We start from the raw sequence: 69,129 nt of genomic DNA on the forward strand, positions 1-69,129 counted from the left end.
ATAGTAAGCTTAGCTAGCAAAAGCAGTCGGGGGTGAACATTCTAGAGAAGAGGTGGAGATGGGAGGAAGTTAAAACGCAACCCGTCGCGCGATAAGGCCAGCACTTGACCCTGCCGCTACCAGGGTCATGGTGCCCCGGTCCCGATGTAGCTACATCCTTCGTCTTGCCTCCGTTTCTCCGGTCCCCGTCACTTGGCCTACCTGCTTGCTCAGTTTTTTTTTTCTTGATCCTATTCGCTGAAATTTATCTTATGTTAAAATATTGTAAAAGATATATATTTATCTACTGAAAAATACTGCTGAAATAGTGTAACAAAACGTGACCGGCCGCATGGACGGGAAAGGAGAGGGCACGGGGGTCGTGCCGTCACGCTACAGCGTGACAGACGCAGAGAGTTTGCGATGGAGATGCTGTGACGCCTTCGAGGGCAGAAATGCGGGCGTTGGCAGTCGCTAGCTGCGCGCGGTCGTCAACGGTCAGAAGTGGCGTGCGATGTGTTGCCTGCGGCCTGTGATTGCCGTTGTCAGTCGCTGCACAAAGCCGATAGTAAGTTTTTCGCTCTCTCTTCATCACATTAAATCTTTGATGCATGTATGGAGTATTAAATATAGATAAAAAAATAACTAATTATACAGTTTGATTGTAAATTACGAGACGAATCTTTTGAGCCTAGTTAGGCCATGATTAGACAATAATTGTCAAATACAAACGAAAGTGCTACAGTGCCAAATACTGATTCCTAACCTCAATCTAAACGAGGCCTTAGATTGATGAAAAATTTGGATGGTTTGGAGGAATTCTGGAAAAATTTATGAGAAAAAACACTATTCTGGATAAAAAAAAAACGGATAAGTCGGATTTAAGGACAAGCCGTAATTTTGATGGATGGGCAAATGTTTGGGAAAATGCGGAAGCACATGTTTGGGAAAATGCGGAAGCACCTTTGACTCTTTGTTGTTGCACACTTGAAGTCGTCAGCGCTCACCAGTGTCTATTGAAAGCATGACAAGTACTCCGTACAGAAGTAGGAGTACGCCTATATGCCATGGTGAATTGCCGGTAGGCGGCAGCTGAGTTCGCGAGCGCGTGGAGCGGCCGGCGGCCGGCGACCAGACCACGTCAGCCCAGTAGGCTGTGACCGGCTGGGGATATCCGTCATATTCGCTTGGCTGATAAGTCATGGTTGAAAGTATTGTTGGCTGATTTATTATGAAAAAAAATATTATTCATTAGTTAAAAAAGTATGGCTTATAAGCTAAGCGAACGGAACACCGGTTGACGATCGATTAGTAGGTGTACCTATCAGGATATCGCCGTGTGTATATAAATGTATGCATTGTCTTTGTACGCCGTTCGAAGAAGATAGCTCGGGTATTGGTCTCCGGATGCATCGACATCGTGTTAATATACTCTACTCTATGGACGCATCGACATCGTGTAAATATACTCTACTCTATGTCACCTTAGTTCCAAATTATATTTATATATTTATAGATAATTAATTTTTATTACATATAGATATATAGACATAGCATATTTCTACATGTATAACTAATGATATATATTTGTATATACACTTTGAAAAGTCAAAATAAATTATAATTTAGGGTCATTTTACGGTGCCAGCTGTTTGCTCCTAGCCGGAGTTGCCTGCCCTAAACAGGACTCCCACATGTTCGATTTTAGATGTCTGAGGCCAGGATTAGATCGCTGACATGCATCTACCTGACATGGTGTGAGATCCAGCGGAACGAGGCCTAATGCTGTAGCACCGCAGGCTGCGGGCTGGACCGAGTTTGTGTAGCGATCGAACTTTAGCACCAAGTTAAAAGCATAGACTTAGGGAGGCCGTTAACTCCGAATCGAACCTTTTACGCGAAGCGATGATGAAAACATAAGAGAGTTAATTAACAAATGTGGTTCATTCAACATATAAAATGGGCCTTGGTCATCTTCTCGGATCAGAACGTTGCACATAGCACTCGTTTTGGAACCGGTGACATGCCGATTGCCGACACCATGCTTTCGTTAGGTACAGGATCACCATGGTCCGTGAGCATAGTAGTACTGCTGTGAAGAACGTGAGTTAGCACTGGGTGTCGGTTTACCCCTGCCTACCGCTCGCCTGCAGCTCCGTCAGTCAGTAGTGGAGATCGACTCTGGTGCCAAGAAAACAAGCAGAGTCAGTGTCGGTACGATTACGGAGAGTCGAAGACGCGTGCCAGGCTGCCGGCGTGCATGACTGGCCATTTTCGTATCCTATTTCATTTTTCAGATGTGCAAAAAAAAAAGACACTCCCAGTACTAGAAACCATATATGGTTTTTATACAAGTAGAAATACATATAACAACTACGTTCTCAATAGATAGAATCTACGGAATAATATTTTGCCCAATCACACATCTTCTGTCTCTCTCATCTACCTATCATCACTCTGTTCGTTGATATTGAAATTTAGCTTATACTGATGTTTATGCTGAAATGTTGTGAGAGAAAAACATAGTTTCATGCCTGAAAATAGTTCTGAATAAGCTCAAGCGAACACGGGGCATATCTCTTCGTCCATGTTTGGATCCCATGACAAAACTTTAGCCCTGCACTTTTAGCCTTTTTTTACCATGAGGATCTAAATAGGGAGGCTAAAAGTGAGCAAATGACTAAAAACTGAGCTAAAATCTTTTGCTGCCAAAGATACCCTAAACTGAGCTAAACTCCCTCGGGGCGGACGTTGGACGTCTCATACCCCTTGCCGCTCGCATGCATGACTATGCATGAATAATTAAATGAGGGTAAATCAGTTATTATAGATTAGAGAACTAAAGTTTAGCCCATGGATTCAAACAGCCTAGCAGGACTAAAGGTTAGGGGCTAAACTTTAGTCCTTGGACTAGTGATCCAAACACTATCTTTGTCTTTTGGTTTTCGTGTAGACATGATTTCTTATTAAGAAGTTATTTCTTTCTCTCTCCTCAATAAATTGCTTGTCATATTAGCAAAATACTTAGGTAAGTTAGGACAATTAATGCAAGTGGAAAATACGATAGTTTTTACCCTAAGGGCCCTTTTGATTGTAGGATAGGGAAAGGAAAATCTCAGGAATTGAGATGACATACTTCTCTAATCTATGGGAATTGAAAGTAGATGAGATGGCGAGCTTAGGTGAAACAAAGGAATAGGCTGCTGCTCCCATTTTTTTCAAATCTGAACTGCACGGCACTGAAAGCGAAACCTGGCCGTCGTTGTTCTCACCGGCCATGCCGAGCGGGTTCATCATCGCGTCCTTCGCTCCCAGGGCTGTGTTGACAACCATGTGCTTGGCCCCCGAATGCACTGAGATCGAACCCCCTTCTGGCAAGTACTGGTAAAGATGGAGAAGTTAATAATTACTAGTATCACGTGCATCTCACCTGCTGCAGGAGGGCGCCGGTCAGCCTGTTCTGTTGGCTATAAGATAGAATAGTATTTTTCTCTCATACTAAACTAGTCAGCAGTAAATAATCCACAATCGTTTACGACGAAACGAACAGGCTGTCCTTGCAAGCCACCACGGTGTCCTTGGCATACTGCGCGGCGCCGGCCGCCTAGTGCCTGGCGACCTCAACCCGGTCTGCTGCGCGCCGTCGCGGGCGCGGTCTCTGGCGGCGCCGGACGCATCGGATGCGCTGCCCCTGGCCTCGTAGGCCTTCTCCCTGGTAACCTCCATGTTGTCGTGGCCCTTGTCCATGGCGCGGCCAGCGGTGTCGGAGGCTATCGCTCAGTCAACGAACAATATTTTTCTCCCACACCAAATTAACCAATAGTACTTTTAGTCATGGCTTATCAGCCAAATAAGCCCAAACGAATAGGGCGTATGTCCTTGGCTCGGTACACCCTGTCCCTGGTCGCCTCCTTGGACCAGGCCGTGGGAGAAGATCTACAGGAACAAGCCTGCGCATTACCGGAATAAACGTGCTTTATCGCCGAGCAGAAAAAGAACGTGCCAAACATGTCGCGCGCGCGATTTCTTCGCTCAAGAAAAGTTTCAATCAAGTCTAAGCTCATGCCGGAAAGTCGGCTTATTCGGCTTCTTTTTTCAATCGGAACAGTATTTTTCTCTCACAATAATTCAGCTAGAACAATGTTTTCAGCCAAATTCAGCCAAGCGAACGGGGTCAGAAATCACCTATAGGACTCCAATCCTATGGAAGTGTTCCATAGCTTTTCTTATGAACCAAAGGCTAGGAAATGAAAAAAAAATTAGGGCATGTTTCGACGGGAGAAATGTAAAACATAGGAATGGAGAAAAACATAGAAATAGTAAAGGAATAGAGTTGTAAGACAGAGGATTGAAAAATATAGGATTTTTATAGGAATTGGTGTTTAAAACACAGAAATACTGATCACATGGGAATCTATTGGTTTGTACTAACCATGGTTGTTTAGAGCAAGTAAGAGCTAACTACTTTAAAAAGTGACATATATGAGTTGACGTATTACCCTATTCGCTTGATCATTTCTATGGTTTATAATTTGGTTGATGTTGTTTTACTATGAGAGAAAAATATTGTATCACGATGGATACAATCAAGAGAACATGGTGTTGATCAGTGAGTGAGAGGACACGCGAGAGCCACTGGAAAGATTTGCATGAGGTAGGAGCTAATTTTTTCATTCCTTTGAAAGTACAGGTGTAGTCGCCTTCGCTCCGGAATAGTTTCTGCCATTTCATTTGGGCTACGTTTAGTTCGCCCGAATCAGCGCTGTCAAATACATTGTAGCTATATAGGTACAGTAACGTTTTGTTTTTAGTTGATAATAATTGTCCTAATTAGACTGAAAACGTTCGTCTCACAAAGTACAACCAAACTGTACAATTAGTTTTTGATTTCGTCAACATTTAGTACTCCATGTATGTACCGCAAGTTTGATATGACGAGGAATTTTCTTTTTGCATAGTGTCAAAGTTGGAAATTTGGTGGACTAAACCTGGCCTTGATCCAAACGCTGCCACAGTAGAAAATACTATAGAAACTTGCACTGTTTTTCCTCGCACCGGAATGGACCGGTCGATCCCACCAACAGTAGAGCTGTGGAGGCGATCTGGCGCGGCCCCGCCGCTTCCCCCACCCCATGTGCGGCTTCTCGTCCGGTCTGCATCCCGCGGCACCCAGCCCCACCGACCGCACTGATTGACCGCCAGTCCGATACACTCCACGCTCTCCTCTCCACACCAGGCCAGGCCGCCAGGGCCCAGGGCCAGCCAAGCCACCACGTACGCATCCATCCATCTCGTCACTCGTGTCGCCGCCCCTCCACAGGGCGGGCGGCGAAAACCATGGCAACCCATTGTGCTCGTGTCGTGTTCTCGCGTGCACCAAGCAGAGGTGAGACTGAGAGGTTGGGCTTTGGAGGCAGCAGGCCTGCCGGGCGTGTGCCTTGCTGTACTAGCGATGCTGCTGCTGATCACGTCTTCGTCACGGCAGCACTGCTCTACTACTACGCCCCTGTTTAATGGGTGGAAAGTTAGAAATTTAGCTACCGTAGCACTTTTGTTTTTATTTAATAATTAGTGTTTAATCATGGACTAATTAGACTCAAAACATTCGTCTCGTAATTTTCAATCAAACTGTGCAATTAGTTTTTTCGTCTATATTTAATGCTCCATACACATATCGCAAGATTCGATGTGATGAGTACTATAGCACTTTTTAGAAAAACTTTCGCGAACTAAGCTAGGGTGCCTGTGGAGTTGTGGTTGATTGTAGCAGAGCGTAACGTCAGCAGGATGGCAACGCCATGATCAGAGACTAAATAATTAATTATTACACGCGGTGCACACTGGAAAGAAATAATGATGCAAACCGGCCTGACGTGGTATAGAGATTCTAGATTAGTACTCCTCGCAAAGCAACACTGTTAAATCTTTTGGATCGACTAGGAGTAGATCAGTGAGTATTTAGTCCATTCGGTATGAAAGAACTAGAACACATGGATCCAGAGAGAATGAGAGAGGAGAAAAAGAGAGGTACAGATCGTCGGGCTTGGTGGACGAGCTCGAGGAGTCCATGGCATCGGTGTCAGTGGCGGTGTGGCAGTGACGGTGTAGAGGTGGCGAAGTCCTGGCGGGGTGGAGCTACGGCGGTCCGGTGGTGCTTCCCGCTGCTGGCAGTGCCACCCTCTGGATCGGATTAGGGTTAGGACCGTGGGGCTGTGGCGGCGGTGAACCTCGTACTGAGAGCCGTTTGCCCCACCTCCTCTTTATAGGCACTGTACGACGAGGGCCCACCAGTCACTAGATGGCTGGACGTCCCCGATCAGGACGCGGTCAAGGGATCCGTCTCGACCATTGGGTCAAGACGGATGAGATCAATTCTAACATTCTTTCCCTTGATCTCAACTCATACTTTAACTTTAAACTTTGACTTTAATCCCTTTCACTTTTATTTGTTCCATCACGGATTAGTGCATAGAGCATGCTTCATCGTCACGGTCAATCGCCGATAGACTTAACAGCTACAATACATGTCTCTGTTCTGAAACAGATTCTTTAACTTTTAGGCTCTTTATTGTCCGGAAATCATAGGCTATACCATAAACCCATGTCGACTGTGTGTTCTCCAAACACACTGGATGGTAAGCCTTTTGTACGCGGATCCGCAAGCACTTGCTTGTTACTTATATGTTCAATACTTTTAGTATGATTCCGGACTTTCTCCTTCACAACGTACAACTTTAACGTCAATGTGTTTGGCAGCACACTTGACCTGTTGTTATAGGAGCGAACTACTTAAATGGTTATTGCTGTTGTATACCATTATCAATTCCGGGTGTAAGTTCTTTTAATCACTTCGCCTGTCCTTAAGCCTCATAACAAGCTATATTGTGTGTATGCATCTTTGATGACACCATAACTGTTTCTTTGGAGCTTTTCCACAATAAAACTCCAACTGTGAGTGTTAGCTACTATGTGAGTTTCACTAAACATTTCGCCAAAATTTAACATTTATACCCACAACTATTTGAGAGTACTTATTCTTTCTTACTCACCATGAGGCTTATAAATTTTTGTACAATTACAAAACATTCTCAACTCTATTTCAGTGATCTATATCTGGACTGGACTTCTACCAAAAACATCCCGGATACATAAACTGTGTCGGGGTAAGTTCTTGCTTATAAGCATTCAGTAAGCTTCCAAGAGCTGAAGCATATAGGACGTCCATTTGATCGATCTCATATTTATTCTTGGAACACTGAAAATTCCAAAAACTATTACCCTTGACTATAGGAATAGGCGCAGGTTTATTCACATATATACTTTATTTCTTTAGAATCTTCTCTAAGTATACACTTGAGATAGTTCTAATACCCCTTTTCCTTTTACCTCGGTAAGTTCCAATTCATGGAACAAATGATGCTTTACTAAGATCATTCTCATTGAAACTTGAGGACAAGAACTGCTTCTTCTCCAACAGTAGATTAACACCACTACTAGCGAGTAAGGTGCTACCCACATGCAGGATTAGGAAAATAAATTTCCCATGTTTAAACTTTGCATAAATACAATTGTCCTCTACATTCTCTTTAAAACCCAAACTTTCTTATTGTACTGTCAAACTTCAAGAACCACTGTCTTGAAGCTTACTTTAATCTATAAATGGATTTCTTTAGGCAACATCCCTTTACGTTCTTTTCCTTCCATGACAAAATCTTTTTGAGTTATGACATGTAAACTTTTTCATACAAATCCCCATTGAGGAATGTGTCTTTACATCTTTCTGATGCAACTATAAATCGTAATGTGCCACTAATACCATTATGATTCTAAAAGAATCCTTACATGCTCATTATAATCTATTCCTTCTCTTTATGTAAATCATTTCACCACAAGTGGCGCTTTAAAGCTTTCCATATTCCCTTTGGATATCTTTCTATATTCCCTTTAGAGTCACATTTATCTTGTAGACCCATTATAGCCTACTATTTTGGCTTCATTAGAAATTTCTTCTAAGTCCCAAACATCATTGGTATTTATCGATTTCATTTCATCTTCCTTTGCTTCTTGCCATTTAGACGAGTGAGCGCCTCTCATGGCTTTTCAAATGAGGTGGAATTATCCTCTATTTGAATTTCTTTCTTAACATTGACTTCTTAGTCACCAGAAATATCTGATTTTCTTATTCTTTGAGACCTTCTGGGGCCTCGTGGCACTTCTTTCATATGGGGCTATTGTTACTCTTCATTGCCAAAAGGCAATTATTCTATAGCCTCCTATATTATAAGATTCTTATTTACTTATTCATCTTCTTTAAGAGCTAACATCAGGTGTTATATATCCATACAACATCAACATGTATTAAGCAATTTGTTGCTCTAAACACTGTAGTGGATATGTAATCCCACTTCTATTCAAGCTTTAGGTATCTACATACCATGCTCCCCCAGATTACTCCATCTTCTGTAAAGATGGTGTATTTTCAAATTTCTTATTTTGGGTTTAATCTGCTAAAAACTCATATGGCGTCATCCAGTATAAATACTAGCTGGCTATGCTATCTTCCTATCGAAACTGTAAAAAGGTCCAGGAATTTAGCTATTTCTTTACTTTAGGGGTATCATTATTATGACCGTCTTACTCCCTCAACGATCACATTCATCTTTTATAGATCACTTTTATCTTCAATGCATAGTATGCATTGCATTATTTGAAGTATGGGGAAAGTATCTTTCTTAATTGTCTTTCTTAATTAATCTTACATTTCTCTCCCTCAAAATGTGGTATGAACTTTTCTACCACAATTTTGAAACATTCAGAACTCTTATGAATGAGGAAACTTTGATTACTTACTTCATCCACATGATTACATCATGCAAACAAAATTCGTATAGAAGTACATTTTCCTCATTACACTTCAAAACTCAACATAGTCTATTATTATCAATACTTCTGCAAGTCACACTTGCATATCATTCTTATCTTTTGGTTCACATGCAACTTTCTTTTGTTCTCAAACTCATTGAGTACTTATGACCATGACACAATCAGAGTGTACGGTAAATACTAGAATAGCATAAGAGCTATCCTAAACTTCTCTCCATTTGCGGGATATTTCTTTAGAGCACATGAATCATCACATCCTTCTCCCACCATGCGGGATAAGTACTATGCCAAACTCTCCCGCCATGCAGGATTGGTTAACATATGTACTATGCCAACTTTACCCTGCCATGCGGGTATTTTCTTAAACTTTTCCCGCCATGTGGGTACTATCACAAACCTTTTCCTGCCATACGAGATAATTCCCTTGAACAGACATAATTGCCAGGATTGGCTCATGGTCAATCATCAAATTCAGAAATAAATCCGAATATTCTTTAACACACATGTGTAATCCAATGTTAGTCAAATTAAACATGTATATGACTTTTACAACTCTCATAAGTGAAACTGAAAATAAATTCTTCTTCACAGAGAGTACATAAAAGACATTTCTCAATGAATACTCTCATTAATCTATGTCTTTTCTTGGATCAATATTCTAGAATTCTTTTCTTTTGAAGCCATTCTTTAAAGAGAACACAGTCCCTTAAACAATGGTATTCTTTCATACATAACTTGCCCTTAGGCATTTCATCATCTGAGTCACAAGTACCTAGCTCATTTTTCTTACTGCCTTCAAGAATGAAAGCATGAAGGTCTTTTGTCTGAAAAATATTCAACAATAATGCTCATTAAACTTTTAAAAACTTTATGTTCTATTCTATATCACCGTTGGGCAGAAATAGAATAAAACATCATTCTTCTATATTAATTCCACATCACCGTTTGGCAGAAATGGAATAAAACATAGAACTGCTCCTCAAAATTAAATTCTTCCGTTGGTTCGAATTTAATTAGAAGACAATCAACTTCATTGTAGCGGAAACATAAAAATACATTTCTCTAGTTTAAGAGCATTCCTTGATCTTTATCTTTTCTCTGAAAAATTGGTCACTTTGATGCAAAATTCATTAAAGATTTAAACTTTAAACATAAGACTCATAGAATTATAATATTGTTATTATCAACGTTGGTCAGAAAATAACAATACCATAATTTAACTTTAAACTATCAACCGACTATTCCTCCAATTAAAATTTTCCCGTTGGTTCCAATTTTAACTGGAGGATCAACTTTTCATAATTTATTGAATAACTATAACTGCTCTTCAAATTAAATTCTCCTGTTGGTTCGAATTTAATAAGAAGACAACATCTTTAACTTTGCAGCGGAAACTTGACAAAAATTTCTTTATATATTTTTCAGAAGCATTTTACTGTACTTTTCTACTCTCTGGAAAATCTAACACGTTGGTGCAATTTTACCAAAAATTTAAACCTTCAAATTGATCAAAATTCATTCAAATATGCTTCTGAAAATAAATAGACTTCAAAACATCATTTACTATTCTTCTCGCCTGGCCTGCAGCAGCAGTAATCCGGCTGGACTGAAGCCTGCTCGGCCCGAAGGCCTGCCCGCGCGTGCGGCCCAGCAGCCCAGCCACGTGCGCTGCTCTCCCCCGTGCCCAGGCCACAACCTGGGCCTGGGCCAGGAATTCGTCTTCCCACCTGGGCCAAAAGACAACCCATTCATCACTTGCCATTGATAGCGATCCGACGGCTCTGCTTATAGATCGGGCGAACAAAACCCGGAGCAACCGACGCCTCCCCAAACCCTAGTCCATTCTCTTCTTCCTTTCCTCTCTCTCCACTGAACGGAGCGGCTGCGGTGGAGGAAAAAAGGTGGCGCCGCCGCCTCCGCTGCGAGTCTCCAGCCAGCCAGCCTATCTATCTCCCTCCCTTTCTCCTCTGTTCTAGCCCCGCATCGAGCAAGAGGTTGCCGCCCATGGTGACCGGAGGAGAGATGGCGGTGCCACCGTGGGGCCCCTCGCCGGCGCGCGCGCTCGCCCAAGGCTGAGCGCGTCGCCGTCGAGCGGCTTTGTGGTGGTGCCCTTTACCGCTGAGCCCAAGACATGGCCGCGTGGCGGCGTGACCACGACGGTCGGCAGTGTTCTCGCGCACACAGACACTACGGTGACCCGAGGCAACGACGACCACTCGAGGCGGCCGGAGCGGCAACGGCGTCCGCGCGTGGTGACTCGGCTCGATCCGCCCGCGCGACGGCGGGCCTTCTTACCGCTCTACGGCGGTTCTCTTTCGCGCTACGACGGTGGTGACGGGGTCGAAGAGACTCACGTAGGTCCCCTCCCCTCCATCCTTCCATTTCTTTCTTTTCTTTTAGGGTTAGGGTTTCGATTCCTCTTTCTTGATCCTCGGTTAGAGTTAGGGTTCTGATTTGCTTTTCGAAATCGAGACCCCTTCTTTCCCTGTTTCTTCACCCGATTAGGGTTTAGGGTTCGATGAACCCTTTGTATTTCTTTTCTTTCGATCCGAATCGGATCTAGCTCCGTTCTTTTCTTTTCTTTGCCCAGTGCCGTGATCTACACCTTGCAAACCGGCTCTGATGCCATTGTTAAATCTTTTGGATCGACTAGGAGTAGATCAGTGGGTATTTAGTCCATTCGGTATGAAAGAACTAGAATACATGGATCCAGAGAGAGTGAGAGAGGAGAAAAGGAGAGGTACAGACCGTCGGGCTTGGTGGACGAGCTCGAGGAGTCCATGGCATCGGTGTCAGTGGCGGTGTGGTAGTGACGGTGTAGAGGTGGCGGAGTCCCGGCGGGGTGGAGCTACGGCGGTCCGGTGGTGCTTCCCGCCGCTAGCAGTGCCACCCTCTGGATCGGATTAGGGTTAGGACCGTGGGGCTGTGGCGGCGGTGAACCTCGTACTGAGAGCCGTTTACCCCACCTCCTCTTTATAGGCACTGTGCGACGGGGGCCCACCAGCCACTAGATGGCTAGACGTCTCCGATCAGGATGCGGTCAAGGGGTCCGTCTCGACCGTTGGGTCAAGACGGATAAGATCAATTCTAACAAACACGTCTCACTCGTGCAGATATGTAGGCTGGTCAACTTTGCTGTTCTTCAGTTCGCAAAAACAATAAAACCGACCTTGATGTTCTTCTTTCCAGTGACGTACATGCTGACCTGGAGAGATTACCATGGAAATTAACTGGTAAGATTAGGGGCATATAATAGCTTTTCATGGCTTATCATACTTGATCTCTGATTTGTCCTGTTGCTTTGTCCAAAGCCTGAATACATGTACTAGTAATCTGCTCGCTGATATTTAAATCTAGTCCAGCAAAATCCAAAAGTTCTGAAGGACAAACTCTAAACTCTACCCCTCCGTAAAAAAACAAACATAATCGAGCCTGGACAAACGTCTTGTCCAGATTCAAAGCTAGAATTATGTTTTTTTAGACAAAAAGAGTATTTTTTTTTCTCTGAAAGAAAAAATGGTAGTCATGCAAGGATATTGCTGCCTCTCCTTTTTATCGTCAGCACGGGCGCACGGCTACCGCCTTTTGCGTCTGGATAATGCGTCAGTTCGCCGGTCAAAGGCAACCTGCTACTTTTCCGCTTATCAAATGACGAGCACGCCTGCACTTGTCTGGTCGGCAAGCAAGACGGAAATCTTTTTCAGCCGCCGCGACCAGCCCGCGCCGGAGGTGACGACGGTCGACGGCCAAACACAACCGCTCCGTGTGGGCTTATAATTCGTATTTTTTCAGCGAATAAATAATATATTCTTTTATAATAAATTAACTAACAGCTGCCATGACTTATCAGCCAAACGACAAAACAAACGATCAAACCTGTACTACGGCGGCGCGAGCAAGCACGGAAGATCCGTTCCGTACGGATGGCGAAGCTGAAGCCCGCACGGCGCCACGGCCCAAGAACGCAAAGCTACCAAATCCTCCGTGATGAGCTAGGCCCCGCGTCTACGTGGTGGCGCGCCCAGCGGCGGATCTAGGAAATATTTTAGGGGGGACTGAACAACACTGCTGCTTAATCTTAAGTCTCAGCCCCCCTATACTATAGAACTTTGCCTAAAAATTTATAGGGGCTCTACAATAATTTACACTGATTCGGTTTGGGTAGGGGGGCTTGAGCCCCCCCGCCCCACCGCTAGATCCACCCCTGGGCGCGCTCGACACGTCGTCCGCGACAGGGACCGGATGCCTGCCTGCCTTTTTTCCTCACGGAGTGGAGGAGGCCCGGATGCCTGGTGGCCCGTGGCTTGGAGGGTGGAGCCGTCACAACCAAGGATGACAATGGGATGTACCCATCGGGTATCGTCGGAACGTTTTCTTCCCCGCTACGAAAAATCCATCCCGTCCCTGTCCCCGTCCCCATTAACTGTCTCGGGTATAGATTCTTGTTCATCCCGTACTCGTCGGGCATCGGTCGGGTAACAAATACCCGACGGGTACTGCATATCCGATAAACAAGAACACTTGGGGTCGCAGCTTTGCAATCGGAGACGTTTCTTCTTCACCCGGGTATAAGTGTTGTAGTCTTGGAGATGCCGAGGAGAAGGAGCGAGGTTACGAGGAGGACGAGCAAAGGTGACAGAGAGACCAAACTGAGGAAGCGAGGGGTACGAGCGCTCGTGAGGCAGGCGTGCTTGTGCTGCTAGCGGAGATGGTGAGGAAAAATTGAACTATGGTTCCTAGAACACACAAACTATATATATGATTATTCAGATTTGGGCCAAAATACCTATGTTGAGCTTCTTTGGGCCTAATACTCGCATGACAGCTTAAATAGTCGGGTTCCCAACAGGTAACCGAAACGGATAAACAGAAAACGTTCCTGTACGTGTTATACCCGTCGAAGATAAATTCTTATCTATTTAAATACCCGCGAGTAAAGATTCACATCCCTATTCTCTAATAGATAAATAGCCGTCGTGTATGGCCTATTGCCATCTTTAGTCACGACGCGGAGGCGAAAAAAAAAAAAAAAGGCGCGCGAGCCAGCGCGGGTGCCGTCGCCGTACAAGCTTGGGGATTCCGTACGGGGCGGCGTGTACCGCCCGCCCGTCCGTCCACGGTCCACCACCCCGTCCGGGCCCGCGGGCAGCGTGGCGTCACTGGTGCGGCCACGAGGGGGGCATGTGCGCCGCGGGGCTGCCGCAGCGGACACCGCGCGTGGCCTATGGTTTTCTGCCGCCTGGACGGTCGGACTCGGATCGGTGTGCTGGCTTGTGGCTTGTCCTTTTTTAAGGGCCTGTTTGGAACGCAGGAATTTCACAGGAATCTCACAGGAATTTTACAGGAATCAGTTCAATTTTATAGGAAAAACGCAGGAATGGGAAAAAAATCCCGCATTCCAAACAGGCCCTAAGAGGCCACTGCCCCACTGGCTTCAGACTTTCAGAGGCACAGGCCCAGACCCACAGTGGTAGGTTGAGGCCCTCCGCACGTTCGTTTGCGTGTTGTAAGCGATCGTAAGTTTTTAGTTAAATAGTATTTTTTTCTCATATAAATTAATTAATAGTATTTTTTCACGAACCAACAACAATACAAATTAGCCGACCGAACATGCTATTTTTCACGAACCAGTACTTATCCTACGGTTTGTAAGAATCTGATTTTTAAAACCGGATAAATCTTTATTTAGTTTCGTGTGTCAGTTTTTTTTTCAGATTCTTTAAAACAAGAAACTGTTGATACAGTAAATAAGATTCTTAAAAACTAGGATCCAAACACATCACCCGTTTTTACTCAGAATTCATATTTTAGAAACTAAAAGCAAAAACTGGTTTTTTAAGAATCTGAAACTCATCAAACAGGCACTGAGCTGCTGGTAATGACCCAGTTTACCGACCAGCACTTACTGTTTTGTCTCCTGCTGCAGCCAGCCATTACGTGAGTACTGCCGACGAAGTTTAGCTAGCATTATCCAAAAACCAGCGCATTTCTCAAGTTAATCTGGTCACCTGGCAAACATTAAAAAAAACACGATGGGTGCAGTTACTTGTAGGCACAGGATGTTGCCATTGCTGTGTAAACTTGGAAGAGATCGTGTGGTTTCAACATCTAGTACCGTGGAAGTCAAGCCGGATGTTACGATCCATGGCTTTCACCGGACGGGGACGATTCACTACAGCTTGATGAATGCTGGCCGCGTCCACCTACTGCCGGAATAAAAATCCTTCAGATCTTCCGACCCCACTTTGTTAAAACGAGAGGATTAACAACAGATGACTAAACGGAGATATATATAATAATAAACTAAAGGTTGCAGCTCTAGCTTGTATCAACTCCACATGTGCTGAAACTACCTGTCATTATTTTATGACAAGGAAAGGCAGCACAGTAGCTATATATATATATATAGGTCCCGTTCGGCTTATCTTATAATCCGCACTATTCAGTTTGTTTTTTTCAGCCAGAACAATATTTTCCTCTCACAACAATTCAGCCAGAACAATGTTTTTCCGCCAATTCAGCCAAGTTTCAGCGAGCCGAACGGAGCCATAGATAATAGGGGTATTTATATGCGCACGCGAAAGATTTTCAGGATTGGTTTTATACACTATTTATAAATTCTAAATACTGCAGCTGCAGCCGCAGCATGCCACATGAAGAGGATCAGAGGGTAAGGGACAACATGGCAAGTTGGCTGAGTCAAGTGATATGTCAAACCTACAAGGAACACTCTATTCTAAATTATAAATTATTTTGGCTTTCTAGCTATATAGTTTTTGCTATGCACTTAAATATACACCGTGTCTAAATACATAGTGAAAATAATATATTTAGAAAAGTCGAAACGTCTTATAATTTAAAACGAGGAGTATTTGTTTTGGGTTTTGGCAAGGGACTCCACGGATTAGTACTCTCTTTATCTAGCGACGGCAATGGATAACACTCGGTCCAAAACAAATACATGGAAGAACTAGTATGTATGCCCTCATGTGATGCCATTTAGCATTTTTCAGGGGATAATTGGATTTGGAATTTGAGGACCACTTGGATCAACCAAGATAAACCAAGTCTAGCATATTCCGAGGCACCACTTTTATAGTTTTCTAAATTACCCATGCTATTTGCATTGCAAAACCATTATGGACTCATTCATAAGGTGCTTGATTTTTTCTTGACAAAAATACAAAGGTCTTTACATCTCTTTGATGTGCCTATAATTGTGATTAGGCTATCACAGTTCCATGATTGCTTGGAGGTATCAACCAAAAGAATCCAAGGAAAAGGGCAAGTTGTAGAACATGGGTCATGGCCTACCCATATGGCTAATCCTAGTATTTTGCTTTTTTCTATGGGTATGAATGGACCACCATTGCACCCACATGGCCCAAATGTATTTGCTTGGGGAAGCATAGCATTTAGTTGGACTTCAGCATCAGGGAGCGGAGGCAGACAAACTAATAAGGGGCCTCTCCAACTCAGCACAAGGCAGGTCGTTTTTACGTTGTCACATAAAAAAAACAGGTTGGTTTTTTTCCTTTGTTTTCACCCTTTTGATGCAGATTTGCTACACAAAGGACAAAGAGTCAACAAGAAAAGGTCCCACGATATTTAATAACTTTTATAACCGTTCTCGAAAAGTTGGCCGATAAAAATAAGAACATAGACATTCTTTAACTGCCTCCATAGTTTCCCCCCTATATTTTTATGTCAAAAGTGAACAATGTTTTAAGGCCCGGTTTAGTTGGGATTTTGGCTGTGGCTTTTGCCCCCAAAAAGCCAAAAGCTTAACGAAAGGGTCCAAAAGTCACATCTGCTTTTGCCTAAAAGCAGCTTTCACTGTAGTACAAATCTAAAAACACCTCCACCCCTGCTTTTACTAGCTTTTGAGCCAAAAATTACCCACCTGTCACCAGTTATGAGAAGAAAATAGTGTTTCACTCTTTTCTATTCCGCCTCGCGTCCGTTCCCATTGCCCCTTCCGCATCTGCGACCGTGAGAGAATCGTGACCCGCCAGCCACCACTACTCTGCCTAACCTATCCCAGCCGGCTGCAGCCCAGGCCGGCACGTTCCTCACCGGCCACGCCTCCCTCCGCGCGAGCTCCACCGCCCCTCACCGCCTCTGCCCCTAGGTCCCAGGTCCGACTGCGAGAAGCCCCATGAATGGCCGCACGAGGTCACCTGTCGGACGCTGCTCTCCCATTCCTCGGTGGCGGCGAGGTCCCACGCCCGGCGAGGAGCCCCGACGAAGGTCGCTCATCCCTCCGACCCCATCCTCAGGCGGGCGCGATGTGGCAGAACCGTCCAAAATAACATGCTTTCAGATGCGCTCGTCTTCCACTAGACACTAAGCACCCTAAAAGTTAGCTATACCGGACAGTTCCGTCGAGCACACCCCACGGGAGAACTCGAATCAATCCACATTTTATATCCAGAATCCAATAATAAGTACGAGCTTATAATACTTAGTCCATTTCATACAACAAGAGTTCTTAAAAATTATTTATTACAATACTAGAGTTCAGAGTGCGATAATTAGACATCGGAAAGAAAATAAACATCTGGCAGAAACGATACAAGGATCCGTCTGTATCCACCAGAAGAATCCTCCATACAAGAGCTACTCCTCAAGCTGCACCTGCAATAGGGGTAAAATAAACTCTGAGTACATAATGTACTCGCAAGACTTACCCGACTAGTGGGAATAGTTTTTCGACTCTCAAGGATATAATAGGCAATATGGGTTTGTTGTTTTCTTTTTATTTGCGAAAAGCATTACTAATAGTTCATCCTTACCGTCAAGTTTTATTAGTAGTCATGATTACTTCATTAGCTAACCATTCTATGTAAGCGCATATGCTACTTTCAAGTAGGTGGTGAGCAATCAGAACCATTTTACCATCTTTCATATTCTAGTTCTTACTACGGTGCTAGACCATAGCCAAGTTGTACCGTCTCACAAAAATAGCGATTCGTGAACCAATGTATCCCAGCTAGGGTATCTCGAAACACACACCCCGTTTGTACCCTAGGCACAAACAAGACCAACCCATTCCACTCATGTCATGAGGTCCAGGTCCCCATCCAAACTTGGACTCTAAGCCCCCACACTTGAGACCCGGTCTCAGTATGGTGCTTTCACCTCCACCTTTTCCTGCCTCCAATTAGTTGGTCCAAAAAGAGCAGGAACCTGCGACAAGAGCGTAACGAGCCTTCCTGCTTCTATAAGCAAGTATGTGTTTAGGATAATAAGTCTATGACCTGTCTACTATCCACAGCATCGAACGGTCCTCAATCGACATAGGCGGAACAAGTGCAATCCGAGCCTTGCTTTAATGCCTAACTAAGTCTAGATCTAAAGTACCATTCCGCCCAGTCTTCAAATAACATTCATATATATTCCATGTGATAGTAATGTAATAACAACAATAATATCTTTCCAATCTCTCGCGAGTGACAGGTAATCACTCGACTTCTACCGGGTCCTATAGTATAGCAATCTACACGATCCTAACATACTAGTAGGAGTCATAGGATAAGGACTAGTAGGAGTCAAAGGATAAGGATATATATGCAATTGGGTTTCATTTAACTCCTTAAAACTTAATGCACAAGTATAAAATAAAGTGAAGAATAATAAAGGTTATGCACCGAGACTTGCCTAGGTAAGATATAACCAAAAGTTAGTGTCAGTGTTTCGAGTTGCCACCAATAAGTAAATTTCTAATATTGCGCGTCTAGCTCAGATAGTGTGCGAAGAGAACATGAGGTTTATACTGGTTTGGGCAGAATATCCCTATGTCTAGTTCGTTGCTGCTGCTCATGTTACAAGCACTAAAAGTTCATAGTAGTGGTTATAAATGGTCAAGAGAGGGATAGGTCCCTAAGTCTCTAATGAGAGGAGCGAACTGGGTGCCGAGGGCTCGGTCCCTTCCTGGCTATGTGCTTGTGTGTTTTGGTCGGTTCAGGGTTCGATGGATTCGAGTCCCAATTGATGCAGATGTGTTGTGATGCCAGTCCCCCTCCATGGGACACCCTGCTTTCCCTTTTATAGGCCAAGAGAAAGCACAGGGTTATAGTAGAGGGAAAAGAGGAGAACGAGAAGGAGAAGAAGTCCTCTAGGATCAGTTGGGTCCTTCTTTTCCTTCACGTGGGTCCCACCGACTCTATAGATGTCAATAGGGACAACTCCATGTCATGGCCCTGTCCGTCATTAGCTGCCATGCGCAGGCATCGTCTCCCGATCATGGCGCTCCACTCCATCCTAGCAGGACGTCGTGGTAAACTGACTGCCCTATCAGTGCTCGTTCGAGGGTTAGGCAGAACAACACCGATACACCCGACGTTGTTCCTGATGTGAATCCCCAGATATAGCCCGTCATGGCCATGGGTTATATCAGGGTGTGTTGGTCATCTCTCTGGTGTTAGAGCTTTGACCTAGGCCCATTTGCTTAGACTTTGAGCTATTGACGGTGGTATGGGTCTTCGTCGGGCGAGATGGATCCCCCGGCCTTGGGGTCGGTCTAGGCGGAGTCCTCCCTAGAGGCCAGGCGAGGCGGACCCTGCCCCTAGAGGTCGAGCGAGGCGGAGCTCGTGGCCTCGGTGTCAGTGAGGCAGAGCCAGCCCTCAGAGGTCGAGTGAGGCAAAGCCCGTGGCCTCGGTGTTGGGCAAGGCAGAGCCTGCCCACAGAGGTCGAGCGAGGTAGAGCCAGCCGTCAGAGGTCGGGTGAGGCAGAGCCTGTGACCTCAGAGGTCGGTCGAGGCAGAGTGCACGGCCTTGGTGTTGGGCGAGGCGTAGCCAGCCCTTGGAGGTCAGGCGAGGCGGAGCCTATGACCTTGAAGGTCAGGCTAGGCAGAGCCAACCCTTAGACGTCGAGCAAGGTAGAGCATAAACCTAAGGGTTGGGTAAGGTGGAGCCTACCCCTAGAGGCCGGGCAAGGCGGAGCCAGCCCTTAGAGGTCAGGCGAGGCAGAGCCTGCGGCCTTGGTGTCGGGCGAGGCGAAGCCAACCCTTAGAGGTCAGGCGAGGTAGAGCCCATGGCCTTAGTGTCGGGCGAGGCGGAGTGCAAACGAAATGGATCGAGCAAGGCGAAGCCCATCCCAAAGGCCGAGCGGGGCGAAGCTTGCACACCTGGGGGTCGATTGGAGCTATAGTCATGCTCTTGACTGCTCAGATGAATCAATGTTGATGGTTATTAGCTCCTCCTCTTCAGGTACCCTAGTATTGGTCCCCTGACAGTAGCCCCTAGGTCTGCAGAGGAGTAGAATACTCTTTTGAAGGCTTTTCCGAACGAGAGGACTCTGAAGGCCTTGGCCTTCTTTTGTTCCCCACAATGTCATCTAGGGGGCGGTGATTCCCTTTCCTCGAGCCCCTTCCCATAGCCAGGGGCCTGATCGAGGATCGGTTCATCTCTATGATTGTCTTCCCTAAAGCATTTTTTCCAATAAAAATGGAGGGGCCGAGTCATGCCACGATTTTCCTTTAAGGATGAATTATGGCACCCGGTGAGCTATTAACTGGCTAGTCCGAGTGGGGCCCCGGTATCCCATTCGTGGGGATCCGGCTAGGGTCAACTGGTGACTGACTCCAGACCCTTGGCGGTCAATCCATATAGTTCTCAGGTCCGTTCGACCTGGTCTTGAGGGCATTCTGTCTTTCTTTTGAGGAAAAAACTATGGATTATTTCTAAACGAGACTCGAACATGGGCTAGGATGCCTACGGCGCTCGTGCACCTAGGTGCTGGCCATAAAGCGGGCCCATCCCTTTCCAGTCCTTACTTCAAAAAGGCGCCTAGAGGGGTTGTCGAACCCTGTTAGTGGGCCAACCTTCGAACTCTTGGGCCTAGACGGGCCGAAGTAGAGTTTTTAGCTCCGTATCCCTTACCTGTGATGGGTCGTGGTCCCGTCTAGAGAGGTGAAACTGTCCGACTGAGTTTACTGAGGGAACGGACAGAGATTGCATGTGTGCGTCCTGCAATGAGACAGTGGTGGTAGATTGAGGCAGGCACTGGAGATCTAGGTGAGCAGTTGGTTTCCTCACACCTATCGCCCCTATAAAACCAAAGGGTTCGCCCCTAGGGTTCCATACCTTGCATCCTTGCCTTCAGTAGCGATGACCGCTGCCAGCCGATCACTTAGGTTTCCTACCTCCGCATCCCTATCACCGTCGAGCTCGCATCCGTCCGCCCCCACCTCCAATGGATCCGTGGTGCCTGCTATGACATCACCTTTCAATGCATGGAAGGCCTCGACCAGTCATGGTCTTCTCTGCCTATGGACCTTGGTCTAGGAGTGGCTACTGCCCAATGAGGAGGATCTACCATCACCACCCAATAACTATGTGGTGTCGCCCACTTCCATGAGCCTAGGTTCATGACCCCTACCTATAAATTTCTTCAGGGGCTGCTGCATTATTACAAGATCTAGCTACAACGTCTCAACCCCAACGAGATCCAGCACATGGCGGTGTTCATCGCCCTATGTGAGGGGTTCCTAGGGATCAGCACCCACTTCGATCTGTGGAGGTACTTCTTCGCTATCACCCTCTAGAAGAAGAGAGAGAAGAGCGATAGGCAGGAGCTGCATATGACGATGGGGTGCGCTGGCATCTAGCTTTGCAACAATCGGGTCGACGAGCACCCGCCCATGCGGCTCTCGACGTCCAACAAGGGGTGGCACTCATAGTGGTTCTATCTCAAGAACGATGCCAGTGCCCCTCTAACGGAGTTCATCAAGCGCCTGATCGAAGAGGTCCTAGAGTCATGGAGGAAGTAGGGCATCCCAGAGAAGGACAAGAAGATCCGGGACCATATCACCGCCATGCACATCCTCAATAAGAGTGACCTAAAGGGGCCAGGCATGATCGGGGCCTACCACGCAAGGAGGGTGGTGCCATTGATGACATGAGCACTCCTGCTATATGCGATGGCGTCCAAGGCATTGTTCGATGGAATTGCGCTCATCGAGGCAACGCTCCCCAACTCCGAGATTGTGCAACACATTAAGGAGGTGCTCCCCAACCTGAGATCATGGGACCATGCGGGTACCCCCCTTGATTTCGTCTTCCTGGTGCTGGGACATCCTCCAATGCAGCTGGAACCAGGCCATGTCATCTTCGTAAGTTTCCCCTTCTGCCTTCTCTTCAATCGATTTCCTAACCTCTTGATACTAACTTTCAGAGGAGCAGGGCCAGCCGAGGGACCTCATCCTCATGGATCACCTAGCACCATTGTCGAGGGATTCATCTGTGAGGGCGGTGAATCACATCATGGGCAAGCGGCTAAGGAAGGTGAAGGAGGATAAGAAGAGGAAGAGGCTACGTAAGCTGCAGGCGCAGGAACAGTGGAGGACACTAACAACAACAACGATGATGTTGATGGCGATGACAATGAGGTAGCCGACGATGTCGAGTGGGACATTCTAGAGAATGAGGATGCACTGACAGGTATTAGTTTGTCCTTGTAGGAGTCGGGACCCTTCCCGTTCCATAGAGGGGAGGGTACGTTCGGGGAGCCGGTGGAGGCGGTACGTACCATCGGCCTCCCTCAGGAGTCAACAGGAGTGGGCAATTCTGTTACCGAGCCTGAGATGTCGGTGGAGGCAGGTAGCTCTGCCATCGCACCCTAAGAGTCAAGGGGAGCGAGCCCCTCTGCCTAGGAGCAGGGGGTGGGATCAAAATGGCCTTGCCCCGATGAGGTGGAGTAGAGGTTGGGGGCTCACCCCCTAAATGTATCTGCCACCCGATGGGGCGGAGGTGAGTTATTCGCTCCTCTGTGTTTCCTTGTTTTTATCAGATTTCATCGTGACTTATGTTTTTGGCCATTTGTAGTGTCGGCAGGTAGTGGAATCCTTTGGTGCTGGTGCCAAAGAAAAACATCACCCTTCAGGTGACGAGGCAGCCATTGGCTGGCGTCACGCCTATTTTAGGCGGGAGCGACGCTAGTGCGACTATGTCTCTAGATGGACAGGCACTGCCCATGGTGGCGCCCATGCCCTCGGTGGGATGGGCGAACATGGGGGATCAAGGGGGCACCTTCGGAGGTCGTAGAGCAGCCGACGATGGCGGTGATACCGCTGCTAACGACGGGGTGGATGGGGCTGTCTACCGTGCTCATTGCGCCAACCGTGGCGAGCGTGACATAGTCGGTCGAGGCCTCGCTGATGCAGGTGGAGGTGGCAGTGGCTATGATAGGCGGCCATAGCCGGACGCAACCATGGTGGCTCCTAAGGCACTGGCTGACCCGTGCCATCGGTGGCCCAAGCGACGGTGCCTGGCGTGGGCCCAATGGAGGGGGACTCGACCGAGGGTTTCTGGACATCGTGGTGCTAGGAGAAGGGTTGGTGTACATACCATTGACCCCTTCCATTGCTGGAGGGAGTGTCCTAGCGAGAATGTCACAACGAGAAGGGTCAGCGGTGCTTGGAGCTGGCGGGGAGCCATCCCTAGCGCTGATGTTGGTAGGCAGCGACTCGCCCATACGGGGCAGCCCCTGCTCTGTTGAACAAATCCGCTGGATCTGGCATCGACGCTCTTCACCCTCAATGATGCCACCAAGAGCATGGAGTGGGAGAGCCTCAACGTAGGGATCTCGTTCATGCTGGAAGCCCTAGACCATGCCAGGGGTGCCTTGCATGATGTTTTCATTCCTTCTGGCTGGGTATTTGCCTAATCCTGCTTCTTACCCTTTTTCTTTCTCTATATATTTTTTTGTATCATGACTATTGTCTCTCTTCAGTCCCTTATCGCTCGTAGCCGAGGAAAGTCTTAGTTTCTTCATGAATAGAAGGAGACCCTAGACCACCTTATTGAGGAGGTGCGTGACTACTCGAGGAGGTGACCGCTCAGCTTGTTGCCACCTAGTAGAGGGTGGCCTGAGCTGACTCACCTCGCTGAGGAGGCAGACAATATTTAGTCATGGGTGGCCGAGGCCCATCGGGACCCTGACGAGGTTGAGAAGGTGTTCGAGGCCTTAGCGGTGATGTCATGGATGGACGATGAGGAGGCCACCAAGGTTAGGAAGGAGAGGGACAAGCTGCTCTAGAAGGACACCGAGACCCACCAGCGGATCCTCGACCTTCTAGCCGGGGTTAAGAAGGAAAGGGAGCTAAAGCTGGGGGACGAGGAGAAGCTCGTGACCCTAGAGAAGAGGGCGAGCCTAGAGGCCATGGTGGTCACCTAGCTATGCAAGGAGCAGGGATGAACTGCTCTAGACCATGGAGAGGCTCCACTTGGAGCATGGCGCAGCTCGTGAGGAGCGTGACCAGGCCTTTCGAGAGTGTGACCAGGCCTACCAAGAGCGCGACACGCATAGCAGAAGGTCAGCTCCCTCTAGGCTGAGCTCAGAAATGTGATGACCCAAAAGCTAGAGGCCGAGAGCGTTTCTAGCGGGCTAGCCGTGGACCACGTCGAGGCGAGGAGGAATGTTCAGGTGGAGAGCAACGAGTTTTGTATCCTAAGCACCGCCCTCGGAGTGGTCTACGATGAACTTTGAGGTGGTACGGTCGAAGGGGACCAGCTCGCTCGTGGCCCCTACCATCGAGATCACACCAGTGGGTACACCAGCTCGAGGGGAATGCCCTTCGCACCGAGGTCAATCAATCCTTCGCAATTGCTCGTTCTCACTATGGGAACAACATTGATCTAGGAGATGATGAGTCCATGGCTTTGTGCCTGGCTATGAAGTCTATGAGCTAGAGAAGATGGAAGCAGGTGGTGGCTCCCCTTTCGCAAAGACTTGGCAGACAGGATCGAAGGCATAGTTCTCCCTTGGAGGGGTTAGTTAGTGAAATAGGTCGATCGTTTTTGTAATCAACGGACAAGTGCTGACCCTTGTGTATCATTTAAACAAACTATTTATTTTGTTTCATTTGACCAAGTCTGTTCTTTTGTTTTGGTGCGTTCTAACCCTTCTATTTGTTAAGACCGTAGAGCTCGAGGTGTAAGAGGGAAACTCTGATCACGCTGGTAAGCAAGAGTGTCCGTAGCTACTGGGGCATAGGTTTCTCGTAGACCTTGCTACTAGGTTTAACGTGAGGAAGGGTGTTGGGCATGGTGACTATTTCAGAAAGGGTGTATGTATACCCTTATTAGACACTGAGTAAGACCTAATCGCTTGCCGTTGCTAGGGTCGGGTGTCACTAAAGATCGAGGAGAAGGTAGCCAAACTACTAGGAGAAAGCATCTCTTGTTTTCGTGTGTATCCCCTCCCTAGGATTTGAGCCATTGTTCTGTGACTACGCATTCGGTCTCCTTACGAGTCCAACTTTCCTCGAGCCCCCACGCGTAGCAGGAGTCCGGTTGAGGGTCGGCTCGTCTTTATGATCATCGCCCCATCCATGTTTTCCGCAACCAGAGGGGTTGAGCTAACGTCACTTGCCTCGATGGCTTGAGTAACGTGCTCGGTGAGCTCGCTATCGGGCAGGTTCAAGTGGAATCTAGGTCTGTCATTTGTGACTGGGTGGATATAGCCCTCATGTGGCATTGCACTACTCCTTAACCTGCCTCCCGACAGATGCCTGTGTCACCCCGGAAAGCGACTCAGGTGGCCCGCTGGCCTCTCCTTGATGGAGATTCAGTGGGCTTGGCTCGACGTTAGGATCGAACGAGAAGGTTGACATGACCCTGTCCGCTTGTGAGTAGGTCTAGCAAAGGCCACTGGGGCTCCTCTACATTTTCTCCCCTGGCTCTGTTCGACGTGAGGTGGCCTCAGGCCCTTCGTTGGCTAGCCTTCGAACCCTGGTCAGGTGGATTCTTGAGTTTGGGTCGGGCAGCTCGATCCCCCGAGCCCCGTGGGGCTTGGTGGGGGTTGGCCATATTTTATGTGTCACCCCATCGATGGTTTTCACAACTAGAGAGGCTGAGCTAACGACACTTGCCTTGATGGCTCGAGTGTCACGCTTGATGAGCTCGCTAACGGGCATGTTCGAGTAGAATATGGGTCCATCATCCGCTGATGGGGTCAGCATAGCCCTCATGTGGTATTCCACTACTCATTAACCCGCCTCTCGGTAGATGCCCATGTCACTCCAGAGAGTGACATTAGGTGGCCCGCTGGCCTCTCTCTCGATGGAGATTCTGTGGGCTTGGCTCGAGGTTAGGATCGAACGAGAAAGGTCTAGATGTACCTGTCCAATTCTGAGCAGGGGTCAGGGCAAGGCCACTGGGGCTCATCTATGTTTTTCTCCCCTAGCTCTATTTGGCATGAGGTGGCCTCGAGCCCTTCACGTGGCCAGCCTTCGAACCTCGGTCGGTTGCCGCTCACGTCGAATGAGACTGACTACCTGATTTGTGACGTGACACGTGAAGCGTTGTGATGCAGTAATTGCATATACAATGCTTGGATGTATGAGATGAATGTATGAAGGAATGTATGAATGCATGCATGAGAATGGATGAATGAATGATCATGCAATGGAAAAGAAAAGTGGGGGTCCGTCGTTCGTGGCGGAGTTGGTGTGACCTGCATGGGACATTCCAGCTGCTCCCTACCTATCTCTCGATAGTGGCTAGAGTCATTCCGATCATCTTTGGGTGACCTACTAGCCTCTCCTCGATGGAGATTCCATAGGTGGGCTCCTCTAAACTCTTCCTGAGAAGGCATAGGCTAAAGTTTAGGGTGTAGGGACAAAAACTCTGATCACGCTGGTAAGCAGAAACATCATAGCCACTGGGGCGTAGGTTTCTCATAGTCCTGACTAGTTTTACTCAGAGTTTGTTTTCGTACACCCTGCTTCTAGTTTTTTAATGTAAGAAGGGGTTGGGCATAAAGAATGTCTAGCGAATAGATACTCCTACTAGGCCCCCGAGTGAGGCCTGACCCCTTGTCAGTTGCTTGGGTCAGAAGCTCGATAGCGAAATTGATAAGAGAAAACAGTGCGCAAATTAAGGGTGACCTTGTCGATGCAGGACTTACCTTGATGGCACAATTAATGGGTTCAGGGAGCTCTTACTAGATAAGTTTGAGCAGAGTCCAGGTACGTCATTCGTGACGGGGTCGACATTACCCGTGTGGGACATCCTGCTACTCCCTACCCGTCTCTCGGTAGCGGCCAAGCTGTCTGATCGACTTGTGTTTCCCGCTGAGACAGGACTTACCTGAGGAGATTGAGGATGAGAACATCCTACCCAAAAACTTAGTTAGGCAGATAAGCCAGGCAATGAACTCATAATAAATGGACAAGCTCTTAGATTTTGTTATGGCCAAATAGTTTTTAGCCCTTCTCCCCCTTTCATATAAAAAGGTTGGTGCGCCCCGACCCTTTCCATCATTAAGGCCATAAAGCTCGGGGTGTGGGTGAACAAATTCTGATCACGCTGGTGAGCAAAGATGTCGTATCCACTAAGGCATAGGTTTCTCATAGTCTGACTAGTTTTAATCATAGTTTGTTACTATATCCCTAGTTCTAGCTCTCAACGTGAGAGGGGGTCAGGGCACGAAGAAAGTTCAACAGGCGGATAGACTCTTAAATGTGCGCCGACTCTTTCCACGGCTAAGGTCAAAAAGCCAGGGGTGCGAAAAAAAACTATGATCACGCTGGTGAGCAAAGGCATCGTAGCCATCGAGGCATAGGTTTCTCGTAGTCCGACTAGTTTTACTTAGCGTTTGTTTCTGTAAACTTTACTTCTAGGTCTTAATTGTGAGAAAGGGTCAGACGTGGAGACTGTCTACCTAGATAGATATGCTCTTATTAGCCCCTAAGTGAGACCCGACCCTTTCCCGTTGCTAGGGTCAGGCATCACCTAAAGATCGGGGAGTTGATAATGATACTAATAAGAGAAAGTGTGCGTATATTAAGGGTAAAAGTGACGTAGCTGCTCAATGTTCTAGGCATTGAATGAAAACTTCATCGTCGATGGCCTTGAGCTTGTTGGCGCTTGGTCGGAGCACCCCTGTGACAATGTATAGTTCCTCATATGGTGGAGAGAGCTTGTGGCGATTATTGCTGCTCTAGACAAAGCGGAGCACCAGATCCCCGACAGTTGAAGGCCTGACCCCACACTCGCCAGCTTTGGTACTGGCGCAACGCTTGCTAGTACTTGGCCAAGTAGAGGAGGGCAACGTTGCACTGCTTCATCTACCTGGGCTCCTTCCTATGCTCCCCCTTGTTGGAGCCTCCGGATAAGAACCGCTTCAAGAGGTCATAGTCCTTGTATAGGTGCTCGATGGGGAAAGAATGGTTCAGGGTACCCTCCATGGGCTTCTAGCCCCCTTGCGGTCAGCGGTGGCCATGAGCGAGCCCTTGTGCCGCTACCTATTCTTCTTCTTGATGGGACATTTGGAGGCGCCTTTGTCAGGCGTCCTTGTCCCGCTTCGCCTTGCCTTTGAGGCGGTCGAAGATCGCTCCTGGCCGCCTCCACACCCTGAGGCATGGCTAGTGGTAATGTCGAGGAGCTCCTTGGTGGTCCATGGACCCTTACGTCCTAGATTATGAGCCAGGGACTCATAGGTGGTCCTAGATAAGAAGGCTCCTAGGATGTCAGCGTTGGCGACATTGGGAAGCTCGTTGCACTACTGGGAGAAACACTGGATGTAAGGCCCTAGAAGCCCACGAAGCAAGGCTGCTACCGTAGCGATGTTCTGGCCTGCTCAGGCAAAGTGCGGGAGGGCTTCATCGTCCTTAATGATCCTCAAGTTCGCATCATAGGCCATGGCACACGTGCGCCCAACGCATCCATGGCGCTCGATCTCTCAATCGAGCTGCGCGTGCTCCTGCTCAAGCTAGAGTCATGCTTCCTCAAGCTCTTAGTGTTGGGCCTTTAGCTGCTCCACCCGTAGGTGAGGTGGGGCCCCTACATCCCTCTTGACCCTGTCGTCGAGGTCATTCATTGGGTAGCCTCTTCCTCGTGGATGCTTTCGACATGTCCCTTGGGGGTACCCATCATGAAACACTCACGAGAGGGGTGATGGCTCCCCCTACTAAAGTCAGAGCCAGAGGGCGACTCTAATTCTCCTGCGAGGTGGCCGTGAAAAGACTCCATGATATATTTGGTCATCCCCATGAACTCGTGGTCCACGGGGGATGGAGGCGTGCGTTACGCCATAGGATGGCCATCGGTCTCTATGGCATTGCGGAGACTGGACAGGAGCGCTATCGGGGCGCTCTAGATGGGGTATGTCAGAGAGAGTGGCTCTCCTCCGACAGCTGGACCATGATGTTGGCGAACAAAAAGGTGGGGTGTCTCAGGTCCTCTCGGGATGGTTGGGGTCATAGGAAGGCACCGAGCTGGCGCTCTAACCTCCCGTAGTTGAAGCCGAGGAGCTGGTTGGACCTAGGGCAGTGGGCCTCTGGTGCTTGCAAGCTACTACTCCCCTAGTGCCTCGGTGATTCAGCCTAGGTGTCGTGATTTATTCGGTTTTTCAAAATTTTGGTTTCCAGAAAATGACCCCCTGATCGGTTTGCTAAAATTCCAAAAACCGACCAATTTTGGTTCGGTTTTTTAGTTTGGGTTTTTGGTTAAACCCGAATAAACCGATGCAAGAAAACATCAGACATGATTTAGAACTGGCAGCACAACATAGTATATTATTTGAAGACTCAAGACTGTTACAAACTTAACAATTCAATGCTCAAATCAAATATTACAAATTTGTAGTTCATTCTTGATAATAAACCACAGTACTCCATCAGTTTTGATAAACAACAGGAAAAAATAGGTTCCAGCCAGCAGGACTACTGACTATTTGGTTTCTCGATACTTCGGTTCAGGTATGGCATAGAAACCAAAGCCAAAACCGAACACCGAACTTCACAGAACTGGAAACCAAAACCGAACCGAAAAACCGAACTACCGACTATTCGGTTCGGTTTTGGTTCGGTTCGGTTCGGTGTTCGGTTTTCGGTGAAAAAATGCCCAGGGTGATCGGCGATCACGCCAAGGCTGGCGGAGTGGAGAGGTTGGACGGCGACGGGAGCCTGCTAAAAGGTCCTTAAGGGCTAGAGGGGGGTGAATAGCCTATTAAAATTTTCTACAACAACACTTAACAAACCTGATTAGACAAATATGAGTTGAAGCGAGTGTTGCGCTATCCTACTAAAAATGCAAGCCACCTACCACAAGTCTAGTTTCTATAGTATCTATCCATATAATGGCTATGTTACTACACTAAGTTAGTGTGCTCTCAAAGGCTAACTAAAAAGCCACACTAAGCCAAACTAACAAGCTCTCATAACTAACTACACTAAAGAGCTTGATAACTAGTTTGCGGTAATATAAAGAGAGAGCAAGATAGTTATACTACCATGTCGAGGAATGAACCAATCAATAACATGAATGAATACCAATGAAGACCAATTACCTCGGAATCAAATGATGACACAATGATTTTTACCGAGGTTCACTTGCTTGTCGATAAGCTAGTCCTCAGTTGTGGCGATTCACTCACTTGGAGGTTCACACGCTAATTGGCATCACATGCCAAACCCTCAATATAGGTGCCACATAACCAACATAAGATAAGGATCACACAAGCCACGAACTAATTTACTAGAGTACCTTTTGGCTCTTCATCGGGGAAAGGTCAAGAACTCCTCATAATCGGAGCCAGAGACAATCACCAACCTTCGCTCGATGATCCTCGCTGCTCCAAGCCATCTAGGTGGTGGCAACCACCAAGAGTAACAAGCAAATCCTACAGCAAAACACAAACACCAAGTGCCTCTAGATGCAAACACTCAAGCAATCCACTTAGATTCTCTCCCAATCTCACAAAGATAATGAATCAATGATGTAGATAAGTGGGAGGGCTTTGACTAAGCTCATAAGGTTGCTATGTCAATGCAAATGGCCAAGAGAGTGAGCTTGAACTGGCCATGGGGCTTAAATGGAGAGCCCCCACGAATAGAGCTGTTGGCTCCTTTGTTCACTGAAAATCAAGGCGACTAGATGCACCCTGCCAGCGTCTGATCAATGGATGGCCACCACATCATCCCTTACTTCAAATGTTGAGCACCCAATCTTAACGGTTAAGTTATGACTAGACATAGCATAGTGCCAAGACCAGACGCACCTCTACCGAGTCCGATCGTTTCTAGAGAGGTCCCGAGAGAGCCAAATGACAACCGGACACGTCAGTTCGATCATAGCTGGACATAGGAGGGGCAGCGTATGGTCGAGTCCAGAGAGATCCTAGAGCTGCTCAACTACAACCGAACACATCTGGTCGATCACGATCGTACACAGTATCAGTGTCTGGTCCTTCTCCTCTTCCCTGTGTTGACATGTCAGTGGGACCGGACGTACCCATCACGCATCCGGTCACGAAGTGACCTAGCGTCCGGTCGAACACCGATGATAGTGTCTTCACTACTTCCACTAACCGGACATGCTGGTCCAATTGAGGCCAGCATCCGGTCCACTCTGTGAAACCCTATCTTTTTTGTATAGGGCGTCGGTGGCACAGTTGGACTGCCCGTCGGTGAAGTTTCAAACCCTTGTTCCCAAGTGCTAAACACAATGTGTATCACCTTTATGCATGTGTGTTAGCATATTTTCATAAATATTTTCAAGGGTGTTAGCACTCCACTAGATCCTAAATGTATATGCAATGAGTTAGAGCATCTAGTGGCACTTTGATAACCATACTTTGATACGAGTTTCACCCCTCTTAATAGTATGGCTATCGAACCTAAATGTGATCATACTCGCTAAGTGTTTTGATCACTGAAATGAAATGGCTCCTACCACTTATACCTTTGCCTTGAGCCTTTTATTTTTCTCTTTCTTCTTTTTAAGTCCAAGCACTTGATCATCACAATGGTATCACCATCATCACTGTGATGATCTTCATTTGCTTCACCACTTAGAATGTGCTACCTATCTCATAATTACTTTGATAAACTAGGTTCGCACTTAGCAGTTTCATCAATTCACCTAAAACCAAACTAGAGCTTTCATCTACGCCTAACTCTCCTTTCATTGTGACTGATGAAGTCTAGGTCCCCTAAAGTGCACTTGCGTGCCCTAGGGCCCTAGATGAAGTTGCGATTACCCATCTGAGGCCTGGTGTGGATGTCGAGACGTGCAATAGGCCCCTACCTGGCGCGCTAACTGTTAGTGTTTTCGAGTTGTCACCAACAAGTAAATTTCTAATGTTATACGTCTGGCTTGGATGGTGTGCGAAGAGGATACGAGGTTTATACTAGTTCGGGCTAGAATGTCCCTACGTCTAGTTTGTTGCTGCTACTCATGTTACTAGTACTGAAAGTTCATAGTAGGAGTTACAAACAGTCGAGAGAAGGATAGGTCCCAAGTCTCTGATGAGAGGAGTGAATGGGTGCCGAGGGCTTGGTCACTTCCTAGCTGTGTGCTTGTGTGTTCTAGTCGGTTCAGGGGTTCAATGGGTTCGAGTCCCAATTGATGCGATGTGTTGTGATGCCAATCCCCCTCTATGGGATGCCCTGCTTTTCCCTTTTATAGGCCAAGGGAAAGCACGAGTTACAGTGGAGGGGAAAAGAGGAGAATGAGAAGGAGAAGTCCTCCAGGATTGTTGGGTCCTTCTTTTCCTTCACTGTGAGTCCCGCTGACCCTATAGACGTCAGTAGGGATAGCTCCACATCATGGCCCAGTCCGTCATTGGTGCCATACGCTAGCCTCATCACCCAGTCATGGTGCTCCACTCCGTTCTAGCGGACATCATGGTAAACTGATACACCTATTAGTGCTCATTTGAGGGTTAGGCAGAACAGCACTGGTACGCCCAATGCTGTTCCTGATGTGAATCCCTAGGTATGGCCCATCACGGCCATGGGTTACATCAGGGTAAGCCAGTCACCTCCCTGGTGTCAGAGCGTTGACCTAGGCTCATTCGCTTGGACCTAGAGTGGTTGGCGGTGGTATGGGTCTTCGTCGGGCGAGACGGATTCCTTGGCCTCAGGGTTGATCGAGGTGGAGTCTCCCCCAAAGGCCGGGTGAGGCAGAGCCCACCCCTAGAGGTTGGGCATGGCGGAGCCCATGGCCTCCATGTCGGACGATGCAGAGCCAGCCCTTAGAGGTTGAGTGCGGTGGAGCATGCGACCTCAGTGTCAAACAAGGTGGAGCCCACCCTCAGAGGTTATGTGAGGCGAAACCAGCCCTCAGAGGTCGGACGAAGTGGAGCTAGCCCTTAAAGGTTGGGCGAGGTAGTGCCCATGGCCTCGGAGGTCGGACGAGGCGGAGCTAGCCCTTAGATGTCAAGCAAGGTGGAGCGCGCGGTCTCGGTGTTGGGTGAGGCGGAGCCCACCCTCAGAGGTCGGGCGAGGCAGGGGCCAACCCTCGAAGGTCGAGCGAGGCAGAGCATGTGGCCTTAGAGGTCAGGTGAGGCGAAACCAGCCCTTAGAGGTCGGGTGAGGCAGAGCGTAAACCTAAGGGTCGAGCGAGGCAGAGCCCATCCCTAGAGGTCGGGCGAGGTGGAGCCAGCCCTCAGAGGTTAGGCGAGATAGAGCCCGTGGCCTTAGTGTCAGGAGAGGCGGAGCCCACCCTCAGACATTGAGCAAGGCAGAGCGCAAACCCAAGGGTCAGACGATGTGGAGCCCGCCCCTAGAGGCCCAGCAAGGTGAAGCTTGCGCACTTAGGGGTCGATTGGAGTTGTAGTCGTGCTCTTGACTGCTTGGATGAATCAATGTTGATGGTTATTAGCTCCTCCTCTTCATGTATCCTAGTATTGGTCCCCGACAGTTAGCATTCCATCATGGTGACACGATCATCAAGGCACCATCTTTTCCGCTACTTCAGTCGACTTCATGATCCATCGCTGTTCCTATTATGATATACGTGGATGCAACGCAGAGATATAAATAATCAACGGCAATTACAACTATAAAATACGATTACAATCTACAAGCTAATGAGCTAGCTTTAATGACTAACGTACTAGTCTATGTATCCACGTCGTCAAGTAAGGCTTTATCTCCAGAAAAATGTTTTAGTTCTAAAATTCCAAGGTGTTTCGGTATTTTATTCATTAAACTTATATTTTTGAACTAGGGCTCATTTAGCTACCTTAGCAAACTAATTGTTATGGAGCTACAAAAATTACAGTGAGCACCTAATAATGTTAGAAAATTACTGTGAAAATTTTAGAGCCAACACTATCACCAATTTATCACAAAAATTTCTTCAAGTTTATATCTTAACAACATTACGCATCTCAAATTAATTAGATCACTTCTAAAAATATTATAAAACTATGTGAACAAAATATACTAGCAGATAGATCATGATTTTAGAAACCTAACAAAATTGGTTTCACAATTTTTGGTTAACTACACAATTTTATACTAAATTTACAAGTTTATCTTAGAAACTAAATTAAAATTGCATTAGAAAAAAGAAAAGGGCCGGCAGCAACCCCCTCAGGCTCGACAGCCCAACACAGCACGGCTACGCATGCATCGCGGCAAGCCTAGCACGGCCCAAGGCTAGGGACGCCAAGGCATGACTTTCGGCTTTGCTAGAAAAGCCCCCGTTCTTTTAGATAATAACATGACTACTATGAGCAATATTTCAACCATTAGTAATCTTACAACTATACCTCAGATATTTTCACCTTTACCACAGGGAGGTCCCTAGGATCCCCATGCGCGCCAGCGCGGCGACCGACGGCACAAGGCGGTTACGCTGGGCAAACTAGGCTCTCTACGATGGAATTAAGGCCCGACCACCATCTACAGCTAACCGTGCAAGGATGGGTGACGGTTAGGGACTCAGAGGCGAACTGTCACGGGCTACAACGACGAGCGGCTATCAGCGGCAGTGATGCAACTATTCTGGCGAGCCTACATACGCTCGGTAGAGTAGAAGTGGTAGATAAGCATCAGTGGCTCACCGTGGGGTACGCCCAACTAACGGTTGAAGCAGGGAAGCGCTACGACGATCTAGCCACATGCGACCGAGTGAGGCAGCGGCGCTCAATGATGGACACCGACGCGTCACCCCCAAATGACGAGACCCCTAGCCAAAATAACATAGCCAACTGATGGAGGGAGTCAAGGTGAACTCAGGGTTACGAGCAATCGAACTGTTACCACTTCTATAGGCCTTACCCCCAACCCTATGGTCATGGCGGCGCACATGACCGGCGGCGAGGAGAAACCAAAATTGATCATTGATAGACCACGACTGGGCTCGATGAGAATGCAACACCTAGCTAACTTGCTAAGCTTCCTACTGGTGTGCGGAATTGGAGTGGGAAGCCATCGGGCTGGTGATTAAGAAAGGGAGAGGGAGAGCGGTGCACTGTCACCGCCACATCATGAGAAGCAGCCCTAGCAGGAGATGGCCTAGACACAACCCGACGAGGCACGACATCGCTGAGGATATGACCGCTCGAGCGAAGGATAGGCGATGCAGTCGGTTAGCGCTTGGACTAGAGCCATTGAAGGTGTGCCCGTGTGCGGCCACGCGCACACAACTAGCATGGTGCATCGTGATGCAATAAACTATGTACTGACGTCGAGCTTCAGGCTCGGTAGGTGGGTTGTGCAGCTGAGGGTGAGCGCTACAGTAACCAAAACAATAAGAGGACAAGGCGCAGCCCTGTAGGTGAGCTTAGACAGCGCCACGGTCGGCAGCGTCCCGCGCACGGCAGGAGAGCGGCTGTGGTCACACTAGGCCTAGCGGACAGCCAACGCCACACGACTGGTCAGCGGGACAGTGGTCACGGCCATAGAGTACGCTAGCCAACGCACGGTGCAACGCATGGTAGCAGCGGTCGACAGCATTGTAGGTAGCCCATGACGGCGCAACATTGGACGCGGTGACCGCATCCTTGGGCCCAAACGGCCGAACCATGTGTGAAGCATGAATTTTAAAGCATCAAAACCAACCGCTTAGAGCCTAGTTGAGATTAAAACAAGAGTTCAAAATTCTATTAGCCACTAAGTGCTTCTCGTCCAAGCAATGAGCATGGCCGGAGAGTGAGCATCGAGGGAGATAGAGAAGTGCCAACAGGAGCTCGTCGCGCTGAACACCAGTTCACGATCGAATCTAGAAAGAAGATTGACAACATGTTCAAACAAAGTTAGGGCAATTTCTACGACGCCACTGACAACTCCAACTCATCCGTGGACTTCACCTATGCTAAAGTACTCACTTCGATGCAATCAACAATACCAAAACATGTAGCTAGTGTTTAAACATTTTAGCTAGAATTTAAATGTCAAGATAGCATTGTCTTACTACTCTTCTCATACTTAGAAAAGTTAGGGTTCAATTCAAACTAACAGCCATTAACAGTTTTGTTACAATTTTTAAAAGGCCGAGACCCTATTAACTGCTATCAACAAGTATTTCATATAATAGTCCTATATCCTTATACTAACCCATAGGAGCAAAATGTTTAAGCACCATTTAACTATTTTGCTCGATATAATTCACCAAAAATGGTATTTTACACAATAGTTCAAGTGTTTGCCGACTTAACTAAAAGAGCTTATATTAACGTCAAATTTGCTTTTTGAGCTCCCAAAACACTAGTTAACAACATCTATTTTTCAAAAGTTAAAGTTGCATTTCCATCTACTAAACTTGTACTTCAACTTTTATTTAAGTACTAAGTACAAGTTATGTTTGATCCTTGTTCATAGAAGTTGTTTTTCGTCCTCATGTATGTTATAAATTATAAAAACCCAAAAACTTGTTAGGCTAATCCTTCTCGAACCTAAATCTCGGTGCTAAGCAAGCTCGTAACACCAGAAGGTGTTACACGACTAGGCTAGGGAAGGGTGCAGCGGCACGCGGCCATCCACGATGGCGGCGCCATTGTTCCGATGGGATGGGGTAGCTACAGGCCTAATTAGTTAGCTCGTGAGTACCAAGAGGCTACCATGGACCAGTTCGAGGTGACGGTTGGGGTGGAGGATGACGGAGGAAAGGCTAACCACATATGACCGAGCCGTGCGGCGACGCACCACGGTAGCACGGTCGCATCAGCGACGAAGGGGAGGCGATAGCGGTTCGGTTAAGGCACATAGGGTGAAGAGGCAGTCAAAGCAATGCTAGTGGTGCAGGTGAATTAGCTTGGGAGGGATGGTGGGAGGGCTACCCATATCCTCGGACGGACGTGGCCTTATAGGCACGGTGGTGGAAGAAACTCCAAATTAGAGTTTGGTTGTGCTCGCTTCAAAGCTAGGTGGGGTCGGGCAGCGAGAGGACGTGATGGTGAAGATGTGGATGCGCTGAATTGAATGGAGGTGATCGCTCACATGGTAATTGATGGTGTGGCTCAGCGGCGACGATAGAGGGAGGAAGAGAGAAAGAGAGAGATGGGGCGTGGTAGGTGGCTTCAGCTTATCCTCGCCTTGGCGGGATGCGGTCGGTTTGATCGTGGAGGCCCAAGCACAGGCGCTAGCAAACAGGCACGTGCGCATTCCGACCGGCATGGCCCGCGCGGTCGTAGTGTCGTAAATGACAAGGCGATGGCGAGCTCGGCCACGTGTGCGCGGCAGTGGTGGCCTTGAACTAGGCTGACAGCGGCGCAGAGGGTACAGCGGACAGGCACGGACGCGACTGACGAATGTGATAGCACCGGTAGTGGCTTCGTCATAGGCGCGGGTGGGCGGTAGCAGCTTTGCATGGCGGGGTCAGCGGCAGCCAGGCCATAGCTAGGCCAGAGGCAGCCATGGTCGGCCACTGCGTGGCAGCGTCCACACGCGCTACCAACGCGGTGACGCCGAGCGCCCGAGCGTGGTGACCGCGCCCATGCTGCCTCCCAGCCGGAGACCGAGTCGTGCACGAATTTTAAAGCGACCTATAAAAACTAAACGGTTGCTTCAGGAGCTAAACCATCTTCACCATGCTCAGAGGATATACAAGACTACCAAAGTCAAGCTATAACACTACACCACCTCTTAACCCAATCTCTCAAAATAATTTACTAAACATAGCAATATCTAGTTGTTCACAAACTTAGAAATTTTCTATGTTTTAAGCAGAACTTGATTTCAATTTGCAATTTCTAGACTAGTAGAAATACTAGCTAGCAATATTATTTTTCAACAAGTATTTCACTGTAATCTACAAAGTTTATACTTCAAACTTTATTTAAGAATCACACACATGTTCTATAGTATTTTCGCTTAATAAAAATTAGTTTTAAACCCTACCTGATATACACGAACTATTGAATCAACTTTCGTTTAACATTTTTATTAGTTATTTTAAAGTTATAAGAAATTTATCTACACATTCTATCACATGCATTAACTAATAAACATGACGCTCATGATATGTTTTAGTAAATGGTTTAGGGTGTAACACCGATGGTGTTGCATACGACCCCAATGGCGCGCGTCCCTCCAGTTGGTGTCCTCCACCCCAACCCGGCATCCCCGTGGCTCCGATGCGATGGCGTCCGCAATGCGCCGGCATCCCCTCGGTCGACGTTCGTCGCTGCGCCCCTAGCCCCGACCCCGATGCGTCGCCAAGCCCAAGCCCCGACCCCGATGCGCCAATGGCCTGGACTCCAACCCCTGCTGTTGGCCCGTGAGAGGAAGAAGCTGTGTGAGACTGATGGGAGGGGCCCGCTTTGTAAGTGAAAGAGTAGTAGGAGTTTGTACAGAAGCCACAAGCTGCTTAACCAAAGGGCTTTTGGCTTTTCTCCACATCCTATATCTCATAGCTGCTTTTTTTCAAAAATCACAGCTCTGTAACTATTTTTTCAAAAGCCACGGCCCAACCAAACATGGCCTAAATAGGGGGCTACACTAAAATTATAGTGGCTAAGTTCAGTTGTCTCTATGGGCTAAATCAGTAGTAGAGCTCTCCTCTAATGCTATAACCCGCTTTTAAAATGCTACCATTTTCATGACGAGTTTGTTTGAGATCAAATTAAATAAAACAAAATCACCCGTAACCATTACCTCTAAAGCACATGGAATTGTCGCATGCTCTTTCTGTTTTAAATTTATAAGTCATTTTAGCTTTTCTGGACACATAGGTTTTATTAAGTACGTAGACATAATATATATCTATGCGTATAGTAAAATCTACGTAACTATAAAAGACAAAATAGTTTATAATTTAAGTTCCGTTTGTTTGGCTGATAAGTCGTGGCTGAAAGTACGGTTAGCTGATTGTTGTGAGAAAAAAATATTATTCGTTGGCTGAAAAAATACGGCTTATAAGCTCAGCGAACAGGGCGCTAGGACAGAGGTAGTAGTAGCTTTCACAATTTCCTTTGGAAATTATTTACCATTTTTGTGACCTTATTATTGTGCACCACATTTTTATGTTTATAATAAATAGTCGGCTTAAAGCGACCTGCAGTATTTGATTATTGTTAAGAGCAACTGCAATAACTAGACCATCGTCTGTTCGCTGATCGGTTTTTGGGCTGTTAAGTTCGACTAGTACTGGTTTGTTGCGAGAGAAAATACCATTGGCTGATTGATAAGTCCTGGCTGAAACCAACCAACGAACATGCTGCATGTCAGGTTTGAATAATCATCGAACTAATAACCTACCATCATATCTAGAATCTCATGCTCCCTACCAGCAATATCAGAATTAAAAATACAGTAAAGTTAATCTGAGTAAAAAATTCTAGTAAAATCATCTGGCTTTTCCGTGGCATCTCACGCGCATCGATCTGCCGTCTGCTTGACTGATAAGCCGCGATTAAAAATATCGTTGGCTGATATACTGTAGAAGAAAAATATTATTCGTTGGGTTAAAAAAAATACACTTATAAGTCAAGCGAAAATGAACATGGCACTAATCAGCCTTGCTTTAACCCTCGTGCAGTCATGCTCTTCATCCCCATCTGCATCCTCTCTCTGTCTCTCTGCCCGCAGCCTGTGTGCCCAGATTCCCCTAAATAGGTGTCTCTCCACTGCATCACGGAGGTGCGCTCTTCCCCTTCCCTCTCCGTCCCTATCCGCTGCTGTCCAACCGCAGAAGCTGCGGCACGGACGTGCGCTCTCCCCGGCGGTACTTTTGGGAGCTGCAGGGGGGAAGAAGCGAGCTAGAGCTGCAAGAATGATAGGCGCCAACACCAACGCCGCCGTCTGCCTGTGCCCGGAGTACGCGGAGGTCGACCCCACCGGCCGGTACGGACGGGTATGGAATCGCCGCTACCACTGCAGCTCCTCTCCTATCACCGTTTTTTGATCCGTCTGCTCACCGATCCGCTGATCCGTTTCCCTGCACCTTTCCTATTTGTCTATCGCAGTTCAGCGACGTTCTTGGCAAGGGCGCGTCCAAGATTGTGTAAGATCCGGCGCTGTTCTCGCCAAAGCTGCGTGCTTTCATTTCGCTTGCCCACCGAGTCCCTGATCCAAGGTGCGTGTGCGGGGACTGCAGGTACCGGGCGTTCGATGAGTACCAGGGGATGGAGGTGGCGTGGAACCAGGTGAAGCTGCACGACTTCCTGCAGAGCCCCGAGGACCTGGAGCGGCTCTACTGCGAGATCCACCTCCTCAAGACGCTCAAGCACCGCAACATCATGAAGTTCTACACCTCCTGGGTCGACGTCTCCCGCCGCAACATCAACTTCATCACCGAGATGTTCACCTCCGGCACCCTCCGCCAGTAAGTGACCAACCTCCGCCAAGCGCCTAAAAGTTGTTGCCTTTTCATGTCCGGTTGCAGAGAGTCCCCTTTTTTCCTCGCCAGTCGCAAAAGTTTCGTCTTCTTTATTTTTTTTCCTCACTCTCTCTGCTTGGTTGCTTCTTGGACTGATTGATTGTGGTTACGCGTCTGGTGGTGATTTAGGTACAGGCAGAGGCACCGGAGGGTGAACATATGGGCGGTGAAGCACTGGTGCCGGCAAATCCTCAGCGGCCTGCTGTATCTGCACAGCCACAATCCGCCCATCATCCACCGGGACCTCAAGTGTGACAACATCTTCGTGAACGGCAACCAGGGCGAGGTCAAGATTGGCGACCTCGGCCTCGCGGCCATCCTCCGCAAGTCCCACGCCGTCCATTGCGTGGGTAAGCCATCTGATTAGGAAAAAATTGCAAAAAATGACAAAAGATTGACTCCTTGATTACGATGACACTCGGGTGGATGACAAGTGGGTCCATCTGTGTCTATGAATGTGGGTCCAGTGTCAAATCTGCAAACGACCGATGTTTCGAGTCTCATTAGCCCGAAATTATGTTGTCTGAGCACAACTGGCTATAGCTATGCGGTAATTTGATGGGGGCTAGATGTGTCGGATTGGTTGGACAGGTACACCGGAGTTCATGGCACCGGAGGTGTATGAGGAGGAGTACAATGAGCTGGTGGACATCTACTCGTTTGGGATGTGCGTGCTCGAGATGGTCACGTTTGAGTACCCCTACAGCGAGTGTACACACCAGGTGCAGATATACAAGAAAGTGATCTCTGTAAGAAGATGCCTGGACCCCCTATAAGCCATTTTGCAGCAACTGTGACTCTGGTGTGCAGTTTGAAATGATTTTCCTGATTTCAGCTACCTGTTTGATTTGGTAGGGTACTAAGCCAGAAGCTCTGTACAAGGTGAAAGATCCAATGGTGAGGCGCTTCGTTGAGAAGTGCCTGGCAACGGCCTCTCAGAGACTGTCAGCGAGAGAACTGCTTGAGGATCCCTTCCTACAGGGTGATGACGTGGCTGTTTCTTTGGATGGTGGAGATTATCATGTACCGTCTAATTATATACGGCAGCCTTCATATTTAGGGCATACCTATAGCAATGGCTCCATGATGAGTAATGGATTCTCAGAAAGCATTGATGAAGATGCTCTGAGTGAAGACTGCGAGGATGATGACATGAAAGGCCAAGATGGCATTGACTTGTTCAAAGAGAATGAAGATGAGCCTCTTGGCAATGTGGATATAACAATCAAAGGGAGAAAGAGTGAGGATGGAGGCATATTCCTCAGATTGCGGATTTCTGATAATGATGGTATGCACACTTTGTAATGCATAAAGTTCTGAATTAGTCCATATAAGAAATTCGTTTTTGGTATTATTGAAAGCTAATTTTTCATATTGCAGGACGGGTACGCAACATCTATTTTCCTTTCGACGTTGAGGCTGATACCGCACTAAGTGTTGCAACTGAAATGGTAGCCGAGCTGGATATAACTGACCATGAAGTTACTCGAATTGCTGACATGATTGATGGTGAGGTCAGTGCATTGGTACCAGATTGGAGGCCTGGTCCGGGCATAGAGGAAGCTCCTGACACTTCATACTGCCATAACTGTGGATCCAACGTGTCATCGTGTGGTTCACTTTACGCCTACATGTCATCAGGCCGTCAAGGTTGCCAATGTGCAGAGCTACATGGGCGGTTTGAGGAGATCACATTCCAAGCCGATGGTGAGCAGTGTGATTTGCAGGAATCTGCTGGCAGCTCTGATGATGGAGGTGGCCAAACAGAGCATTATGTCAAAAGCAAGGAGTCCACTCATGTGAATGGCCTTGTACAGATGGGTAGAAGAGATCTTTCTAGTCAGCTTTGCTTCAGTTCATTTCAAGAGCAATCATGTTCATCTAACCATTACGAGAATGACACTAACCATCACACAAATGGGTTCGGCATGAAGCATGAGGTAAAGATTGCCAAGTACAAAGCACGGAAAATGGCACAGTTAAAGAAGGCTATCCATCCATCTCTTGACTTTGACAATGCATATGGAGTAAATAGGATGAAGCCTTCCTTGAACAAGCTGCGATCTTTCCATATTGGAAAGAACCACAGTTTCCGCGTGCCAACAAGCCCAGGTAAAGCAAGTACGGATTATCATTCTGACTTGAACAGCCAAGTATGGCATAGCAGGCACCCCGATCCAGGAGCCCAAAGGGCCCGGCATTGTGAGGTTAATGCATCTGGGAGCAGCCCGGATTATATGTTTACAGCGAGGCGCTACTATACTGGAGCTCAGTTGCCGCCAAATCTCCCGAGAACAAAATCTGTACCCCCCCTAAGTGCTGTCGACGCCTGAAATGCTCTTGCCCTGTAAATTTTATAGAGTTTTCATCTGTTTAGGTTCTTTTTGTATGTATCCATTACGAAACATAGTTGTTGAGCAGGAGACTGAATGTGACGAGGTTGCATGTGGATTAAGGCTGAGCTGTTTGTAAATTTCCATGTTGTGAATCCAGAGAGGTTAGGCTGTACAAGTGCAATCTACATCATTTGCCTCACTGGGACAACCTGTTTTATCCTCCTTAATATAGGCAAGAGCCTTTCTCTCACATCTTAGGATTTCAAGGATGCAAAGTTACTGTTACTTAATTGACTAGGTAGAAACAAAGCCAGTGCCAGAACTGATCACATGATCAAAATCATGAGCTGGAGCTCTATCCTTGCTTTGGTACTAGATGTCACCTATGAAAGGGACACCCATCTCTCCTAGCTGCAGTTGAATATACATCAAATCTGCATCGAAGGTACAGACATGCCAGCCTATGCATTTGCATTGCCAATGCCAACTGCTGCATGGATGCTACACTAATAAATTGACGCTTTCATGGCATGACTCCATCCTGATCATTTGGCATTTGGCAACCCCACGTTCCTTCGATTCTTTCTCTGGTGCCCTTTTCTTTCATGTTAAAAATCTATTGTTCGCACGAGACGGCAAAAAATAGGAATTATTCGAGTATTGACAGATATTTGAGCATCACTTACAGAAGCTGCTTATAGATTTTTCATTTAGAAAAAGTCTACTTAACCTCTCACCTTTCATACTTGGTCCACTTCACCGTCAGCTATGAAACCGTCTGTTTTACCCTCTAAACTTTCTAACACCGTCTATTTTACCCCTGCACGGTTTCCAGCGGCGGGCGCTACCGTAATTGCGGGTCTGCTACAGTAATGACATATTTGCTACAGTGCCGGTGGTTCTGAATTCTTTTTTTATTATTTATTTTCGGTGAATTTTTGAAAAATCATAGAAAAAATCATAAAATGAATAATCTAATTTTATTGGACTCCACATGAGTAGATCTACACAGTGAATATATAATACGGTATGCTTTAGTACAAATTTTTTTGTAGCTTTAGATTAATTGGAAAATCCAATTTTGTCTGTAATTAATTAGAATTTATCTATAACTAAGTTATACATAGTCCAATGAGTACGAAATTTTTACTATAGTTCAAGCATACAATAATTAGCGTATCATAAAAATTTCACCACAATTGGACCATAGAAGCTGCAGCTATGAATTATTCCAATTAATTACAGATAAAATTAGATTTTTCAATTAATCTAAGGCTACAGTAAAAATTTTATACTAAAACATACCGTATTATATATTCACTATATAGATCTACTCATGTAAAGTCCAACAAAATTAGATTTTTCATTTTATGATTTTTAAAAAAATTCACCGAAAATAAATAAATAAAAAGAAAATTCAAAACACCGGAACTGTAGCAAAACTACTGTTACTGTAGCAGACATGTTGTTACTATGGCAAAACCGCCCAGGGGGTAAAATAGACGGTTTTAGAAAGTTCAGGGGGGTAAAACAGATGATTTTATGGTTGAGGGTGAAGTAGACCAAGTATGAAAGGTGGAGGGTTAAGTAGACTTTTTCCTTTTTCATTTTATGGCCATATACTTTATTTGTCCAGCAAGGGATGCCCACCACATGCCGCCTGATAATTCATTAATTCAGTTGTCTAGATCGAGATCGCTACAGGATACGCAGCCATTGGTCCACATCTTGGGACTTGAGGCTTGCAACTTGCATTTATGGCGTGCCTGAGGCCGGATCAGGACAAAGGTGTCCACATATCGCCATAGATAATTTGTGAGGAATTATTAGGAAAATAGGTGATCTTGTTTGGAGTTCAGGGAGATCTTTTTATCCTCTTCTTCTCTGTGTTTGGGACATTTTCATTGGCAGTGCCCAGGTCAATTACAGTTCAGCCTGTTCGCTTGCTCGTAAACGATCGTAAATTTCCAGCCAGAAACAGTGCTTTTCTCTCATACCAAACCAGACAGCAGTAAATAATCCACAGATTTGTCATCAACAAGAGGCAGAAGCGAAGAACAGCTCGTCGTTGATTTGAAAACCGATCTGAACTGGAAATGCTTTTATCAAATCAAAGGAATTATGACTAGTTATGAAACTATAATTAATAGTGTTTCCATTTGATATAGACAAATCTGTGGTCATGAAAAGCGGTGATGCATGTGAAGACGAGTCAAAAGTGACAGTTTTAAGGAACTCCAAAAGCCCTGATAAAGTGTTTCATAACAACAATAACTGCTCCTACATCTAATCAACCAACCTTTTAAGGTAGTGCGGTGCTTAGAGTCGTAGAGATATATTGTTGGAGGAGCCCATACGGAGTATGTGCCAACTCCTTCTCGAAGAGGCCTGATGAAGGAATAATGGCGGAGGCTCTCCCTAAGATGGGCGGAGGTCCCTGAACGTGGCGCACTCCTGTCGGACAAGATCATCCGTCAGAGGCTCCGGGTAGAAGGTCGCTAAACGACGGATTTAGTAGGCTTTGGCAAAGTGGGAGTAAGAAAGGGGCGGAGGCCTTCGACTTTGGCCGAGGCTCTGGACTCTAGCTTCGGCAGAGGACTGCCTGAAAGAGCGAATGAGGATCAAATACAGACTCACAAGACTTAGGGTTTCATTCATTCATTCACCCCCCTTTACAAGTGTTCCCTATTTATATGGCTTAACTACCATTTTACAGAGTTTACAACAGTGCCCCTCAACTGCTACGGTACATTCCAGGAATATTTCAGCCCTAGTATCTAACCTCAGGGGTGTTCTCATCACACCGTCTCGCGATGTCTTCACCTTGGGCCTAAGCCGACGCCCATTGGAGGCCCATCAACTGTCCTCACGTATGCCTTGCTGACTTGATCGTCCCGCACCTTGGTGGAACACCTTCGCCATGATCACTGCACTAGTCCTCCGCCATCTTTGGGAGAGCCTCTGCCATCTTGGGGAGAACCTCCGCCATTATCCTTGCGCTAGGCCTCCGCCGTCTTGGGGAGAGCCTCCGCCGTTTTGGATAGAGCCTCCGCCGTTTTAGGGACAGCCTCCGCCATTATTCCTTCATCAGGCCTCTTCGAGGGGGGAGTTGGCCCATACTCCGTATGGGCTCCACCAACATATATATTCAAATAAGATTGGAATTGAAGCAGTCATGCACCAAGTTAGGCTGAGGATGGTAGGAAGTGAAAGGTGCAGCACTGCCCTTTCTAACAATTGTTGAATAATTCAGTCAGCCGATGGTCTTGTGCACGGTTCGCCTGCCCAAAATTGATTGGTTCAGAGGGGAAAAAGGGGTGGCTCTCCTGCCTGGCTGCTTTGGGGGGCATCGCACGCACGTTGCCCTGCTGCTTGATTCAGAAACTTCAGCAATAACTGGCCATACAAATTTATTCGCAAGATAACAGATCATTCAAAATTTTATGGTTGTTGTCTCCCCAATATGTGGCTTCATCGTGTGGTTCAGTTTTCCTCAGAAGGAAAATATGTGATTGGCCGCTAACAACAGTTCCTGCAAACCGGAGCTGCTTGATTGCCTGAAAAGAAAAGAAAAAAAAAGCTACTAGAAGCATGATCTTGAAGAAAAAAACACAACTTTTTTAATTGCAGAATGACAAACTGGTCTGGCTCCTCGGTGGCAAAAGCATGTGTAGGATAGGAGTAGGGCATGGAAAGGCTATGACCTTATCCAGAAATGCGGTTGAGGAGGTTGCTCTCTTGAGAACCACCACCACCACACAACCGAGGGGTTGTTTAGTTCCCCCGATTCATAGAATTCGGCACTATAAAAAAAAAAGATTTTCCGTCACATCAAACTTGTGGTACATGTATGGAGTACTAAATGTTGACGAAATCAAAAACTAATTGCATAGTTTGGTTGTACTTTGCGAGACGAACGTTTTGAGCCTAATTAGTCAACAATTAGACAATTATTACCAAATAAAAACAAAACGGCAGTGTTCCTGCCGGCGCCAATTCGGCGGAACTAAACGAGGCCCGAGATTCCAAGAACCATATTGCTCGATAGGGGTAGATAGAATAGAGATGCAGTAGAGTCTACGGTTTGTTACCTACATCTACATTGTCCCCAACCTAACCAAAGCATTCTTTTCTGATACGGCAAAAAGATACCATGCTTTGAGAGGATGTGAAGGAAAAGCTCTTCATGCCAAGCCGATACAGCTGCAGGTACAAAGTGCAGTGTATGTATCTTTCACGTTTTGTTTTGTCAAGAGACGAAATTTATACGAGTTTTTGGCTTATACGTATGTATTCATCGCAATCCACATTTGTTGGAGTTGATTGGAGTGGAATTAAACTAAATTTCATTCTATTTCACTCCAACACATTCAGATTGAGATAGATACACATGCGTCGTCAAGGCCGCAAAGCTGCCGCCGGATCTGATAAGGTATGAGGCTGCTTTCTGTAATTCGACAACGACGTCTCGCCTAAATTCCGTAATTTGACGTCGTGATTCATGATCTTGTGCTGGCGTGTTTATGCTCTTGTGCACGTGGTCCGGATCGGATTCGGTGTGTAAAGTTCGATGGTAACATGAAATTTCTGCATCACCCACCAAGTTGTATTGTCACTGGTACATCAACTCATGCTCACTGGCCGGCTAAGATTTTAAGAGACGTAATCTTATGATGTCATAAATCTTGATTTTTGGTTTTCCAAATTTTGATCCTATCGGTTGCTATAGATTTTTATCCTTAAGTTAATAAAAATATTGAACTCGGTTTATATTATTAACTCTCATTTTGTTTTTACTAAAAATAAAAATTTTAGGTCACTGCACTCTCAACTATTACAATAAAATAAATTGTCATCTAAATCGACATCATGTTACTCAAGATCACTGATAGAGCTTGAAATGAGATACTCCCTCTGTTCTAAATTATAAGTCATTATGATTCTTTTGGTTCATCCATTTTACTATATATCTAGACATATTATTATATCTAGATGCATAGCAAAATAGATGAATCAAAAAGTCAAAGCAACTCATAATTTTAAACGGCGGGAGTAGATACACTACGTGAAAAACAGTTTATAGCAACGGGGCTTTTTTTTAAGGAGTGGCTGGCATTAGAGCAGCCCCTACAGTGACGTGCTTGGGCTCCAGCACAGCAGACGCCCCTACAAATGGCACAGTAGGGGCGGCTGGTAATACGAGCCGCCCCTACAAATGCGTCGATTTATAGGAGCAGCTGGTATGTAGAGGCGGCTATTACCAACCGCCCCTGCTGTGTCCAGCGGCCTAGACCTGGGCCGTGCATCCATATTCCTCCGCCCATCGGCCCAAATCGGCCCATCTAAAAACCCTAGACTATATAATTGTAACCCCTCCATCCCACTCCTATAGATGTTCAATGGGCCGGGCCGGGCCGGCCCAGCACGGCACGGGCCCGTGCCAGGCAAGGCCCGATGGGGTTCGAGCCGGCACGACACGTCGTGCCTACTGGGCCGTGCCGAGGCGGGCACCGTGCCTGACCTATGGCCCAGGCACGGCCTGCTAGGCCGTTTATCGGGCCGGGCCGGCCCGAGAAGCACGGTCAGTCCAGCGTGCCGGGCCAGCCCGGGTCCACGATGAAGCGCGAGCAGCCAGAGAGAGGGGGAAGGGGAGGAAGCGCGAGCCGTCGGAGTGGAGGCGGGGAGGGGCCGTCCGTGTGGGGGCACGGCATCAGCGCCCGTGCGCAAGGGCCGAGAGGAGGGAGGGGCGTCCCGCGTGGCACCAGCCTCGATGCCGCCCACAGCTCCATGAGCTACGACCACCGGAGCAGCTGGGCCACGGACGACGCAGTAGGGCCACTGGAGTATCCCGCGTGGCTCCCGTGCCGCCGCCGCGCTGCCGTTGCACCACAGCCCCACCACCGCACCACCACGCCGCCGCGGCCGCCTCCCGCCATGGCGCCATAGATCTGCGTGCCGACAGGCCGAATCTGACCAAGGGGAAGACGGATTCGGGCATGGCTAGAGACGGATTCGGAGAGAGAGAGAGAGGAGGGAGGAGAAGGGCCGAAGGGGAAGACCCAGCCGGCCTTGAGCTCCGGTGGCAGCCGAGGATGAGAGCGCTGGGAGGCTCGGAGGCGGGGGGAGGAGTGGAGGCTGGCCTTAGGGAGGGGGGGAGGAGTGGAGGTCGGCGACTCGGGGAGGGAGCGAGGGCCGAGGGGCTGTGGCTGCGCGGCTGCCCGTGCTTTTCAGGAGGGGGTGTTAGGGTTAGTCGGCACCAGGCCACACGGACGTGGAGACGATGGGGTGTTAGGGTTAGCCAGGCCCAGGGGGGAGGCGGGGATGGTGGGCGGTGGGCCGCACTGGGCCGTGGGGAGGGGACGAAGGAGTGAGGAGGCCTAGGAGGGGGAGGGGGCAGGCCGGGCCACTTCTAGGCCGACCGCCGAAGGTCGTGCCGTGCCGTACCAGCCCACGGGCCTGAGCCACGGCCCAGGCATGGCCTACACTCTCAGGCCAGGCCATCCTAGGCCCGCATGTCATCGGGCCAGGCCGGGCTCGTGTCGGGCTAAAAAAGCGTGCTTCATGCCGTGCCGTCGTGCCTCGGGGTGCATAGACATTTATACTCACTCCTAATTCCCAGCCCTCGCCCTCCTCTCACCCCCGCGCCGCATCTTGGCCGCGGTAGGCGCCGCAACCAAGCCCGTCGCTCGTCCACCTCTCGCCTGATGCGCGTGGCCCCTGTGGCCCCCGTCTAGCGTGCGCCCCCGTGCCCAGGTCTCCCTCTCCCTGGTGCTCACTCTCTCTTGTGTGACAACTGGGCAGACGCTGCACGCCTATGCCAGGTGCACAGTTCCTCAGCTCCTTCGCTGGCGACGAGCACCCACTACTCCACTAGGTATGTGCGCCCTCCTCAGTTCCTTCGCCGGCGACGAGCACCCACTAGGTATGCGCCCCTTCTCTTCCCTTGCCGTTGTCTTCTCTTCCCTTGCTGTTGTACGAAAGCCGGCACCCGAACCCTAGCCTAACCTATTTGGCTATTTGCATCCCGATATGATCTATCTAATTATAGATGTATACGTGCCTACTAATTAACTTTGATTTTTGTTTGCAAACCGGAGAAAGGCTGGGAGAATGAGAGGATTAGGTGCCGCCGATGCGGTGGACGGAGGAGCTGCAATGACAGTTTGTTGAGGCCGTCGAGTGCCTTGGTGGCCAGGACGGTGAGCTAACTTGAGCTATTTGGCTATTTGTATTTATACTCGATCTAATCAAAGTGTATTCAGATCTGATCTAATCACGTCCTTATGCAGCATGTTTTTTCATAAGACACTGCAAACACTAATTAAACAAGCAAGCTCTATGAGAGATGGATGCCATAAAGGTGAGCTATTTAAACAAGCATACAAATCTTCAGTAAACATTGATGTAGCTTCAATTCCAATTTCACCTTTCTAATTTCAATAAATAACCTTACTGTCCTATTTGCCTTTATGAATTATTTGTTAGTTGGTATTCTATGAGTTTATCCTTTCGGTTTTATGGAACATGTCTTGTTGGTTTTGTGAAACATATAATTAAATGATGGTACACGATTCTTAAGCTAAACACAAGAATGCAATTATATACCTTAGTAGTTCATCCTTTCTAACCCTGCAGTATTTTAGAATGTTTAGCGTTTTGGTGTTGGTAAAGCTGCTGCTAGGTTTCTCAAGATTGATTTTTGTGCAGCTTGATTCATCAGGTCAGGACCCTTATATGGTTCAGCACGATGGCTGCTTCTTTGCCGGCCTGGTAAGATTATACATCCCTTTCCTCTTAGCAGTGGACCATTTCTGGTAAGTTCAGAGGTGAAATACATGTGCATTAGCAGCCTAGAAATCCATGGTTAGATACTTGCAACCCATCGAGGCAGGGACAATACAACAGCTCGGTTTCCATTTGATTTTGAGCCTCTTCTGTCTGATGTGTCCATTTCAAGCACATGTTGATGACCAGTATGCTGTTGCTGATTGAATAGTGGTTTTAAATGAATTTGCTGGCAAAAAAAATTTATCTATGAGATCTGAAATGAACTATAAGGTTTTGCTAATGCCAATAGCTGAACTCCTTTTGATGAACATAATTGTTTCTACAGCCACTCTAACTGATGGCTTGCTTTTGTTCTTTTTGTGCAGAATTTTTGGTAAGGACAAGACGAAAGAACTACCAGAACATTTGGATAACTTTTAGTAGGATAACTTTTAGTACTTAGTTAGCATGTAGATAAATTCAGTACTAGCATGTCTATTTAACGATGGATTGTATATATTTTTGTGAATTGGACTTGTAATGATAGTTTATACAATGCTCTTGTGCTTATGGTCAGATATATATATATATATATATATATATATATATATATATTCTAGTCGAATTTGATTTTTTTTGCGGAAAAATGTACTGTAGGGGCGGTTTTAGACTGACCGCCCCTACAAACAAGTATTATAGGGGCAGTTGGTACTACAGGCGTCCTTATAAATTGATTTGTAGGGAGCAGCTAGTATATATATGTTCTGATCGAATTTGAATTGTAAATTTGATTTTTTTTTTTGCGAAAAAATGTACTGTAGGGGCGGTTTTAGACTGAACCGCCCCTACAAACAGGTATTATAGGGGTGGCTGGTACTACAGCCGTCACTACAAATCGATTTTGTAGAGACGACTGGTGTTATCAGTCGCCCCTACAAATCGATTTGTAGGAGCGGCTTATAACACCAGCCGTCTCTATAAATCAATTTGTACGGGCGGTCTGAGAACCGTCCCTACCAATGCATGATTTATAGATACGGTATGATAGAGGCGGCTGGCCGAGCCGCCTCTACAAAGCCTCACCAACCGTCTCTAGAAACCGTCTCTAGAAACCATTCCTGCAGTAGTGATAATAGCTGATGGGGTAACAGTGGTCAAGAGGGAGTTATTTTATGTATTTTTCATATGGCATTGGTTGGTATTTTTGAATAAAACGGAACTAGAAGGAACCTCGGGAATCATGAATGATTTGAAATTAACTTAGACAACTTATATTTACTTGCATGAAGTGACAAATTATTATAAATAAATTTTAGTGGATGGTGTCTACTTTGAAGATAGAAGGCTAGTGGGGGTTTACAATTATGATATATATATATATAGAGAGAGAGAGAGAGACAATCCTATAGTTATTATTAGCTAGAGATGATGATTTGACTTTAACAGATTAAAGGCTAGATGTTTTTTATCATTTTAAGAATTTTTAGGATTTATAATTTTTCCAGCACATCTGTGCGGATTAACGCGGATGTTTATTTAGGCCCTCTAGTTATATTTATTAGACTCTACCTTTTCATATATATTGGTCAGGGTGTGAATACTGTAGCTTAAAACATTTCTGAAGAATACCATAAAAAAGACTGAGGAAGAAGAGCCAAAAAGTATGAACAAGTTCTCACGTAGCAAGTGTAGTGACCTTGTTTTCGATACAGGGAAAATGTTACACTGCTTTTTATATCGGTTACCTTAAGAGGAACATATTGTTTGATATATTACGGGCTTAGCCTATATAATATTTAATAAATCAAATAAACTCTATGGCCCGTATTAATGTGCGATATATGGTTAATATCATACGGGATTTTGACTAGACGTTGACTTAGTTTATATGGTTCGACATTGTCTATCTATATTGAGAAGCTGTGAAAAGGACACTGGTATGCCACGCGTGCGAGCCGCCGGCCGGGCCGAGGCCCTGGGCGTGGCGGGGCGGGCGGGGCCGAGTTTTGCCAATCAAGTCACATAATAACGGGAGTTTCTTCCATTCTTAATTAGTGGTAATTTGATGATGGGAGTTTCCTCCAATGCTGCCGCTGAACCTTGATGGCGAGAGCTCCTTTCCGGCCGTGAGCATATAATCACATCTCCTCTGTCAGTCATTCTTCTTCGCTTCGTGAGACAACCACATATTCAGCCGCTCTCTGGTTCTCCCCGTCCCGGTACTTGCGCACACAAGTCCTAGGAGGGTACTTGCGCACACAAGTCCTGAGAGAGTAGGCCTCCAAAACGTCTGCTCGGGTGGAAGACGACAATCATGTTTTTGGGGGAGTGAGTTCGCCTGCTCAGGTGGAAGACGACAATCACATTTTTGGGGAGTGTCGCCGACGGCACGACTACTCGGTACGTCTTATTCTTCACAAGTGTCTTGTTGGTCTTCTTCTCAGCAACATGGCGAAGGCTCTCTGGTGATCGGCACTGCTTCCCTTCTACACTGCATCGAGCGGGACGACTACACCGACAGGCACTATGTCGACTAGTGCATCTGGCTCTGCCGTTGGGTATGTCTTTGTTGTTCGTTATCCAGTAAAGTTTTCGATCAATATCTTGTTGGTTAGTATCATCTACATGTTATTCATGCTTAGATCACACAAGCACATACACGATGTCACAAACCTTTTGATTATTGCTATTTTTAGATTAAATTATTACTAAAATTACCTAAAATTCTAACAATCCAAAAATATGATAGGCAATTCTCGGTAGCTGGCTTTACGGGTACGTTGAAACCAATGTTTTTTAGGGCACTCATTACAAGAGGTGGCGGCAGAGGTGCATTCTATGGTTGACTGCTATGCACTGTTATTTTGTCGTTGAACCCAGGGCTGTTGGACCGCATACTCCTGATGAGGAGCTTGTATTTAAACATGCTGATACTACATTCAAGGCTACAATTCTGAGCGTGCTAGGAGACACCATAGTGGATGCATATGTGCCGATATAAACTGGTAAAAAGATGTGGGATACACTTGAGGCCAAATATGGGGTTTCTGATGCTGGTAGTGAGTTGTATGTCATGGAGTAGTTTTATGACTACAGGATGGTTGATGACCGTTCTGTAGTAGAACAAGCTCATGAGATACAAACACTGGCAAAAGAGCTCAAAATTTTTGGTTGTGTATTGCCAGATAAGTTTGTGGCAGGCTGTATTATTGCAAAGCTGTCATAGGCTTAGACAGATTTTGCTACTTCTCTAAAATATAAGAGACAGGAGTTTGACATTACCGATCTTATTGGCTCTTTGGATGTTGAAGAGAAGGCGAGAGCAAAGGACGTCGAAAACTGTTGAGGGAGGTTCTAGTGCCCATGTGGTGCAGAAAAATTCTCAACACTTCCATAAGAAGAAATTCTAGTAAGAACTCAAACAAAAGAACACTATACCTTTTAAGAAGAAGAACAACAACAAAGAAAACGAAAATTGTTTCACTTGTGGCAAGCCTAGGCATTATGCTAAGAATTGCCCGGATGGAAAGTGGAAGCCCAAGAAAAAATCTACAAACATGATTGAGGCTGATGGAGGAATGTGGCAGAACCGCCCAAAATAGCACACTTACGGAGACGCTCGTCTTCCACCAGACACTAAGCACCTCGAAAGCAAGCTACAACGGGCGGTATCCATCGGGTACACCCCTAAGGGAGAACCCAAAAGATCCACATTTTTCCTAAGGATCCAATAATAAGAACGAGTTACAATACTTGTCCATTTCATACCTCAGAGTTTCTTAAAAAGTACATTATTACAATATCAAATATCAGAGTGCGGAATGATAAACAGCGGAATTTTAAAATAAACATCTAGCGATAGGGACGAGGATCCATCCGAGCCCACCAGAAGCATCCTCCACACAAGATACATCTCATGCATCACCTACAACAGGTATAAATAAACCCTGAGTACACAATATACTCGCAAGACTTACCCGACTAGTAGGGATAAATTTCCGACTCCATGGAATATGAGAAGCTTTATGGCTTGCGGGTTTATTTTAGCAGAAAGCAATACTAATAGTGAGTCCTTATTTAGATTGTTATTATTGACCATGTTAAGTTATTATCTATGCAGTCTATATAAGCACCTATTCTACTTTCAAGCAAGAGTTGAGCAATCAGTTCCATTTGACCACCTTCCATCTTTCAGTTCTTACTACGATGCTAGAGTTAAGATAAGTCGTACCGACTCGGTGGCTATTCACGAACCAATGTGCCCAGCTGGGTGCCTCGAAAACACACGCCCTGCTTGTACCCCAGGCACAAGCAGGACTAACCCATCACTCTCCTGTCCCGGGTGTCCAGGTCCCCGTCCAAACTTGGACTCTAAGCCCCCACTCCTGAGTCCTAGACTCAGTGTGGTGCTAGGACCTCCACCATCTCCGCCTCCAATCAGTCGGTCCAGAAAGAGCCGGATCCATGACAAGAGAGCAACAAGTCTTCCCTGCACCCATACCCAAGTATGCGCTCGGGACAATAGATCTGTGACTTGCCTAGCGTCTATTGCAGCGACCGGTCCTTAATCGACACGGATAGAGAAAAAATGTAACCAAGTCATGCCCTGTTGGCTGCAGGACACAACCTCTTACACCCACCAGTACCCAAACCATATCCCTGTCCGGTCACATTTTCCTTTCCATCATTTTATCATGAGTGATCACATTTTATCACCTATTTGCGAGTAACAGCAGGTTACTCACGCTACCGATATCCTGAGCATAGCAGCTACTCGACCTGTACTAGTAGGACTCATAGGTAGATATATTTATGCAGGTAGTTTCCATAAAATGCCTATAACTTAAATGCACATCGCATATATATATTCAATTATCATTAAAAATAGGGGTTATGCACCGGGGCTTGCCTTGGGTAGGTGATGGGTCAGTAGGGTCAGGACCAAATGGCTCCGAGGCTCCTTCCTACATAGGATCTCCTCCTCGTACTCCTCGATGACCTCATCATACTCCTGTTCATCGACGGGCATGAATTCTACCCGCTCATGATCCACATGCATGAAATGATGATGCAATACTTAGTAATCTAGCAACAACATCTCTTAAAATAAAGTACCTCTGTCTAACTACTACGCTAGTGCTACCGACCACGGTATTAAGTTATCTATTGCTATCAACAACAGGTATGAAGTATGGCATTTATCATTATCGCAACTACAACTATCCTTACTCCTAATGCTGATTTACGCTATATACAATAAAGCAAGGATGATAGCTACTCTACTTATCAACTTACCCTACGGCTACAAATTTTATAGCAAGTACCTACTAAGCTAACAAGCCTACTGTAAAATTTTTATGTCTATAGCTATCACCAATCTTCCACAAATATTCCTACAAATATTAACCTACATAATATTAGCTCTCTAGTTTTGAATTTATGCCCTAATCCTTGTCACAGCTAACTGCAATCTAACTGTACTAACAAGTAGATGGTATTTTTGTGAACCTAACTGAATTAGTCTCACTATTTTTGGACCACTACACAATTTACTACAAATTACCAAAGTTTAGCTTGAAAACTAAATTGAATAAGCATTAACAAATTCCCTAGAAAGATAAACTGCTTCCTACTTCGTGGCCCACGCTAGCACTGGCCCGGCCTAATCTGGCTTCCCGCCCGTGTGCGCATGCCGCCACCGGTGTGGCCCATACCGCATCGCGCGACACGGCCCAACGCAGGCGGACCACAGCGGAGCCACGCGCGTCTGGCGCATTTGCGAAAAAGCCCCCACTATTTCCCTTATTAGCGCAACTAACCCGAGCACTATTACGCTGAGTCACAGGTTATACATCTACCACCCTCTCCTTTCTCTTCTTCATCGCGGCGATATCCCCCAGCACCCGTGCGCGCATCGGCGCGACGACACATGCACCGGGCGGCTACGTCGGTCATAGCCGACCTCCCCCTCCCTAGATACCGAGCCGATTCTTACCTAGGAGCGAACACGATGCGCCGGGCGAAGGAAACGCAAGCCAGGGCATAGCAACATAGTCTGACCATGGTGGCGGAGGTCCTGCAGCCACGGCAATGGCGTTCCAGTGAACGACAGCGAAGCTAGGCAAAATAGGTAGCTAGTGAGCTCCAATGACTCACCATGGAACCTTACAATGAGGTGGTTGATCCGGAGATGGCCCGAACCGAATTGGCCGCGTGCGCCTGGGTGGTACAGCGGCGCACGGCGATGGCACTACCGCGTCAGGGAATGCTATATGGCGGTAGAGCTTTGACCGTGGTGAGGAGGGTGATAAGCAGCTGGAGGAGATGCTAGTAGTGCAATGAATTGAAATGGTATGCCTTGGTTACGCGGCTTGCCGACGACGCAGGCTACCTCGATCTTAAGGACTCGATGGAGCGGCACTTCAAAATTGAGGCACAGGGCGATGCTACAGGCAACGAGGTGGGGTTAGTGGGGCTATTGGCTACCTAGCGGAGCTGAGAACGTGACTAATTAGATCACGGCGCTGCCATGATGGCGAATCAAAGGAAGCGGCCCCGCCGGCCAAGGCGACAGCGGAGATAGGGGAGTTAGGCATGGTCTGGCCCGGCATTGTCGTGGCCATCAACACAACGTACAAGTGTACACGAGCCAAGGGGAACCACGAGGCGTGCTCCAGGTGGCTAGCCGCACGGCCAAACCCGCAAGCCGACGAAGCTCAACACTGCGTCACAACAGGCGGCGCCAGCCAAGGAAATGTAACAACGCAACGTTGACGCCTAAGGGAAAGTGGAGCAGGCGGCCGTCCTATGTGCGTGCAACTACGCGACGTCAACGCTAATAGTGGCGCATAGGCGGTGCTCATGAGCACGCCTGGTGAGTGGCGACACCATCTCGATGAGCGGTGGTGAGCGGAAAGGCATAAGTAGACGCAACTGCAGACAGAGCAACCGATCTACCGGCGCAGTGCGTGTGTGTGCGTGCGTGGTGTGTCGTGCAACCATGGCAATGTGAGCTATAGCACAGGACCCGATGGCTTAGCCGACACAAGCGAGGGCAGGGCATAGGCAGGCATCTAGGACGCGGCATGGCAGCAGCGGCGATGCCTGCTGCGCGCCAGCGCGTGGTGGCAGGCGGCCATGGCCTGCAGCACAAGGGCCATGCGCGTGCATACACGCATAGGTGTGGCAGCGCATGCTGGCAAGCCAGCAGTGGTGCCAAGCCAAGCAGAGGGTGGTGACCACGCCCAGAGATGGACCATGTGCCGTGCACGCTTTTTAAAGCGGCCCAAAACTCAAACCTGAATGCTACAACCGCCAAACCAGTTGTTCTACATGGAAAAGGTACCTAAGGCTAGCCAATCGTGCCAAAACATCTCACCACTTCTTAACCCAGTCGCTCTACAAAATTTGCCAAACATGGCTTCGTCGACCCCTTTTTAAACTTACGCGAATGACTTAAGCTTCAAACGGTTACGCGTCGAATTCCAATTCCGAACTACTAGGTATACTAGCTAGCGAACCTCATCCTCAACCACACCTATTTCATCATAGCCTATAAAGCACGTACTACAAACTCTATCAAAGTTCGCATAAACGTGCTATAGCATTTTTGTTCGAAAAAAAATCGCTTAGAATACTAAACGATATTATGCGATATGAAACATAACATTTGTTTCTTGTTTCGGATAAACGTTTCAAGTGCCGAACATTGATTTATACTTCATGTTACACACTATTACACATAAGTATGATGCTCATGCAGCGTTTTAGCAAAAACAGTATAATGTAACACCGGGGTGTTACAAGGAACATCGAGGTATGATAATTTATCACATACAATTCTTTCAGTTTTTCATTCACCTGAATAGTGGATGGATATAGAGGCTAATATTCATGTATGTGCTGATATTTGTTTGTTTTCTTATTGATGGGGAACGTGTCATGTGCGGCTGTACGTGGTGTTGGTACGGTCGATTTGAAGCTTACTTCGAGAAAGACCATGCAGCTAAAGAACATGCAACATGTCTCCTAATAAGAAAGAATTTGATTAGTGGTTCTTTGTTATATCGTGATGGTTATAAACTTGTGTTTGGGTCAAATAAGTGTGTACTTTCTAAGTATGGAATTTTTGTTGGCAAAGGCTATGAGAGCGGAGGCTTGTTCTGCTTGTCTTTAAACGATGCATGTGTTAATTATGTGAACCATGTGAGCCAAGTTAATGAGACAAATGTTTGGCATTCACGCTTATATCATATTAATTTTGGTTGTATGACTCGCTTAGCTAGTTTAAATTTAATCCTGAAATTTGATTTGGTCAAAGGTTCTAAATGCCATGTATGTGTTGAATCAAAACAACCTCGCAAAGCCTCACAAGGCTGTTGCGGCAAGAGACTTGGCTCCATTAGAACTAATTCATTTCGATCTATGCAAAATAAATGGTGAGTTGACCAAAGGTGGCAAAAGGTATTTTATAACGTTTATAGACAATTGCACTAAATTCTGCCATGTGTATTTACTAAAATCAAAAGATGAAGCGTTGCATTATTTTAAGATCTAAAAGCTGAAGTAGAAAACCAACTTGAGATGAACATCAAACGGTTGTGAACTGATCGTGGGGGAGAATATTTCTCAAATGATTTTTCTAAGTCTTGTGCCGAGCATGGGATTATTCATGAGAGGACACCGCCTTGCTCACCATAATCTAATAGGATTGCAGAGAGAAAGAACCACACTCTAACTGAGTTGGTTAACGCCATGTTGGACACAGCGAGACTTTCTAAGAAATGGTGTGGTGAGGCGATATTAACAGCTTGTCATGTCCTAAATAGAGTGCCCACTAAAAACAAAGAAATTACACCATTTGAGGAATGAGAGAAGAAGAGGTTAAATCTTTCTTACCTACGAACATGGGGTTGTTTGGCAAAGGTAAATATGCCAATTAACAAGAAGTGAAAGTTTGGACCAAAAATCATTGATTGTGTCTTTCTTGGTTACGCTATTCACAGTGTGGATTATAGATTTTTAATAATAAATTCTAGGGTGCCTAATGTGAATGTTGGTACTATCATGGAATCTAGAGATGCTACATTTTTAGAATGAGTTTCCTATAAAGAATACACCTGGCACTTCTAGTCGTGAATCTATTTTATTACATGAGACACATGAACCAAAAATACATACTGATGTTGAAACCCATAAAGAAAATTTAGAGGAGGATAATAATATAGTCACTTGAAAGAGTAAGAGACGGAGGATTGCAATGTCCTTTGGTGAAGACTATGTGAAAGTGCATCTAGCCCTTTAGTGGGTTTTGAATGGTTGAATGACAACGTGATTAAAGGTCTAACCCGTTTGCTAAGTGTGGACAGGTAATAGGTTATCTCACAGGTACTTAATGATAGCCAAAATGATGCGTTGTTGTATAAAATAATCTAGTTCAAGCATAAGACAACAATGCAAATGGAATTCATGCAAAGGCTTATTTATTATGGGATTGTGGGGGTATGGCCCCCGGTATCCACAAAACAAGACATGGGCCGCACCATCAGAGGTGGCCTGGCCCACAAGATCAAGGCATGCACGGTGCTGCTCAGCGTGCACCGTAAGACATTGTATAGTACCAAATAGGATATTTTACTTGTAACCCTATCCCTCCAGACTATATAAGGAGAGGCAGGGGTCCCCTAGCAGACATGATCCATCAAGTTCTATATACTACATCTCAATACAATACACTAAAGACACAAGATGTATGGTATTACGTCGATCAGACGATCTGAACCTGTCTAAATCGCTGTCTCTGTGCCTTGTGTCACCATCCGGTTCCTGATTACGCGCACCCCCACCGACAAATCTACCATCGTGGGATACCCCTCGGTGGACTGCCGATGATATTCTATCGACAGTTGGCGCGCTAGGTAGGGGTGTGCGCTTGATCCATGGCGAGCAAGATGGACCTCAAATCAACAACGTGTTCACGTCTTCAATTTTGTGGAGATCCATGCTGGTCCACGACGACAATTCATCGCTGCTACACCAGCCCCTGCGACAGTAGATCCGATCTCAGAACCACCTCCGATGTCGTCTTCACCAACAACTCACCGCTCGCCAGGTGCTCACCGGCAATGCCGACCAGATAACACCATACGTCGCCGACCAGACGCTCTGTCCAAAGCTAAGTCACGCTTTAATATTTTCCTAAATATTCTCCAATCTCTGTATATCGCCATAATGTTTCTCCGAACTGTTTTCTCCATGTTTGCTCTCCAAACGATTTTCCGAACCCCTGAATAGTACTATTGATGCTCAGACGCCTCTAGAGATGGCCATGTCTCTGGCTCCTCCCTACACGTGCTATGGGCTCCGCGCTCTACGTTATGGGTGGTCGACAGCGGCTCCTTGGTCACACCTGTTCCTCCTACACGTGCACGAGCTCCGTGCTCGACGCTATGGACTATGGGCTAGCTAGGGCTAGAGACTCAACAACACACTAACTGTTCGGGTGGTTTATATTAAACATAAATATATTTTCACGCCAACTGATCGCCGAACTGCATACGCCATTTCATCACCATTGCTGATTTTTCTCCATAGTTCATTTATTTTTACATCATGTACTACATGTTCTACATGTTTGTATTGCAGGATCATCATCTATGTGATCGGATCACCTGGTGCTCGGACTTCTCCACCGATCAACTGGTCAGACCGCTTGGTTCATGGACTCCATCGCCGACCAGTTGATTGGACTGTTCACCGGTCGCTTCTACTCAATGCTCACTTCGTCGTCGACCAATTGACCAGACTGTTCGTCACTCGTGCTTCATCGCCAGCTACGTCGGTTACTCCTCAGCGCTCGATTTCTTCATGCTTGAGGAGTAAGCGGGCACACTTCACTGCATGGACGTCGCCAGCTACACCGAGGACTCCTCGGTGCTCAGACCTCGCTAGCTTTGTTGGGAACTCCTCGGTGCTCGGACATCGCCAGCTTTGCCAGGGACTCCTCGGTGCTCAGACATCGCCACCTACGTCGAGGACTCCTCGCTCCTCGGTGCTCAGTCATTGCCAGTGACGTCAGGGACTCCTCCCTCTTTAGTGCTCGAACATCGCTAGCGACGTCGGGGACTCCTCGCTCCTTGGTGCTCGATTATCGCCAGCGGCGTCGGGGACTCCTCAATGCTCGGTCATTGCTAGTGATGCTGGGGACTGCTCGCTCCTAGGTGCTCGGTCATCGCCAATGGTGCTGGGGACTCCTTGCTCCTCGGTGCTCGGTCATCGCCAGCGATGCCGGGAACTCCTCGCTCCTCGGTGCTCGGCCATCGCCAGCGACGCCAGGGACTCCTCACTCCTTAGTGCTTAGACATCGCCAGCGACGCCGGGGACTCCTCCCTCCTCGATGCTCGGACATCGCCAGCGACACCGGAGACTCCTCGCTCCTTGGTGCTCGGTCATTGCCAGCGACGCCAGGGACTCCTCACTCCTCGGTGCTCAGTCATCGCCAATGGCATCGGGGACTCCTTGCCCCCCGATGCTCGGTCATCGCCAACGACGCTGGGAACTCCTTGCTCCTTCGTGCTCAGACATCGCCAGCGATGCCGAGGACTCCTCGCTCCTCGGTGCTCGGACATCGCCAGCGATGTCGAGGACTCCTCCCTCCTCGGTGCTCGGACATCACTAGCGACGCCAGGGACTCCTCGCTCCTCGGTGCTCGGTCATCGCCAGCGACGCCGGGGACTCCTCGCTCCTTAGTGCTCGGTCATCGCTAATGGCACCGGGGACTCCTTGCTCGTCGTTGCTCGGTCATCACCAGTGACGTTGAGAACTCCTCGCTCCTCGGTGCTCGGACATCACCAGCGACACCGGAGACCCCTCGCTCCTTGATGCTCGGACATCGCCAGTGACATTGAGGACTTCTCCCTCCTCGATGCTCGGACATCGCCAGCAACGCCGAGGACTCCTCGCTCCTCGGTGCTCGGTCATCGCCAGCGACACCGGGGACTCCTCGCTCCTCAGTGCTTGGATATTGCAAGTGACGCTGGGGACTCCTCGGTACTCCCTTGCTGGTCGGATCTTGCTATGTCTCATCAGGGTGCTATCAAGCTGCTCCATGCTGTTCAGATCAGGGTGCTGATCTTGGACGGCACGTCTAGGGTCTTGATACGCGCATGTCTGACGATGTCGGCAAGCTTTCAGACTTCTTTTTCTTTGACCCTGCTACAAGATTCATTCTTCATCTTCCAGCAGGCTCGAGGACTAAGTGGGCACACTTCACCTTAGATAGTATCAATTCAAAAACTTTTCAACTAGAAAGTTGTAGATCCGGTCGAGAGTTATAATTTTGATATAAAATTTGCCCTCATCTGAATTCATATAAAAAGTTATGAATTATTTTTTTGAAAAGTCGGTGTACCACATCAGTATATTGAGTGGATTAGGCTCCATTTGGACTCGAATGAGACTCAAAACCAAGTTTAGCGTCTGAAATGACACCACCGGCCAAGTTTAGAGACCGACTGTAGGGTTCATAAACCCGGGGTCCCTCGGGGATCGGCTTCCCAAACAAAGGCTCGACCCAAACTGATAACGCAAAACTCATGGGCCGGCCCAAGTATCGGAGCGAAAGGCTGGGGGAGTGATCTAATCTCTGACCGAAAGGTCAGGCCGAGAAGGAACAACGCCCGTTTTCCGACTCTGGCCCACCTCTCTGACCGGAGCGCTCGCTTCGGTCACCAGCCTCCTCCGGACGACCTCTTCGACCGGAAGGCTTGGCCAAAAGCACCGCTTCTGACTTCAACCCTGCACTCTCCGACCGGGGAGACGCCCAGCCCCTACTCACCGCTCTTCTTCGACTAGCACGATCAGAGCCGGTTGGGATCAACCGACCGGAGACGTCCGCTCGGTAGGGACCAGGAGACGTGCAGAGAAAGTAGGGCAAGGCACACAAGTTAAACCACGATACCAGGGACCATACCATGTACACCTATAGGAATAGTACTCTACAACCGCCCTGACACAAAAGTGTTGTAGGCGCCTACATTTCCCCTACAATATTGCGGGCGCCATTAAACTCCCATACGGTAAGGCTCCCCCCACATGCCTTTGGGTATCGGCAGTGTTGTGGGTGCCAGGATTTACCGTACCAAGTGCACATGGTGAAACTCCTCACATGCCTCTAGGCATCAATAGTATATGCAGATACCAACATCTGCCATACCCAAACAAGAACGACGGAACCTCCCATGTGCATCTGACATCCAACAGTGTTGTGGGCGCCTACCATCATCCTGTACCCGTCAGCGTGGGCAACAAGGCTTAGAAGCATTCGTACTCTCTCCCTCTCACTTGTAAGGTCATCCCCTTCATCTATAAGAGGGGATGCGCTCTCTCCCAATAAACCTAGTTGATTCAAGCTCAGTCCCTTTAGATTCATTAGACTGATCAAGTTCACTAGCTCACAACCATAGAACTGTCAGGTTCGGACCTCAGGCACATGCTTGAACACTTAGCCCATAGCAGAGCTCCTATCGCTCTCAGCCCTTCCGACCAGAGTCGACTGGACCTCTTGTACACCCCATCTTTCTCCTTCTCGTTTGTAACCCCACGGCAGACTTTGAGCACTTGGGCTCAGGAATAAAGTCACCGACCATCTCAAACTGGACGTAGGGCACGTTGCATGAACCAATATAAATCCTGTGTCATTGAGTGCTAGGCCACCTCCGATCACAATGTACGGTAAAACTACAAATATTTACGTGTTGGTCACTTTCTGCAACGACAGCTGGCGCTGTCTGTGGGGAGATGCTGTACGTTCAACACTTTTTTGGTCATCGGATGGCCCACTTTTCCACCACCCTCGCCATGGCAGGCTCAGGCGATACTTTTTGCTTCGGCTCACTAGAGTTTCCCGCACTCTCGCCTGTTGGGATGTGGGTTCCACCCATCTTTGAGCCATCCTAGGCCTTCCTCTTCGGAAGCCTAGACTTCGCGCAGATCGGCTCGGCTTACTACACCTCCGCGAGGAGGCTCACGTTTTGGCACCCATCGAAGAGGCACCCTCCATCGACTCCAGGACGCATGGCTTCAACGATACGGCATCTACGCTTTATTCCGAGCAAACTCTCTGCTCAAACCCCACTCTAATTAATATATGTACTGTTATTTACTCTTTATTTACTATCTCCAACTGATCATCCAGAGGGACCATGTTGCCCATGCCACGAACACTGTACTATCGGTTCCACTACGGTCTCACGTCCCCCATGGATGTGTACGCTCGGGGGCTCCGAAGGATGTCGGCGCCATCCCCCCTCACATCCGAATTCATGGAAATGGCAAGCTATGCCTTTGCCACCTTCCACGAACTCTCAGATGATAAGGGTGAGAGCGATGGCTCTAGCATAGGCGACGTGGCACCTCACCACCGTCCGTCCCTGGAGTGCTCTATGGCGGACGCTCCAGAAAAGCCACTAGTGGTTGTGGAATCTACGCAGACTCACACCCCTTCGGACCCATGTGCTGGCGCCCTCGCGTCTGTGCAAGCGCATGCCAAGGAATTACGACAATGGTGGTAGATCCAGCCACCGCCTAAGCCGGCGTGCTGGGTACAGCACGTTGCGCCCCATGCACATGACCCGGTGGGTGACGCCCGGGGTCACGCCCGCCAGGTCCAACACAACATCATGAACGAGGGAAATGATCTCCCACAGTTCACTCGGGTTGGCTAGAACATCGCTGCTGCGGCAATGCTTCTACACGGCATTCCTAAGCCTGTCAACCCCCAAGAGCGGGCAATCTACCAGAATCTCTAGGTTCTAGTAGAAGCCACCGCTATTCAATAGGTGAAAAGCTCCGTATGTCGACTCCGACACGCACCCTCTCTCCCCACTGGGGGAATGGGGACGTGCCAGACGGATCGCTCCATCCGCTCATCGCTACAGCCGCTTGGTGTGACTCGGGGGGTAGCAACCATGCCATGGTTCGACCTAGCACCTACCCCACACCGACCGCTGGTACACGAGTGGCCCGTCCACACTAGGACGCTCGCAGCATCATCAGCAACCAGCATTGGGCCCGGCACGATGATGATGTCCATCGGGCGGTGGCAAGAGCAAGCGACACAAATCCTGGCCCAACCATCAAGGGGAGCGGTGAAATGCGACCTAGGTGCGGTTGCCGACCGAACGATCGAAGTCCCAGTCCTAAGGGTCTAGGGCTGCGGGCCTCTGACCGGTGTATCTAGAGAGCGCCGTTCCCACAACGCTTCCGACCGCCCACCAACATTGCCAAGTACACTGGGGAGACAAATCTCGATATTTGGCTCAAAGATTTCCAGCTCGCTTGCCGGGTCGGAGGAGTGGATGATGACTATTTCATCATTCAGTATCTTCCCATATGCATGGGGGAATATGTTCAGGCATAGCTTGAATTCCTCCCATACGACAGCATCCATGACTGGGCGGACCTCAAGAGGGTCTTCATTAGAAATTTCTAGGGGCCGTATGTTCACCCTAGAAACTCCTGGGACCTTAATTGCTGCTAGCAGGAGCCCAGCGAGTCCCTATGGGATTACATCCGTAGGTTCTCCCAATGATGCAACTCCCTTCCTGATGTTGTTGACACAGACGTCATCAGCGCATTCCTCTCTAGGACAAACTATGAGTCCCTGATCCACAAGCTTGGCTGCCTAAAACCCCATACCACCCGTGACCTGCTCGATGTTGCCACTAACCACACCTCTGGTGAGAAGGTGGTCAGAGCGGTCTTCAGCGGAGGCCGAGACAAAGGCAAGGCCAAGCACGCAGACCAAGATGAGGGCCCCTCCACATAGAGGTGCAAGAAGAACAAAAAGGATCGGCACCGATCGGACAACACCACGATGGTCGCCGTGGCTGATCGCATGGGCAAGCAACCCCAACAGGGGCTACCTGACCACTTCAACAAACTCATGGACAGTCCATGCACCAACCACGCCTACCCCATCAAACACCTCTACAAGGACTACGAGATCCCCAAACATTTCCTTCGACAGGCCGACGGTCCAAAGGAGGGAGATGGCAAAGAGGTGGCAGCCAAGAAAGGAGGTGCGACAGGAAAGGACGGAGACGGCTTCCTTGAACTTGAGGAGTGCATCGTGATCTTCAGTGGGTCTGACGCCATCAGGATGAAATGCCAGCATAAGGTGCGCTACAAGGAGGCATGCGCCGCCGAGACGGCCATCCCCTCCTTCCTCAGTTGGTCAGAATCTCCAATCACCTTTGATCAGAGGGACCATCCCTCCCACATCGCAAGTTCGGGATGCTACCCACTTGTCATCGACCCTATCGTCCATAAGAAGCGCCTCACCAAGGTGTTGATAGACGGAGGCAGTGGCCTCAACATCCTCTACATCGACACCCTCGACGCCATACGCATATCTCGGTCAAAACTCCGCCTAGCGAGTTCTCCCTTCCATGGGGTGATCCTAGGAGCATAGACATACCCACTCGGGCAGATCGATCTGCCCATCATGTTTGGCAAACGAGCCAACTTCCGCTCGGAGGTCCTCACCTTCGAGGTGGTGGACTTTCTAGGGTCCTACCACACTATCTTGGGGCATCTATGCTATGTCAAATTCATGGTGATCCCCAACTACACCTACCTCAAGCTGAAGATGCCAGGACCAAACGACGTCATCACTATAAGTAGTGCATTCTCGCACGCCTTCATGTGCACCCACGAGCATGTTGAGCTCACCACCACGGTCGTTAATTCATCCGAGCTCCCACGGCTCAGGGAGTCATCAACCCTAGCGGTCCTGGACTGTAACAAACCGACCTCCTTGATGGCCTTCCGTCCGCTCGAGGAAACCAAGGTGGTGGGTATCGACCCCACCGACCTAACCAAGATAATGCAGATTGGGACCTAGCTCTCAGCCAAATAGGAATGTGAGCTCATCGACTTTCTATGCGCCAATAGCGATGTCTTCGCATGGCAGCCTTCTGACATGCCAAGCATACCGTGGGAGGTCACCGAGCACGCACTATGCCTCATCCTGGGCTCAAAGCTCGCCAAGCAGCGCCTGCGTCGCTTTGACGATGAGAGATGCAGGGCAATAGGCAAAGAGATCGCCAAACTCTTGGTAGCCGGATTCATCAGAGAGGTATTCCAATCCGACTGGCTTGCCAATCTCGTTCTTGTTAAAAAGAAGACCGGGAAGTAGAGAATGTGCATTGATTATACTAGCCTCAATAAAGTGTGTCCAAAGGATCACTTTCCTTTACCACGCATAGACCAGATAGTCGACTCCACCTCGAGTTGCGAGACCCTATCCTTTCTGGATGCCTACTTATGCTATCACCAGATCATGATGAAAGAATCCGATCAGCCCACAACCTCGTTCATCACCCTATATGGTTCGTACTGCTACATAACCATGCCTTTTGGCCTAAAGAACGCTGGCACCACCTACCAAAGGTGCATGCAATAATGCTTCACCGACCAAATTGACCCGCTCAATTAGCCTAATCAAGCCGAGCGGCCAAAAGCAACAATCGATGTCTATGTTGATGATATAGTGGTCAAAATAGCTCAAGCTCGCGACCTGATCGTAAACTTGGCCACGACATTCGTGAACCTCCAAAGGTTCAACATCAAGCTGAATCCCGAAAAATGTGTTTTCAGGGTTCTGAAGGGGAAGCTGCTTGGATACATCATGTCCGAGCGTGGCATCGAGGCCAACCCCAAAAAGATCATGACCATCTCCAACATGGGCCCCATACACAATGTTAAGGGCATACAAAGGCTCACTGGCTATCTGGCTGCCCTGAGCCGCTTCATCTCCTGGCTCAGCGAATGGGGGATGCCACTCTACAAGCTCCTCAAAAAGACGGACGCCTTTGTTTGGACTGAAGAAGCCCAGCAGGCTCTAGAAATCCTCAAAGCGTCCCTAACATTGGCCCTAATCCTTGTCGCTCCCGAACAGGGAGAACCCCTCCTCCTTTACATTGAGACAAGCAACCATGTGGTGAGTGCTGCCCTGGTCATCGAAAGGGAGGAGCCAGGACACTAGCTCAAGGTACAGCAACCCATATACTTTGTTGGGGAGGTACTTAATGACCCTAAGGTCCGGTACCCCTAGGTGCAGAAACTCCTATACGCTGTGCTAATGGCGACCAGGAAGCTCCTACACTACTTCACCGACCACGAAGTTGTGGTCATCACCTCATATCCGCTCGGAGACATCATCCGCAACCGTGATGCTGTGGGGTGAATCTCCAAGTGGGCACTTGAACTAATGGGCCATGACATTAGGTATACCCCTCATACCGCTGTTAAGTCTCAGGCTCTCATAGATTTTGTCGTCGAATGGATGGAGGTCCAGCTACCGACCCTGGACGTCACGCACAAGTACTAGACAATGTACTTCGATGGGTCTGTAATGGTGCCCGGCTCGGGGGCTAGAGTGGTTCTGATCTCCCCAGACAGGAGTAGACTCTGCTACACCATCCGTGTCTATTTTTTGGCCTCAAACAACACCATAGAATACGAGGTCCTCATCAACGGATTGCGCATCGCCATCAAGCTCGACGCTACGTGACTCTACGTTCGTGGTGACTTAGAGTTGGCCATTG

The 69,129-nt window shown here is 47.6% G+C and overlaps 1 protein-coding gene and 2 long non-coding RNA genes across 5 annotated transcripts; 2 read left to right on the forward strand and 1 right to left on the reverse strand.

Annotated features, from left to right (window-relative positions):
- Nucleotides 1-11,974: 11,974 nt before the first annotated feature.
- Nucleotides 11,975-15,072, reverse strand: LOC136552580 (uncharacterized). The gene is made up of 3 exons (XR_010782841.1): nt 14,978-15,072; nt 14,769-14,870; nt 11,975-12,067 (listed from the first exon to the last, which is right to left on the reverse strand). It is a non-coding gene; the product is annotated as an uncharacterized lncRNA (long non-coding RNA).
- A 24,512-nt stretch (nt 15,073-39,584) lies between these two features.
- LOC136550311 (probable serine/threonine-protein kinase WNK1) lies at nt 39,585-42,953 on the forward strand. Of its 2 annotated transcripts, none has more exons than XM_066541845.1 (7): nt 39,585-39,893; nt 40,006-40,043; nt 40,137-40,364; nt 40,548-40,768; nt 41,010-41,140; nt 41,274-41,706; nt 41,799-42,953. In XM_066541845.1, the coding sequence occupies exons 1-7, from the start codon at nt 39,813-39,815 to the stop codon at nt 42,749-42,751; spliced, it is 2,085 nt and encodes a 694-aa protein (XP_066397942.1). In that variant the 5' UTR covers nt 39,585-39,812; the 3' UTR covers nt 42,752-42,953. The 2 variants fall into 2 exon arrangements, with proteins under 2 accessions (XP_066397942.1, XP_066397941.1); XM_066541844.1 differs by having other exon boundaries at nt 39,586-39,893; nt 41,010-41,167.
- A 6,345-nt stretch (nt 42,954-49,298) lies between these two features.
- Nucleotides 49,299-51,077, forward strand: LOC136552581 (uncharacterized). Of its 2 annotated transcripts, XR_010782843.1 has the most exons (5): nt 49,299-49,676; nt 49,856-49,953; nt 50,044-50,114; nt 50,462-50,524; nt 50,908-51,077. It is a non-coding gene; the product is annotated as an uncharacterized lncRNA (long non-coding RNA). The 2 variants fall into 2 exon arrangements; XR_010782842.1 differs by having other exon boundaries at nt 49,362-49,953.
- The last annotated feature ends 18,052 nt before the right edge of the window (nt 51,078-69,129 follow it).

This window comes from Miscanthus floridulus, chromosome 4 (assembly GCF_019320115.1).
Source record: "Miscanthus floridulus cultivar M001 chromosome 4, ASM1932011v1, whole genome shotgun sequence".
In the NCBI taxonomy this organism is placed as follows: Eukaryota; Viridiplantae; Streptophyta; class Magnoliopsida; order Poales; family Poaceae; genus Miscanthus; species Miscanthus floridulus.

What these genes read in the sequence shown, in the direction of transcription:
- LOC136550311 (XM_066541844.1), top strand. Translation starts at nt 39,813, where the DNA reads ATGATAGGCGCCAACACCAACGCCGCCGTCTGCCTGTGCCCGGAGTAC. An exon ending in AAGGGCGCGTCCAAGATTGT is followed by an intron (nt 40,044 to 40,136) that starts GTAAGATCCGGC and finishes CGGGGACTGCAG; the next exon opens with GTACCGGGCGTTCGATGAGT. An exon ending in TATACAAGAAAGTGATCTCT is followed by an intron (nt 41,168 to 41,273) that starts GTAAGAAGATGC and finishes TTGATTTGGTAG; the next exon opens with GGTACTAAGCCAGAAGCTCT.